Source organism: Triticum aestivum, chromosome 6B (genome assembly GCF_018294505.1).
Source record: "Triticum aestivum cultivar Chinese Spring chromosome 6B, IWGSC CS RefSeq v2.1, whole genome shotgun sequence".
Classification (NCBI taxonomy): domain Eukaryota; kingdom Viridiplantae; phylum Streptophyta; class Magnoliopsida; order Poales; family Poaceae; genus Triticum; species Triticum aestivum.
The window spans coordinates 629,231,147-629,303,235 of NC_057810.1; positions in this window are offsets into that span (position 1 = coordinate 629,231,147).

Consider the following 72,089-nt stretch of genomic DNA (forward strand, 5'->3'; position numbering starts at 1 on the left):
CTTGTAGAGGTAATCTCCCTTTCCTCCAATTCAGATCATGTGCCAATACAAAAACTTCGCCGCGCAGTCCGGAAAGTAAAATGCTCACATCCTCTTGCTCATTTGGATCTACACTTTTCTTTGAAGACACAGCAACATGAAGCTCATCGCACAACCCGGCATAGCGGCCAACAGATTACTTCCTCTGGTTTACCAAATACCCCAATTCGAAAACACCGTCCAGAGGTCCCTTGTACTTCTAATACATCTTATCCCTTGGTGGGTTACTTCCGATACCCTCTTAATCCGTCTGATTCAAATTATCAGGGAACTTCCAACTCGTCTTCTGGCGATTCATCAACCACCCAGATGCCTCCACTCAAGACCGTTCCTGGGTAAGCATAGTAGACTTACTTTTATATGTTGCTCTAGTTTACTGTACTAATCTCTGTACTTTTATTTATTTTCAGTGCCAAAGCCAGACTTAGTAAGAAAGCTAAGCTGACCATTCCAACTGATGATAATCCGACTCCTGAACCGGAGAAGACCCCTGAAACTCATGATCCAAATATTGATGATGTCCAAGAAGATCCAGTACCTACGGTTCAAGATACTTTTGCTGAACCGGACGAGAGAAACATCATGAACCAGACTACTGATCCGCCAAGCCCACCCAGGGATGAATATAATCTGCCAAGCCCGGCCAGGAATACTGACAATCGGCCAAGCCCAGCCAGGAATACTGATAATCTGCCAAGCCTAGCCAAAGGCGGTGATGATGATGTTGTCATTACTGGCACTGGTTATACTGTTCCTGGCAACCCGGTCGTCTCATCCAAGCATAGTGCCAAGGAGGAGTTCTCTGCCATGGATAAGGGCAAGTGGAAGACAGATCTATCCAGCTATGCCCACCTCAATGATCAAGATCTCCACTCTGGATATTTAAACCGCCCATATACAAGCCGTGATTATGAGGCTGGGTTAGTTAACTTGATGAAAGAGTGCTATGAGGTAACTTTTGTTCGAACATTTTTATAGAGTTCTTCCCTTTTGATTTATATCAATTCCAACGTAGCCCCCAAGGGCCGGTTTATCTCTTTAAGATGAACTGGGACTTTGATAAGGAAAACTTCAATTGTGTAGCCCCCAAGGGCCGATTTACCTTGCCATGATAAACCGGGACTTTCTGTTGTTTTACTTTGTTAAATTCCTTCACATACAGCTGATCTGATCAATTAAGCATTAGCCCCCAAGTGCCAAGAAGAATACTTGTATTGAGCCTTGGGACTTCAAATAATAGTTACGAAGAAGCAATCCGCATTAGCCCCCAAGTGCCAAGTATATAACTTGTTGTGTGCTTGGGACTTTTGACAAAATATTGCCAATTTACTTGTTCTGTGTGTTGCAGGCTGATTTAACCAGCAAAATTTCTCAAATCGTCGATCTCCAAGAAAACATCAAGTCCCACCAAGCCGAAATATCCAAGGCGAAGGATGAACTAAAAGGCGCTTTGAAAGCCATAGAACAATTGAAGGATGGCTTTAAAAATGAGCGGTCAGACTGGGAAACTGAGAAAACCGCGTTGCTGAAACGGGCAGAAGATGCTGACGCAGCACTTCAACCAGTAGCAGAAGAGCTGAGTGGCTTAAAGCAGCAAATCAATGCGATGACTTCTGTTGTATTTGGTAAGTATTCTTCATCAGGTTTCTAGTAAACATTTTTGACACTGCCGGTTTAACAGCAATTTCTTAAACCGTTGCAGGTAGTCGTGTTTCTCATCTAGGCTTAGATATGCGGAAGAAGTTGAAGGATGTCTACACCTTGATAGAGCAGTTGTATACTGGCACTCAACGGGTCATCTGTGCAGCCTCTTACAACAAACTGGCCCCCACTTTCATCAAGGACACGTTGGCCAAGTTGTCTATTACTCCTGCTCAGCTAGAAGAGATGAAGCAATCTGCTGCAAGGGCTGGCGCTTTATCTGCACTGACTCAGGTGAAGGCATGGATAGCTGATCTTGATCCGGTAGACAACGGATATGGCTATCCTAGCCAACAAGAAGATGGGTCAGAATTTGACAATGAAGCCCTTAAAGCCTTGACAAAGGAGATGTGCCCGCTTGCCATCAGATTAGCGGAATAAGTTGACTTGTCTGTCCACCGGTCTAGCTATGATGCGGACAAAAAGCGAATTGAGGCATCTGTTAATGAAATGCAGAATCTAATCCCAACAATCCGTAAGCACACTTATGCCCCTGACATTTAACTGTCAGATCTTATAAGTGATGAAGTTGTCTTCCAAGCTTTGTCTGGAATTGACTAGGCAAACACTGACTTCCGGCTTGTGGATGGGGAGGAGGAGGATGAACCAGCGCAAGATGATCCATCAAATTCACGTCAACCTGGTGATGAATCTTAATCCGGTGGCCGGCTTGATCTCTGCAGACTGCGTTGTGTGCAACAAACAGTCATTATTTTGGGCATCAAAGCACCTTGTAATAGGCTAGTTGAAATACTTTGATCCGCCGCCATCGTGCACTGCTACATGACACTTTTTAATCCGCCATGATTGTTGCTATGCTTGCTTATATGCCTTGGTGATTTCATGCAATCCTTGTTTCTGCATAAAAAAAGTTGTCCTGGCGGTTTACCACCGGACGGGTCATAATGCCCAATACAAAGCCTGGTTTATAACCGAGGCTGCAAGAATATCAAAATATGAAATAGATCATACCTGTGATATTGAATCATATTGTTGGCTTACCAATGTGATTGAAGTAAGGGTGATAACCCAAATCTTGAGTGTTTGATAACTCAGACCATGTTGTGCTGGCGTATTATAAACCATGTCGGATTATGATAAACACCGGATGATCATCCTGGTGACTTGTAGTCAAGGTCAGGCCAGGTTAACAAACACCGATTATAATTGATTGTGTACTAACAATGTATAGTTGAAAGCCAAGCCGGGTTAACAAACACCGGTTTATAGTTGACGACTTATAGTCAGGCCGGGCAATAGACGCCGGTTCAACATAAAATTTTCATCAAAAGAGAAAAATCTTGACAAAGGCAAATAAAACCATGTAGTTGAGGCTTTTCAAGGGCTGCCAGGCCCAAATTCGAGGCTTTTCATGGGCTTCCAGGCCACTGAGTTAAACAATTTCGCAAAGCCTTTCAAGATGGGCCTCCAACTAACCAATCGTCGTTTTAACTTTGACAAGTCCAGGGTCTGTATAAGACCAACTTGTCAAACATTCGGTGGGTCATGCTAGGATTACCTGGAAAGGAGTGGCTTACTTGATGAAGGCAGGTTAACCCAGGGTTTTAGGTGAATACGCCAGGCTTCCAAGCCGTGCTTGATAGCATATTACAAGGGTCCTTTCAAACTCTTTGTTGCATTGCACAAAGAGCCCCCAAGTAATTTTGTGAGTTGTGCTCTATGGGTGCCTATGTTTGAGTTGTGCATAGCAACAAGACTCTTGTTGGCCCCTTGGGTGTGAAGCTCCCTAGCTGTATTGTGGCGTAATAGCCGGATTAATAGGCAGAACTCCGCTTTGTCAGTTGAAGCCCCCATGTAATCAAAAGATATTGGAAAAAACGCAGAGGCCCTACTTATAGCAAGGATGCCGGTTTATTATACTGATCATAATATATACATTGTCAAAATATGTACATAATAGGAGCCTATGGCTCAGGTGTAGTAAGACCGAAGGAGAGCTACGTTCCACGGCCGCCGGGTCTCCTCAGAGTAGCTATGCATTAGCTAACCCAAGTGACACTGAGACTGCAGTTGCTCGTGATGATGTTATATCTGATCTATCTGGAATGAAAGACAGACTGAAGGACATGCTTACACATTATGAAGGTACAGTAAAATGTGCAACAGCTTGGGTTTGCCCACCCTTCTTGGAAGAGGTCCTCTTGTTGGACAATGTGCCATTGAAGCCGGGCTGTGTGAAGTGCTACGTGACTGAAGTAAAGCTTGGATTCAATGAATTTTCCCTCAAGAATGTCCTAGGAGACTTTGATGAGCAAAGAACCTTGGGAGAAACACTGATACATCACATCCAGTGGCCACGAAAGGAAACATAGTTCATTGATGAGATCCCTGAATCCCCGCCAAGAGAAACCAATATCGCCCCTCAACCGGTGACGCTCTCCTTGCAACAGCAGATCTCGCGTGCTTCCCGCAAAGAACCTAATACTTGTAATCCGACGGTTGATGCATCAACCTATGATTAGCCGACACAACTTCGTGGTGTACAAGCCATGTCATCCTCTGCCCCAAAGCAGCCAGTGGCAAGGCCTAGAACTGCTGAAGATGCACCACCAGTTCAGATGCCGGCCGCTGAAGCAGCGGGGGGAGACCCAGCTGTAGCACATGCTCAGCAGACCAACCTGGTGGAATGGACTGCTAAGCAGTCTGATGCTTCGGAACCACCTGCTAAGCAGTCTATAGGTCCAGAACCGACTGCTCATTAGTCCGTTGGTCCGCAGTCGCGCGATCAGCATACCAATGCGTCAGCACTTCCTGCTCAGCAAACCAACGCGTTGGCACGACCTCCTTAGCACACCGACAAGTTGGCACCACCTGCGCAGAAAACAGACATAGCTTCAATGAATGGTCAGCAGTCCAATGCCTCTGCTCCAACAACCCGGTAGTCTGTCACAGTAGCACTGCCATCTCAGCGGTCCGACAAAGATAAACCGTCTGCTAAGCAGTCCGTCGAAGATTCACCATCTGCTCGGTAGTCTACCTTGCAGCCAACCACACGTTCTGCCAGAAATGCTTCAAGTACCAAGAAGGAAGTGGCCAAAAAGGCTACACCCACGAAGAAGCGCGGCGGGAGAGTGAAGAGGAAAGAGAACAATTGTCTCTTGCTTAAAGCACTCATCGCCCAGAACCAAATTAACAGTAGGTTGTTTGAAACGGGGAGTAATATTATTTCTGACGCCATGGATGATGAAGAAGTAGAATTGTTGCTTGCTAAAAGTAAAGCAGATGTACTTGAATCACGCAATTATGTCCATGGCCAGCCATTTCTTGTTGGCAAATACTTTGATGAGTGCATCTCCAGTTGCCACAAGTTACATGAATATTGCATGGATCAAATGTCACCAGGTCATCATGGTTTGCTAGTCAACTTCAACAGAGATCATTTCTGACACGATGCTGGTTCATTCGATGTGAGTTTCGAGGACTTACATCTCTTCTTCAACTTCAACGAGCACGATGCCACTCTTATTAGATGCCTGATTTTGTAAGTACTTAACAAACTCTGATCAACTTCTCCATACAAGGCTGTAAATGATAAATAGCTAACTGCATTTTATTCCTCTCAGGGGATTGAACGCACGGAGAAGAAAAGGGAGAGTGTGTATTTCATAGATCCTGCATTAGCAAATGGCACAACATTACATGGTAAGGACGAACGGGGTTGGGCCGTTAACACGGTCGTCTGCATCTTCAAAAACATGTCCCATGCAGAATCATTTCTCTGGCCATATCATGAAAGGTGAGTCAATTAAACAACCATGCATACACTAATTGTCCTTCAAATTTTGACATAATTCGTAAGTTTGTGGCTTTCTTAATATGTAGGAGTCACTTGATATTGGAATTCATTGTTCCAAACAAGAACACAATTTACTACATTGATTCTCTTAGAGAGTCAACAAACGCTCAGGATCTGACGTGTCTTCTAGCAATTCATGGATAATTATTGAATTCTATGATGTTGAAATTAATTTGCATTCATATCTAGTTCAATAATTGATGTTGTCAAAATTCATCTTCATTTGCAGTGTGCTCGCACTGTGGAATACTAAACCAACGAACTTGTTCAAGAGGGAACTACCTCTACAGCACGAGATCGTTTCTCTGGTAACACACCGAAATTCGTTATTTTCAGAAAATTTATCCAATAGTCTGCAAAAACCTTTTCTTACGCTAGTCAAATGTTGAAGCTTCTAAATAAACCTCTTTCTATTTTGTCCAAAGAAAAAATAATACATCTAACACCGGTTAGGTTGTTCCTAACAGGACAAATACATGACTAATTCTATACAAAAAATTTCAGTGTCCTCAGCAAGAAGCAGGGACCAACCTTTGTGGATACTATGTTTGCAGACACATGATCTCCATCTACAAATCTGTTGATAGTTGTGATGATCCTTGCGAATTAGTACCAGTAAGTCTATCTTCATTAATATCTTCTACTCCACTCATATGGCACATTCTGATCTTAAAAATATTGCAACTCATCTTAGAACCAAGGACCCTTGAACCGCTCCCAGCTAGTGAATTGCTGATGGTTCGGAGATTTATTAGCGAATTTTTCCTGAATCACTACATAATCCCACGGGTGATAATGAAGCTTTCAGCATGCCTGCTCCTGAAACATTGAGTAAGAGTTAGCCTCTAAACATATACGCGTGGATCCATTGTTTTCCATTTGATGAGGTCTTCGTACTTCGTACACTATGATTAATTATGTAATGCATATATGTGTGCACAAATCATTGGAATTTAGCTACCATATGTTCAATTGTAATTGTTGCGAAATCTGATGAATGTTCTTTCTGTGGACACTATTTGTTCAATTTAATATTGTGGTGAATTTGCTTTTTGTGTGCCGATTCAAAATGGGATATTTTTGTTTATTTGTTCAATTGAATATTGTGGCCAATTTGCTTTATGCGCGCCGATTCAAAATGAGATATTTTTGTTTATTTATTCAATTGCATATTGTGGCGAATTTGATTTTTGCATGCAAATTCAAAATGAGATATTTTTGTTTTAACCTAGCAATAGCTCCGCACATGGTTCAACTAAATGAGTGTGTGTGATCCACATCGGAAAGCATACATCGATCGTAGCGGATCCGTCGATGATACAACAGATCACAAACGATTTGTAGTGCTACTACGTATGCGTAGGCTCTTCGGAACCGTTTGTGATATCAAGTTATTGCACACAAGAACTTGGAGTAAACCGTGCCCAATGTAAGATACAATCCTAGACGTAATTTCTTTAGGAAACGTGTGGGATCCCAAACAAAAAGCACACGTCACTCTAGCCGCAACTGTCAGTGATACACAACAAATCACAAATGGTCTGCAACACTTGTATGTGTGCGAAGGGGCTCCTAAACCGTTTGTGATAGAACATTATCGCAGACGGTAAATGTTGGGAGAACGTGTGCGATGGAGTCTTGCATGGCAGACAGGTTCCGCAGAAAACTCATGTGTGATAGGGCACATATCGCACATAGTTCATATGTTGGCCCGTGTGCCTTACATACTATTTCCCAAACTATTCATTACGACACACCATTTGTTTTCACTGCATCATTATAAATGTTTAGTCACCAATCCTACACGTGTGAAATAATTTAGTGTGTGCTGCATTGCACATGATTACATTTTACAAGGCCTCTCGATCATTGCTCCATATCCCCGACAGTTTCTGGGTTGTGTGGGAAGGACCCCCTATCGCCCACACTCACTTGGCAATGGTTCCAAATGCTGTTGCGGAAAGAGGTTAAAAACCGTGTGTACAGCACCGACGTGTACGAGTGAGTTATACTTGTTTTGCCTTAGTATGCTAGTTCATTATTGTTCCCATAAGTTGTTTGCTCGCAAAATCCCTAGGCATAGGAAGTGGGTTAGACTTGAATGTGGTAGTCATATTCTTCATGACACTCTCTTTGTGTTTCAATTCTTATCTTTCATATGAGCATCATTGACATCATCATGCCTAGCTAGAAAGGCATTAAAGAAAATAGCTTTTTGGGAGACAACCCAATATGTATCCTTACTGTTTTTGTGTGTTTGCTACCTTTTGAGCTTGCGTTGGTTTTCCTCGAAGAGGAGAGGGTGATGCAGCAATAGTAGCGTAAGTATTTCCCTCAGTTTTTGAGAACCAAGGTATCAATCCAGTAGGAGGCTCCTCAACAAGTCCCACGAACCTACACAAACAAATAAAGAAATCGCAACCAACGCGACAAAGGGGTTGTCAATCCCTTCACAGTCACTTGCGAAAGTGAGATCTGATAGAGATAGTATGATAAGATAAATATATTTTTGGTATTTTATAATATAGATGCAGAAAATAAAGATGCAAATAAAATTAGATTGGAAGCAAATATGATAAGAGAAAGACCCGGGGGCCATAGGTTTCACTAGAGGCTTCTCCCGAGAGCATAAGTATTACAGTGGGTGAACAAATTACTGTTGAGCAATTGATAGAAAAGCAAATAATTATGACGTTATCTAGGCATGATCATGTATATAGGAATCATGTCCATAACAAGTGGAACGACTCCTACCTGCATCTACTACTATTACTCCACACATCGACCGCTATCCAGCATGCATCTAGAGTATTAAGTTCATAAGAACAGAGTAACGCATTAAGCAAGATGACATGATGTAGAGGGATAAACTCAAGCAATATGATATAAACCCCATCTTGTTATCCTCAATGGCAACAATACAATACGTGCCTTGCAACCCTTTCTGTCACTGGGTAAGGACACCGCAAGATTGAACCCAAAGCTAAGCACTTCTCCCATGGCAAGAAAGATCAATCTAGTAGGCCAAGCCAAACTGATAATTCGAAGAGACTTGCAAAGATAAGTCAATCATACATAAAAGAATTCAGAGAAGATTCAAATATTATTCATAGATAAACTTGATCATAAACCCACAATTCATCAGATCTCGACAAACACACCGCAAAAAGAGTTTACATCGAATAGATCTCCACAAGAGAGGGGAGAACATTGTATTGAGATCCAAAAAGAGAGAAGAAGCCATCTAGCTAATAACTATTGACCCATAGGTCTGTGGTAAACTACTCACAACTCATCGCAGAGGCAAGGATGTTGATGTAGAAGCCCTCCGTGGTCGATTCCCCCTCCAGCAGAGTGCCAGCGAAGGCTCCAAGATGAGATCTCACGGATACAGAAGGTTACGGTGGTGGAAATTGTGTTTCGTCTTGCCCCTGGATGTTTTCGGGGTACGTAGGCTTATATAAGAGGAAGAAGTACGTCGGTGGACGCCCGAGGGGCCCACGAGACAGGGGGGCGCACCCTCCTATCTCGTGGGAGCCTCGACTGCTTCTTGACTTGCACTCCAAGTCCTCTGGATCACGTTCGTTCCAAAAAGCACGCTCCCAAAGGTTTCATTCCGTTTGGACTCCGTTTGATATTCCTTTTCTTCGAAATACTGAAATAGGCAAAAAAAAACAACAATACGGGTTGTGCCTCCGGTTAGTAGGTTAGTCCCAAAAATGATATAAATGTGTAAAATAAAGCCCATAAACATCCAAAAAGGGTAATATAATAGCATGGAACAATAAAAAATTATAGATACATTGGAGACGTATCAAGCATCCCCAAGCTTAATTCCTGCTCGTCCTCGATTAGGTAAATGATAAAAAAAGAATTTTTGATGTGGAATGCTACCTAGCATAATTCTCAATGTAATTTTCTTTAATGTGGCATGAATGTTCAGATCCAAATGATTCAAAATAAAAGTTCATATTGATAAAAGAAAGAGTAACACTTCAAGCATACTAATCAAAGTAATCATGTCTTCTCAAAATATCATGGCAAAAGAAAGTTCATCCCTACAAAATCATATAGTTAGGCTATGCTTCATTTTCGTCACACAAAGATGTTCCCAACTTCTATACCCCCGATGACAAGCCAAGCAATTGTTTCATACTTCAATAATCTCAAACTTTTTCAACCTTCACGCAATACATGAGTGTGAGCCATGGATATAGCGCTATGGGTGGAATAGAATATGATGATGGGGATTGTGTGGAGAAGACAAAAAAGAGAAAGTATCACATTGACGAGGATAATCAATGGGCTATGGAGATGCCCATCAATTGATGTCAATATGAGGAGTAGGGGTTGCCATGCAACGGATGCACTAGAGCTATAAATAAATGCTCAACAAAAGAAAACTAGTGGGTGTGCATCCAACTTGCTTGCTCACGAAGACCTAGGGCATTTGAAGAAGCCCATCGTAGGAATATACAAGCCAAGTTCTATAATGAAAAATTCCCACTAGTATGAAAAAGACAACTTATGAGACTCACTATATGAAAAACATGGTGCTACTTTGAAGCACAATATATGAGACTCACTACATGAAGAACAAGGTGCTACTTTGAAGCACAAGTGTGGAAAAAGAGATAGTAGCATTGCCCTTTTTATTTATTTATTTATTTTTCTTTTTCTTCTTTTTCTTTTTTTTCTTTCTCTTTTTTTTTCTTTTTTCTTTTGGGCCTTTCTTTTTTTTTCTTTTGTCCTTTCTTTTTTTTTCTTTGGGAAATGTTCTAAAAATGATGATCATCACACTTCTATTAATTACAACATATGAATTACAACTCAAAACTAGAACAAGATATGACTCTATATGAATGCCTCCGGTGGTGTACCGGGATGGTGCAATGAATCAAGAGTGACATGTATGAAAAATAATGCATGGTGGCTTTGCCACAAATACGATGTCAACTACCTGATCATGCAATGGCAATATGAGAAAAGTAATGTATGTCATGATGATAAACAGAACGATGGAAAGTTACATGGCAATATATCTCGGAATGGCTATGGAAATGCCATAATAGGTAGGTATGGTGGCTGTTTTGAGGAAGATATAATGAGGTTTATGTGTGATAGAGCGTATCGTATCACGGGGTTTGGATGCACCGGCGAAGTTTGCACCAACTCTTAAGGTGAGAAAGGGCAATGCACGGTACCGAAGAGGCTAGCAATGGTGGAAAGGTAAAAGTGCGTATAATCCATGGACTCAACATTAGTCAAAAGAACTCATATACTTATTGCAAAAATTTAAAAGTCGTCAAAAACCAAGTACTACGCGCATGCTCCTAGGGGGATAGATTGGTAGGAAATGACCATCGCTCATCCCCGACCGCCACTCATAAGGATGCACAAGCCAGGTACACTTCATGTTTCAAATTTGTTACATAACTTTAACCATACGTGCATGCTACGGGACTTGCTAACTTCAACAAAAGCATTCTTTAAATTCATAATCACCCAACTAGCATGACTTTAATATCACTACCTCCATATCTCAAGACAATTATCAAGTATCAAATTGATCATAGCATCCAAATCACTTCCTATGATAGTTTTTATTATACCCAACTTGGATGCTCACCATTCTAGGACCAAATTATAATCATAGCAAATACCATGCTGTTCTAAAAGACTCTCAAAATAATCTAAGTGAAGCATGAGAGATCAACAGTTTCTTTAAAACAAATCCACCACCATGCTCTAAAAGATATAAGTGAAGCACTAGAGCAAAAACAATCAAGCTCAAAAGATATAAGTGAAGCACATAGAGTATTCTAGCAAATTCTAAACAAATAGGCTTCTCCAAAAAGGTGTGTACAGAAAGGATGATTGTGGTAAACTAAAAAGCAAAGACTAATATATTACACGACGCTCCAAGCAAAACACATATCATGTGGCGAATAAAAATATAGCTCCAAGTAAAGTTACCAATGAACGAAGATGAAAGAGGGGATGCCTTCCCGGGGCATCCCCAAGCTTAGGCTTTTGGCTATCCTTGAATATCTTGGGGTGCCTTGGGAATCCCCAAGCTTAGGCTCTTGCCACCCTTTATTCCATAGTCCATAAAAGCTTTACCCAAAACTTGAAAACTTCACAACACAAAACTCAACAGGAAATCTTATAAACTCCGTTAGTGAAAGAAAAGAAAACCATCACATAAGGTACTGTAATGAACTCATTCTTTATTTATTTTTGTGTTAAACATACTTTATTCCAACTTCTCTATGGTTTATAAACTATTTTACTAGCCATAGATGCATCAAAATAAGCAAACAACACACGAAAAACAGAACAGTCTGTAGCAATCTGTAACTAACGCAAACTTATAGAACTCTAAAAATCCTACCAAAATAGGAAGTACTGTACAATTTTTGTATTGATCAAAAGCAAAAAGAATCAATGCAAAAGCACGTTTCTGTGATTTATTGAACTTTTTCTCGTGAGCGCAAAGTTTCTGTTTTTCAGCAGAATCAAATCAACTACCATCATAGTTTATCCTATAGGTTCTACTTGACAAAAACACTAACTAAAAGATAAAAACACATCTAAACAGAAGGTAGATGCAAAAACGTATTACTAAACAGGAACAAAAACAAAAAACACAAAGAAAATTGGGTTGCCTCCCAACTAGCGCTATCGTTTAACGCCCCTAGCTACGCATAAAAGCAAAGATAGATCTAAGTAGTGCTATAATAATAAGATAGATCCTGAAAACTCATCTCATATTCTCTATGTTCGGCCGCAAGTTTTCTTTGAGGCAAGAAAAAATAATCAAAAGGGCTAAATTTAGTGGAACAAAAGTCCCCAAGATCAATCTCAGGAGGAACGGGTTCCTCCCTTGGCCCTTCATAATGCACAACTAATTCATCGCTAAAAGCATTCTTTTGGCAAAATCTAGTGAGCCTATACTCAAGAGAGTATCCTAGCTCATTATTTCGAAGAGCAAAATCATTATTAAGTTCATAAATTCTATCAATCAAGACATTGGTAGGAACCTTCTTTCTAAGGTTTTCATTGAAAGCAACATAGTCTGAAGATTGAAACCGCCTAATCTCCTCTTGATCAAAGAGGACCGCCTCCATGGGAGGACGACCGGCGTCCACCCTATAGTGCGCAAAGATTTCTTTGGCCTCTCTTATTATAAATCTAAACTCATGAGCCAAAAAAATAGTAACAGCGCGCTTAACAGAAGAATGATCAATATTGGAAAATTCTAGGAAAATTCTTTGTATGCAAGGATGCATATGCATAAATTGTCTTTCAAGTTCAACTACAAGCATAGTGATAACATCCGCAAGACTACTAGTTTTATGAAGAATAGAACCACCCATAGAAGGTAAAGCACCGGCACAAGTAAAGAAATCTTAAATAACACCTTTTCCAGTAATGTTACCACTACCAATTCGAAACGTTTTAGTGTGCAAAATAGGGGGTTCTTCAGCCGGAGCCTCAAAATTTTCCATGTTATCATTTTTGTCCATATCGACAATAATCTCCCCAATTTCAGACATAATGGCAAACAAAAGCGAGGAAGAGAAAGCAAGCGGAAAAGAGAGGAGGAGATTGGGAAAGAGAGGGCGAATAAAATGGCAAGGGTGAAGTGGGGGAGAGAAAAACGATAGGCAAATGGCAAATAATGTAAATGCGAGGGAGATGAGTTTGTGATGGGTACTTGGTATGTCTTGACTTGAGCGAAGACCTCCCTGGCAACGGCGCCAGAAATCCTTCTTGCTACGTCTTGAGCTTGCGTTGGTTTTCCTCGAAGAGGAGAGGGTGATGCAACAATAGTAGCGTAAGTATTTCCCTCAGTTTTTGAGAACCAAGGTATCAATCCAGTAGGAGGCTCCTTAACAAGTCCCATGAACCTACACAAACAAATAAAGAACTCGCAACCAACATGACAAAGGGGTTGTCAATTCCTTCACGGTCACTTGCGAAAGTGAGATCTGATAGAGATAGTATGATAAGATAAATATATTTTTGGTATTTTATAATATAGATGCAGAAAATAAAGATGCAAATAAAAGTAGATTGGAAGCAAATATTATAAGAGATAGACCTGGAGGCCATGGGTTTCACTAGAGGCTTCTCTCAAGAGGATAAGTATTACGGTGGGTGAACAAATTACTGTCGAGCAATTGATAGAAAAGCGAATAATTATGACGTTATCTAGGCATGATCATGTATATAGGCATCACGTCCATAACAAGTAGACCGACTCCTGCCTGCATCTACTACTATTACTCCACACATCGACCGCTATCCAGCATGCATCTAGAGTATTAAGTTCATAAGAACAGATTAACGCATTAAGCAAGATGACATGATGTAGAGGAATAAACTCAAGCAATATGATATAAACCCCATCTTGTTATCCTCGATGGCAACAATACAATACGTGCCTTGCAACCCTTTCTGTCACTCGGTAAGGACACCGCAAGATTGAACCCAAAGCTAAGCACTTCTCCCATGGCAAGAGAGATCAATCTAGTAGGCCAAACCAAACTGATAATTCGAAGAGACTTGCAAAGATAACTCAATCATACATAAAAGAATTCAGAGAAGATTCAAATATTATTCATAGATAAACTTGATCATAAACCCACAATTCATTGGATCTCGACAAACACACCGCAAAAAGAGTTTACATCGAATAGATCTCCACAAGAGAGGGGAGAACATTGTATTGAGATCCAAAAAGAGAGAAGAAGCCATCTAGCTAATAACTATGGACCCGTAGGTCTGTGGTAAACTAATCACAACTCATCGGAGAGGCAAGGATGTTGATGTAGAAGCCCTCCATGGTCGATTCCCCCTCCGGCAGAGTGCCGGCGAAGGCTCCAAGATGAGATCTTGCGGATACAAAAGGTTACGATGGTGGAAATTGTGTTTCGTTTTGCCCCTGGATGTTTTCTGGGTACGTAGGCTTATATAGGAAGAAGAAGTACGTCGGTGGACGCCCAAGGGGCCCACGAGACAGGGGGCGCGCCCTACAGGGGGGGCCCTCCTATCTCGTGGGAGCCTCGGCTACTTCTTGACTTGCACTCCAAGTCCTCTGGATCACGTTCGTTCCAAAAATCACGCTCCCTAAGGTTTCATTACGTTTGGACTCCGTTTGATATTCCTTTTCTTCGAAATACTGAAGTAGGTAAAAAAACAGCAATACGGGCTGGTCCTCCGATTAGTAGGTTAGTCCCAAAAATGATATAAATGTGTAAAATAAATCCCATAAACATCCAAAAGGGGTAATATAATAGCATGGAACAATAAAAAATTATAGATATGTTGGAGACATATCAGTGTTCACATGATTAAGCTACTGTAGTAATCATGTTTTATAGCTTTTGTTTCAATAAAGTGCCAAGTAAGACCTTTGGGATGGCTTACGGTGATAGTTGATTTGATCTTGCTGAAAAACAGAAACTTTTGCGCTCATTGCCAGAATTTTAAAAATTCATAGAAGCGTGCTTTTGATCTGAAATTTTTACACAAGATTGATATTAAAATTGCCTAGGATATCCTAATATTTCAGGATTTTTGGAGTAGCAGAAGTATGGTTGTTGTTCAGATCATTATAGACTGTTCTATTTCTGGTAGATTCTATTTTTCAATGCATAGTTTGCTTGTTTTCTAGTTTCTATGTCTTATATTGCTCAATATAAATTGTAGAAATGATATGGTACAGTAGGCATTGTGTGAGAACAATTATGAATCTTGTCTTTGACAGTACCAAAGTGAATGATTTACTCTTTATCATACTAACCCATCTCACGAAGTTCCGTTATGTTTTGTGTGATTGAAGTTTTCAAGTTTTGGGTGAGAAATCGACATGAGGAGAATAAGGAGTGGAAAGACCCTAAGCTTGGGGATGCCAAAGGCACCCCAATGTAATATTCAAGGAAGACTCAAGTGTTTAAGCTTGGGGATGACCCGGAAGGCATCCCCTCTTTCTTCTTCAAAACTATCGGTATACCTTACTCGGGGCTATATTTTTATTCGTCACATGATATGTGTTTTGCTTCGAGCTTATTTTCATTTTACTTGTTGTTTGAATAAAATCATTGTCTCTGAAATTTTGAATGAGAGAGAGAGTCCTCCCATGGCTAGTTAATTATTTGACTACTCAGTGTTCTTCACTTATATCTTTTTGGAGTAGTTTTTCATTTACTCTCGTGCTTCACTTATATCCTATGAGTAAATGGTTGAATGAACTGAATATGGTAAATCTGAAATTATATATGTTTCATATGCTTATACCATGGGGAGTAATGACTTCACACATAATAAGTATAGGTGGTAAATTTATTGAAAGTTAGCAAGCATAGGATTGGTCAGTTGAACAATTCATGAAAGAATATCAAAGGAAGAGAGATTCCACATATAAATATGCTATCTTGGACATCTTTTGTAATTGTGAGGACTTATTAAAATATGACATGCTAAAAAGTTGATGTTGGACAAGGAAGACAACTTAATGGGTTATGTTTTCTTATATCCTAATAGAATGTATATTGTCCTGGATCATCCAACATGTTGAGCTTGCCTTTCCCTCTCATGCTAGCCAAATTCTTTGCACCAAGTAGAAATACTACTTGTGCTTCCAAACATCCCTTAAACCAGTTTTGCTATGAGAGTCCACTATACCTACTTATGGATTGAGTAAGATCCTTCAAGTAAGTTGTCACCATTGCAAGCAATAAAAATTGCTCTCTAAATATGTATGATCTATTAGTGTGAAGAAAATAAGCTTTATACGAACTTGTGATATGGAAGAAATAAAAGTGACGGACTGCATAATAAAGGTCTTTATCACAAGCGGCAATATAAAGTGACGTTATTTTGCATTAAGATTTTGTGCATCCAACCATAAAAGCGCATGACAACCTATGTTCCCTCTGCGAAGGGCCTATCTTTTACTTTTATCTTCTACCCTTATACAAGAGTCTTGGTGATCATCACCTTTGCTTTTTACACTTGTTCTTTGGAAAGCACTTTGTGTTGGATCGGTCCGGATATATATATCCACTTGGATGTAGGTTTTCATAAAGTATTATTGTTGACATTACCCTTGAAGTAAAAGGTTGGGAGGCGAAACTATAAGCCCCTATCTTTCTCTGTGTCCGATTAAAACTTTGAACCCAGAAATATCACGTGAGTGTTAGCAATTGTGAAAGATTAAATGATAGTTGAGTATGTGGAATTTTCTAAATCAAAGCTCTTACATAGACCCTTCCTGAAAATAAGATGAATTGCAATTGTTTGATGACTAAGAACATAGTTTGTTAGTTTTCAAGAAAGTTTATGATCTATACTTTAAGATGTGAATAGCTTGTTACTTGATCATGAGAAGTTTTATGAGTTGAGATACTGTTATGATATATAATGATAATAGAAAAGGTGACTAAAATTATCATTGATCAAACGTGTGCACTTGATAGCACTCACACTTCATAAATTATTTCTTATATGATTTACCTACTCGAGGACGAGCAGGAATTAAGCTTGGGGATGCTGATACGTCTCCAAAGTATCTATAATTTATGAAGTATTCACGCCATGTTTATAATATTTTCACATGATTTTGGTATGATTTGATTAGAACTAACCCGGACTAACGTTGTTTTCAGCAGAACTGCTGTGGTGTTTTTTTTGTGCAGAAATAAAAGTTCTCGGAATGCGCTAAAAATCAACGGAGAATATTTTTGGAAAATATAAAAAAATACTGGAACGAAAAGCTACTGGAGGGGAGTCCCTGAAGCGACCCGACCTGAATGGATTGAATCTCTGTGCTTAAGTGTCATCCCTGGATCGGTATGCTAACACACACAGCACTCGAGGATTTATAACAGAGGTAAATCACATGTATAAAGTAACGTAAATACTATTACCTCAATCCAAATAGTGGAAGAAACAATAAGGTTGTGGATTCCCATCAACACCAATGGCAAAGTTGAGTGTAGAAACCGTAACCCTAACATATCACTTACTCATTGTAAGAATCCTGCAACATGAGACGTTGCAGCCATGTAGGTCGGTACATTGAATGTACTGGCAAATTCACACCATAGGATGAAAGATGAATAAAAGATATCACTACATGCATATATGGCTGGTGGAAAGCTGTATGGTTACCATGTTTTTGCGAAAAGCCAATTTTTCCCTACTGCAAAGGAATAAATTTTGTTTAACTACACAGTTGTTTGAAAACATTGAGAAGGTAAACCCCCTCTCAATCCCAATTAAAAGTAATCATTAACAACCCAACAAATTAATTAAGTAACATGATGAGATCAACATGATAATCCAAGAACCAGATACTCAAGATGTCCATAACCGGGGACACGGCTAACCATGATTAGTTTATACACTCTGCAGAGGTTTGCGCACTTTTCCCCACAAGACTCGATCTCCTCCGTTGGGATTCTCGCACTACATGATGTTTGAGAAACAGATGACCTAGACATAGTCTTTCAGAAGTGCTAGCACCTTACGATCGGGTAGAGAGTACCAACCTACATCCCTTACATCTGCTAGTCTACCACTGTAAGAGTTCGCACAACTTAGTCAACTATGCTAGAGCCCATAGTAGCTTGTGACTGCACACGGAGTTTCTACCATGAATAATCTCATGATCCCTTTGAGCCTGGGTGGCTGTCCATAAAGAAAAATAGGCAACCACTGGAATACCCAGGTGCCTCAATCCACCCAGATGTGTGTTTAAGTTGCCACCTTAAATAAACCATTTAAATACATTATAACTGAGCACTTTTCCTGCCCTCTCAGGCCATTAGCATTTTGAGCCGTCAGATCATCAGCTTGGGGCATTCCCAACAGTCAGATTTCTTGTGAATCACACTAATCAGGTTTATTTCGCTGTTATCAAGTGCGAACCGTCCTGGGCCGCTGCTCTGGCTGCTTTTTTCGGAATCTGTGGTGAAATTCGGCCCAATGGGCCTTTAGTATCCTCCCTGCCTGGTTCACCTTATGGGCAACCCCTTCGAGTTGCGGCCCCTATGGGCAACTTCCATGTGGCGGCCGAAGCTGGGCGTTGGTGGCTCGCATGGAGACTGACCCTCCGAACCGACCGGGCCGCCTTGCCGAGCGACTCCATTGGGCGCTGGGTGGTGACAGGTGCATCTAACCGTCTGGCAGGTTGCCTCATCAGGAACTCAATGGAGCAGTGGCGGAACAACGAACCATCGGTTGTTGTTTGGAGTTGAATCGCCGTTGATTGATTGAGGAAGTAAATCAGCCATTAAATGTTAATCGATATGCGCACTCTCCGTTGGCTGATAATTGAAGGTCAGTTACCAATGTCGATTCACTTCTTCCTCATAACTGAGCACTTTTCCTGCCCTCTCAGGCCATTAGCATTTTGAGCCGTCAGATCATCAGCTTGGGGCATTCCCAACAGTCAGATTTCTTGTGAATCGCACTAATCAGGCTTAGTTCACTGTTATCAAGTGCGAACCGTCCTGGGCTGCTGCTCTGGCTGCTTTTTTCGGAATCTGTGGTGAAAGTATCCTTCCTGCCTGGTTCACCTTATGGGCAACCCCTTCGAGTTGCGGCCCCTATGGGCAACTTCCATGTGGCGGCCGAAGCTGGGCGTTGTGTCACGGGAACTACTGAAGGCCAAGGCCCAGCACCACCAGCCCGGTCCAAGAGGGTCATCAAGCCCAACCGGCAAGTGACTGGGCCAGCGTGGAGCAAGTGAGACTACTTAAGGCGAGGCGAGCCACTGGCTAGGGTATCGATTAGACCAGAACCTAACGGCGCCGCTGGGCGATGTATCCCCCTCCCATCTCTGGCTCTCATCTCCCGATCCCCCTTCTTGCTATGACCTCTAGCTACTTGTATCCCTGATTCGATCCATTGAGAGTAAATCGTATCGCCTAGACACTAGATCCGTGTCATCTGGTAATCAGAGCCTCCAATCCCACCAGAAATTTTCTCTTCCACATTGCGAGCTGGTGCCGAAGACGCACAGCATCAAGGAGATCATGGCGGGGACGGATGCCCAGAAGTAGTGGGAGGAAGCAGCGGCGGAGCGAAGCGGCATCGCCAAGGCCCTCCTATCGATCCAACAGACGTTGGATCGGATGGCCCCCGCGGTCGCAAAGATGGAGCCCACGGTCGCGAAGATGGAGCCGACGCTCGTCGCGCTCGAGCCGGTCGTCCAGGATCTCGCGACTTGGCGACCCACCATGGACGCGGCGGTGGGACGACTCCAAGCAGACCTCGGCGACATCCGGCGCAGCTGGAGAAGATCGCGGCAGGCACCGCGTCAGCCAATAGGCCGATGCCAAATTCCGTCACGGCGGACACGCCACCGACCAACATCGAGCATGGTGATGACGATCACGGGCACACTGGCCACTGCAGGGCTTTACTTCCACGGGCTTCGGCTAGTGAGGGACCGATCCTCACTACGCCGTTCCCGGCCAATGGTACATTCTGAACCCCGTTTCCTCCTCCCCCTTCCATAGAGTTGGGCGGTAGCAGTAATCAGGGTGGCATGCGAGGCCGTTTTGGCAACAAAATCATGGAGTGTCCTGAATTTGATGGCGACAATCCCACGGGTTGGCGCCTTCGTTGCGAAGCCTTTTTCCGTGTGAGTGGGCTTGAACCGCACGTCTGGGTGGACACTGCTATTGTTCACTTTACAGGGGCGGCTGCCTTGTGGTTAGAGTGGTCTAAAATGCATCTGAAGAGTGCTAACTGGGAGGGGTTTTGCATAGCTGTGCTAGACAAATTTGGGCGCTCTGAGTTTCAGTTCCTTCTGCACAAGTTTTCGAAACTGAAGCAAACAGGCTCGGTTCTCGAATATGCCGAACAATTCAATTTATCCATGCACAGTCTGTTAGCGCATCATAGCTCTTGGGATCCCCTGTTCTTTACTACTCATTTTGTCGAAGGATTGCATCATCACATTAAAGTTGTTGTGATGCTTCATCGACCCCCAGACTTGGAAACTGCCGTCTCTTTGGCTGAATTCCAGGAGGAGGTGGTCGAGCTGGTGCGTTTGGAACAGGAAAACAATGGCCCTTCTCGGTCGGGGAGCGCTAATACTCGAGCGGGGCGATTCACCTCGCGGCCTCCGCTGGCTGTTGCGCTTCTGGTGCCCACACAGGCGGGGCGCACCTCGCCAACGCCATCGCCACTCGAGACACGTCGCGGGCTCGACATCGCCAAGACGCCCGCGGGTTCATCTACGTCAGTGGACGACAAGCTCAAGGCCTTGCGCAACTTCAGAAAAGCATGCGGGCTCTGCTTCACGTGTGGTGAGTGTTGGGGGCCAGGGTATACTTTCGCCTCCACTGTACAATTGCATGTTGTCGAAGAGATGGTGGACATGCTGTCGCCACCAACATCACCAGATCCCTCACCAAGTGCTCAAGTGGATAGTTCAGAAGAAGATTTGTGCTTGCTGTCAGCTGCTGCTGTTACTGGTACAGAGGCGCCAAAGGCTTTCCGTCTTCATGGTCGAGTGGGTAACAAGGTGCTGCTAATGCTAGTAGACTCGGGCTCTTCTCATAGTTTTATCAATTCAGAGGTTGTGCAGAACTGGCCAAGGGTACAACCAATGCAACATCCACTGAAGGTGAAGGTGGCCGATGGGGCAGTTACCTTGTGTGATAAGGAATTGCCGGCGTGCGAGTATCAGATCCAAGGGGAACAGTTCCGATTCACATTCAAGCTATTTCCGCTCGGCTGCTACGATATCATATTAGGACTGGATTGGCTCGAGTCTCAAGGGTTGATGACAGTTAACTGGACTGAAAAATCAATAGCTTTTACACACAAAGGCAAGCAGGTGCAACTCCAAGGGATAGACAGCTCGGATATCATTTGTGAACCTATTTCATCCACTCAACTGAACCTGTTGCATGCAAGGACAGCCATCGCGCATGTATTGTTGGTAGCTGAGGTCAAAGCAGATGTGGAAACAGCCCCGGTGCCACCTGCAGTTCAAGCCTTACTTGAGGAATTCAGCACTTTATTCGCAGAACCACAAGGTCTGCCACCATCGCGGGAGTTTGATCATTCCATTGATCTCATTCCAGGAGCTCAACCGGTGAACGTGCGACCATACAGGTACAACCCTCTCCAGAAAGACGAGATCGAGGCACAGGTCAGAGAGATGCTACGCCAAGGAATCATTCAGTGCAGCCGCAGCCCCTTTTCTTCGCCTGTTTTACTGGTGCAGAAAAAGGATGGAGAATGGAGATATTGTGTCGATTACCGTCACTTGAATGCAATCACCATCAAAAATAGATACCCAATACCAATTATCGAGGAACTTTTGGACGAGCTGCATGGGGCGACAGTGTTCACTAGTCTTGATTTGAGATCGGGATACCACCAGATTCGGATGCGTCCAGGGGACGAGCCGAAGACAACTTTCCAAACTCATCACGGGAACTTCGAGTTTAAGGTGATGCATATGGAGTGACCGGAGGGCCGTTTACATTTCAGCAAGGCATGCACATTGTTCTAGGACCTCTGATTCGTCATGGCATGTTAGTGTTCATTGACGACATCCTGGTGTTTAACAAAACTCTCCGGGAACATGTCTAGCTCTTGCGTGAGGTATTCCAGTGGCTGGCCAAATACTCTCTCAAGCTCAAGATCAAGAAATGTGCCTTTGCACAGCTGCAACTCAGGTACTTGGGACATGTAATCAGTGCGGATGGAGTACACACTGACCACAAGAACATTGAGAAGGTCCAAGCATGGGATCTGCCCACCTCGGTGAAGGAGTTGCGTCAGTTTTTGGGACTGGCCTGGTATTACCACCGGTTCATCAAGCACTATGGGGTGATCAGCCGTACGCTCACAGATCTTCTGAAGAAGGGCGTGCCATATCAGTGGACAGACACATGTGAGCAAGCATTCCAGACTCTGAAACGAGCATTGACTTCAGCCCCAGTGCGGGCGTTGCCGGATTTCAAGCAGCCCTTCACGGTGGAGACCGATGCATCGGACGTTGGTATCGGTGCTGTGCTGATGCAATGTCGCCACCCAATCGCGTTTTTGAGTCAGGCGCTTGGACCTCGACACCGGATGTTATCTACCTATGAGAAGGAGTGCCTAGCGATTCTTCTGGGGGTGGAACGGTGGAGACCATACCTGCTTCAATCTGAGTTCACCATACACACTGACCATCGCAGCCTGACTTGTCTGGATGAGCAGCGACTGACCACACCCTGGCAGCACAAGGCGTTGTCAAAGCTGTTGGGGCTTCAATACAAAATTGAGTATCGCAAAGGAGCAACCAACTTGGCTGTTGACGCATTATCACGCAGGCCAGCAGGGTCCAACTGTGCCATCATATTCTGTGTTCCCGCGTGGCTAACCCAAGTCAAGCAAGGGTATGAGATGGACCCCAGTTGTAGGGATATGTTGACTAAGGCAAAACAAGGGGTCGCCCTCAAGGGACCTTTCCAAGTGACAGGAGGGCTCATCCGGTACAAAGGACGAGTGTGGTTGGGTCAGAACAAAGAGGCTCAAGACAAAGTTCTTCATGAGCTGCACTCAGGGGCCATCGGTGGACACTCGGGAGTTCAGGCGACATACAATCGCATCACCAGGCTATTCGCATGGCCCAAATTGAAACTAGCTGTTAAGAGATTTGTGGGCAATTGTGCAATTTGCAAACAGGCCAAGCCAGAGCATGTCAAGTACCCCGGCCTCCTCCAACCGCTGCCCATACCAGAGCAAGCTTGGGAAATGGTGACCTTGGACTTTGTAGAAGGGCTGCCAAGATCAAAGGGCTACAACTCAATCCTGGTGGTCGTGGATAAGCTGACACGGTACGCTCATTTCATTCCACTCCAGCACCCGTTCTCTGCACTGCAAGTGGCTAAAGCATACATGGAGAACGTCTTCAAGCTCCACGGGCCCCCAGACAAGATGGTTTCAGACCGTGACCGCATCTTCACTAGCAGGGTGTGGCAAGAGCTGGCCAAACTGACACGGACCACCCTGAACATATCATCAGCACGGCACCCGCAGACAAACGGGACCACTGAGAGAGTCAACCAGTGCATGGAGCTGTACTTGAGATGCTTCGTCCACAATTGTCCGAGCAAATGGGCTGACTAGCTGGCGTTGGCGGAGTTCTGGTACAACACATCGTACCACTTTGTGCTCAAGTCCTCACCTTTCGAGGTGTTGTATGGCCACAAACCCCGATTCTTCGGCATCACAAACATCGCGGATGATACAGTGTCTGATCTGGCGGCGTGGATAAGAGATCGAGCAACAGTGATGCAGTCCCTGAAGCAACATTTGCACCGCGCCCGGCAAGTGATGAAGGCCAAGGCGGACCAGAAGAGATCGGATCGAGTGTTCACAGTTGGGGATTGGGTGTACCTCAAACTGCAACTGTACGCGCAATCATCAGTTGCGGCTCAAGCTTACCACAAACTAGCCTTTTGGTTCTTTGGTCCATTTCAGGTTACTAGGCGTGTCGGCGAGGTTGCATACAGATTGGCGCTGCCGGAGCAGGCTAAGATCCACCCAGTCATCCACGTCTCCCAGCTTCGCGCAGGCGTGCCTCCAAACACACATATCATGCCGGAGCTGCCGGTTCTCGACGAGGATCTTCTACCCTTCCAAGTACCAGCAGCCATACTTCAACGCCGAGAGATACAACACGGAGTGCGGCAGGTACCGCAAGTGCTGGTTCACTGGTCTGGCTTTCCGGAGTCGCTGGCTACCTGGGAAGATGAAGTACCTCTCCGCACTAGATTTCCTCGAGCTTTGGCTTGGGGACAAGCCAAAATGCAAGGGGGAGGGAATGTCACGGGAACTACTGAAGGCCAAGGCCCAGCACCACCAGCTCGGCCCAAGAGGGTCATCAAGCCCAACCGGCAAGTGACTGGGCCAGTGTGGAGCAACTGAGACTACTTAAGGCGAGGCGAGCCACTGGCTAGGGTATCGATTAGACCAGAACCTGACGGCGCCGCTGGGCGATGTATCCCCCCTCCCATCTCTGGCTCTCATCTCCCGATCCCCCTTCTTGCTATGAACTCTAGCTACTTGTATCCCTGATTCGATCCATTGAGAGTAAATCCTATCGCCTAGACACTAGATATGTGTCACGTTGGTGGCTCGCATGGAGACTGACCCTCCGAACCGACCGGGCCGCCTTGCCGAGAGACTCCACTGGGCGCTGGGTGGTGACAGGTGCATCTAACCGTCCGGCAGGTTGCCTCACCAGGAACTCAATGGAGCAGTGGCGGAACAACGAACCATCGGTTGTTGTTTGGAGTTGAATCGTCGTCGATTGATTGAGGAAGTAAATCAGCCATTAAATGTCAATCGATATGCGCACTCTCCGTTGGCTGATAATTGAAGGTCAGTTACCAATGTTGATTCACTTCTTCCTCCCGTCCACAGGGGTCTATATAATATCCATCGTCCTGCTTCTCCTTCCTCACTCCCCTCACTTCCGCAGAACCTTCTCTGGCAGCAATAGGAGAAACATAGGTCGCTAATTCATCTTTCCTATTCTTCTTGTCATCCCTTCTTCGTACCTCCCCTTTCCCCCTAATTATTAATCTAATGATGCTAGATTTTCTTTTTGATACTGTTCTCTGTACTACAAAATTAATGCATGTTTTCTGTCTTGACAGATTTGATATCGGTTCTGCTGGATTGGCTGGTTCTGCTAGATCAGAAGTTTTAGGGACTGATGTCGTAACTAGAGAGATGATGTGGTAAAGCAGAATTTGGGTAGGTGTCGAGTTCATAGCTTCTGGATATTTGATGAGATATACTAAATACTGCCTTTTGTAGAATGAATAGTAGCTACACGAGCTCGCTGTATGGTGCCGACACACATAACTGAATTGTGGAGCTGCACTGAACACTATCCGGAAGCTTAGAATTTGTGTGGTTTTGTTGTTGCAAAGGAATGAGTGAAGTAATACTACTATTAATATCAGGAATTGAGGAGGGGCTCAATTGGATTCAGGTAGCAGTTGTCGATCATCACATGAGTCGCTAACAAATGAGCATTGCATGTGAATATATCAGTACATGATTAGCATTCTGTACGATGTGCTCCATGGGAACAAAACTGCTCTTGCTTTCCTAAAAATAAAATGATGACGGATGTAGGAAGGAGGTACACCCATCAGTCTATCAGAAGCAGAAGTTCAGTAAGCAGGAGTAGAAGTTGGCATAGCTATGTTATATCTGTAATGCAGACAGTATGTAAACTTAGGCATATGGTTGTCTGCTACATGAATTGCCAATTAAGATGTTCACCAGTGGGGCATTGTTACGATTTTGTTGGAATAATTTTTTATGACCATTTTACTACAGCTATTATAGTATTACATATATTACTGAAGAAATAATCCATACATTCCTAAGTGAGCACATTTTTTTCTTTGCCTCTCTTGCTTCCTCCCTCTTCCATTGTTTAGAACCCACAAAATCAAAATGGCACCAACCTTCTTACCATATAACATAATCCTACAAAAAATTACCCTTAGTTATATCACACGATCAAACTACTACATTTACATACAGTTGCATCCATCATAATATTATAGTGCCAAAATAGATGGGCGCAGCAACGCGCGCCTACAACTATCTAGTTAATTTAACAATCTCACATATTTCATGGATACACTCACCCAATCCACGTCTACTAGCATAGCATGGCACAATAAGCAAACGTAGAAGTAACTCCCAAGGGTTTGATAATAAAACAGGTAATAGGTACTACCTCATCTACTTCCCAAAACCCACATATTAATCAGATCCTAATCATGCAATTGTTTGAGGATTGATCTAATGCAATAAAACTGGGTAGTAAAGAGGTATGATCAAAGTGTTACTTGCCTTGCTGATGATCCACGAAACCTAGAGATTCAAAGTAGCAAGCGGCGCACTCCGGGTACTCTATCACAAACAAACAAGCATACAATGAGTACTCATCTAATGCACAGGTAAAACTCAAATAAGAGATCTAACCAGAAAGTTCAACTTAAGATCTCCGGTTTGCAAAAAGAATCAAATCAAACGAAGCAACGCAAGTCAACGGTGAAAGAAACAAGCTTCGTTTACTAATCTAGATCTAAGTCAAGTTTTACAGAAGCAAAATCTTGTTTGAGTAGGTTAAACGGAAAGAGGGTTTCGAGACGAAACTCTAGGCGCGTGAATCGCCTGATTCCGATAAACGAGCGAAGAGTTATACTAGAACGAAAATCGGATCAGAAATCGCGATCTGGAATAACCGCGGAAAATCCGAGAAAAAGAAAAACTGGCGAACAGATTAACGAACGAACGTTCGTTAACTGAAACTAAACGGCGAAATCGTCCGTTACAACGAGCGGATGGGCGAACGCTCGCCAAATAAAATAAACCGAAAAAAATAAAAAACTGATCTATTTAAAAAACGAAACTAGGGTTTTCTAAAAAAAACGAATCGGTTTCTTTAGAAAAACCGGGGCGGCGGGGCGGCTACCTCGGCTCGGCTCCTGCGGGGTTCCGGTGCGGCGGCGGGACGGCGTGGGGTGGCAGGGCTTCGGTGGCGGCGGCGGGAAGCGGCGGCGGCGGCTCCTAGCGGCGGCGGCGGGAGGCTGCGGCTGCTGCTGCTGCTGTGGCGGGGCGGGTTGGGTGGCGGGGTGGGGAGGAGCGGTGGCGGTATTTAAGAGGGGGGGTGAGGCGGCGACTTCCAGAAGGGGCAAGGCGCGGGTGGCGACCGAGTCGGCCACGGCGGCAGCGGACGGCGTGCGGGTGCGGGAGTCCGTCCCGAGCTCGAGGACGAGCGGGGAGAGGCGCTGGGCTGGGCCGGCTGGCTGGGCTTCAGCCCAGTTGACCCACGGGGAAAGGAAGCCTTTTTTTAAAACATTTTCCAAGCAAATAAAAATAATAAAACGAAATAAATAAATATATTATATAGGCATATAATATATCAAAATTTTCAGAAAAAGATTTCCTACAGCATGAACATTATTCTAGCTTAAAATAAAATCCACAACAATTCTAATAATTCAAACAGTGCTACTAACCTATTTAAAACCCAATAAAATCATTTTAAAAAATACCAAAATTAATTCAAATTTATTTCTCTCCAATTTTCTGATTTAGGGAATCATTTTACCCTAATTTCCATATATTTTATTTTTCGAGAAAAAGAATTTGAATAAAACCCAAATAACTCCTATTTGAAAAATTTCAAAAGGACTTTAAATTGGATTTCTTTTAAACTCCCAACTCATATTTCATATGTTCTGAAGAAGTCATTTTATCTTCTCTCATGAAAATCATTGAGTTGCATGAAGTTTATGAATTGGAAATATTTCCGAATGAAATTCAACTCTTTTCAAAACCCTTTTCATTTATTTAAATGGAAGAAGTCATATTATCTTCACTCCAGGGTTTTGTGTTTGAAGAGAGTTTGAATACATGGAGATCCTAAGTGCAGAAATGAAAGTTTGGGGAAGTCCTTTTATTCCCTCTCATTTAACTTTCAAAAGTTCAAATTTCACTCAATCAATCACACAACAATCAAACAAACACTCAATCTATTTATTTAGTATAACATTCCAAAATTTAGAATTTTGGGATGTTACAAACCTACCACCCTTAAAATGAATCTTGTCCTCGAGATTCGGAGAGGATAGAAAGAAATAGGTTTGGGTCGGGGTCTTCTCAAAATCCATCGATCATCACAGGGGTCTGGGGTACTACCACCCTTAGAAACGTTGTTACGGTTCCATCAAAACTCATATACTCCATCCTTATAGTTGACAGTGTCAGTCTTCTCAGATTTGTCGGGAAAAAATACTTCTCTGGGATCTTCGGGTAGTGGCATAACCTTTTACTCAATTCTTTTATCCTTTCGTCTTGGTACGTTTCTTCTGGGACTGGGTATTCATAGCTGACGGGTCTGGCGCCAATACTAAACAACTATCGATATCTCATGGTGGTCATCAATTTATGGTTTCTCCTGCAGGAAATGGGTGTGGGCTTCATTCTCACTATATGTCCTACGATTGGCAACAGCTGCCTTATACAAGGGGAATAATTAAGCTATAGTAACCCTCTGCTAATGATGCCATGCCACCACTGTCAATGTAGTTAATCTCGCGTTAGTTCAAAATTGATCCGAAATTCAAATTCAAAATAAAGGCAAACAACAAAAGTTTTCAAATATTAAAACCAAAATGTTCGGGTTGTGCCAGTTAATGCATAGGTGATTATGGTAAAGAAATCACACTTTTATAAAATGATTAAATACTATAAGATGAATAAAACAGTAGCAGAAACTATTATTTAAATATTTTTAAATAATAAATAATTAAAAAAATATTTAAGTTTCGATAGAAAATTAATGTGACAGTGCCATAATTGTTAACATAGATTTAGGTGCCACGTTGGGATATTGTTAACGCTGGAATAAACAACAACTAAAAGAAACAGAAAAGAAATAAAGAGAAATAATCAAACAAAAGTAAAACAAAAATAACAAATAGGCGAAATACTAAAGCACACTATGCACTTGAGCCCACTGGCTATAGAACCGGCCCAGCCCACCATCCACATCCTCTTGTTCTGATCATCAGGGGCTGGCTGGACGCGCCTGCAGCATCCATGCCGCCGATCGCCACGTGTCGGCCATCTGTCCTCCTCCATGGCGCCTACTTGACACCCCCGAGCCCCCCTCATCGAACCCTAGCTTGCCATTCCCCTCCCCTCGCGCCGTTTTTCTTCCTCCCCGTGACAAGCCGAAGCTCGGTCGCCATGGTCATCGCAAACCTCGCGCTGCTCCCCTCGTTCTCGAGTCGTAGCACAAGCCCCGCCGGAGCCGAAGCACCGCCGCCGCATCTGCCCGCCTGCGACGTCGCCTCCACGCGCGGCCGTCTGCTCGTGGCCTCGCCCCCTGCTCACCTCGCTCGCCTGTTGACTGCCGCTGCTGCCACTGACACCCGCCATTACCGCTGCCCTTGCTCGCGCTCGTCAGGCCCCCTCCTCTGTCGCGCCCTGCTGCTGCTCCTGCGATAGCTGCTGCTTTGCACCTGCGGCTCCCCAGCCGTGCACAGCCACGCCGGCCAACGCCCTCCTGCAGGCCATGGCGTCACCTGCTGCCGCTCGCACCCCAGTGTGCCCCGTACTGCTACGGCTGCTGTTCTGCTGTTGCTATTGCGCTGCTGCTCGCTTCTCTACTGCTGCTCGTTACTGCTCCTGCTCTATGATGTGCACTACTGCTACTGCCCTTGCGTTGTTTCTGCTCTACTAGTGACGCTAGTTGCTGTTGATGCTTCTTGGCCATGGCCACCAGCGCGGTTTGTGCGTGCTTGTGCAAGGGCTTCACGTACAGCCACACCATGGCTAGGAAAATAATTCTATGAGACCAGGTCTCATATAATTCGGGTGAGACCCACCCTGATGGATGACACGTGGCATTCACAAATCACAAAGCATCTACCCCACCTCCCACCTAAAATCAGGGGAGAGAGATTAAATGCTTTGTGATTTGTGAATTTCACGTGTCATCCATCAGGGTGGGTCTCACCCGAATTATATGAGACCTGGTCTCATATAATTTTTTTCCCATGGCTAGCTAGTGCCACGCCATACCTATGGGGCTGGGCTTAGTTAGATTAAAGGCTAATCACTCTTAGTGTTGTCCTACTACTAATAGTCACTGATGATGGCCCTGCTATCTAAATAAAATGGCTAAAATCATCTAATTGAAGTATAATAAAATGACACACGGGACCCACTTAATATTATTCATATGTTGACCAGTCAATCTTTGACTGGGTCAACCCAACCACACTGTCCCCACTGTCATACACACATGCTAGAGTAGCACTAGGTGACAAAAGTATTTACTGTTTTTAATTCGAGTTGAATAATTAAAACAATTTTAGAATATTATTAGGACTTTGAAAAATAATATAAAATAATCTACAACTTAGATGAAAATACTTTGTACATGAAAGTTGCGCAGAATGACGAGACGAACCAGATACGCAGCCCGTTCGTCTGCCACGCGTCCCTAGCATAGTGAACCTACAACATTTCACCTCTGCTTCATCTGTCCGAAAACGTGAAACACTGGGGATACTTTCCTGGATGTTTCCCCTCTTCGTCAGTATCACCTACTACCGCGTTAGGGCACACCTAGCATTGTGTATTGCCATGTTACGCTTTGTGATGCTTTGATTGCTTTGTTATTTATTGTGTTCCCCTCTGTTACATCTTTCCGGTAGACCCCGAGACTGCCGGTGACCCCAGTTCGACTACGGAGTTGACAACCCCTCCTTGCCAGAGCAACCAGGCAAGCCCCCCCCCCCTTGATCACCAGATATCGCCTACTCTTCTCTATACTGCTTGCATTAGAGTAGTGTAGCATGTTACTGTTCAGTTACTCCTATTCTGTTGCATAGCCTGTCATTGTTGCTACAGTCATTGATACCTTACCTGTAATCCTAAATGCTTAGTATAGGATGCTAGTTTATCATCATTGGCCCTACATTCTTGTCAGTCTGCCTTGCTATACTATCGGGCCGTGATCACTCAGGAGGTGATCACGGGTATATACTATACATACATACTATACAAATGGTGACTAAAGTCGGGTCAGCTTGTTGAGTACCCGCGGTTGATTCACGAATTGGGGGCTGAAAGGACATACTTTCCCAACGGCCCTTTGTGTGGATCTTTGTGGTGGAGCGACAGGGCAGGTTGAGGCCACCTAGGAGAGAGGTGGGCCTGGCCCTGGTCGGCGTTTGCAGGTTGCTCCATAATAACATGCTTAACGAGATCTTGGTATTTGATCTGAGTCTGGCCACTAGCCTATACGCACTAACCAACTACACGGGAAAGATATGGGCACTCGACGTCGTGGTATCAGCCGAAGCCTTCATGACATCAGCGACTGAGCGGCACGCGCCAGGTTGGACTACGTAACGCAACTTCCTTTGTAATGGAGGTTGCTAGGTCTGCTCACCGGCCGCATACGCAATGTGAAGGTGTGAAATGGGCGATGGGCCCAGACCCCTGCGCGCATAGGATTTAGACTGGCGTGTTGATCTCTCTATTGTGCCTAGGTGGGGCTGCGACGTGTTGATCTTCCGAGGCCAGGCATGACCCAGGTAAGTGTGTCCGGCCAAATGGGATCGAGCATGTTGGGTTATGTGGTGCACCCCTGCAGGGAAGTTAATCTATTCGAATAGTCGTGTCCCTCGGTAAAAGGATGACCCGGAGTTATACCTTGACCTTATGACAACTAGAACCGGACACTTAATAAAACACACCCAGACAAGTTCCACAGACAACCCGGTGATCGCTTTTCCACAGGGCGACGAGGGGAGGATCGTCGGGTAGGATTATGCTATTGGATGCTACTTGGAGGACTTCAATCTACTCTCTTCTACATGCGGCAAGACGGAGGCTGCCCGAAGCGTAGTCTTCAATAGGACTAGCTATCCCCCTCTTATTCTGGCATTCTGCAGTTCAGTCCACCAATATTGCCTCTTTACACATATACCCATGCATATGTAGTGTAGATCCTTGCTTGCGAGTACTTTGGATGAGTACTCACGGTTGCTTTTCTTCCCCTTTTCCCCCCTTTCCTTTCTACCTGGTTGTCGCAACCAGATGCTGGAGCCCAGGAGCCAGACGCCACCATCGATGACAACTCCTACTACACCGGAGGTGCCTGCTACTACGTGCAGGCCGCTGACGATGACCAGGAGTAGTTTAGGAGGATCCCAGGCAGGAGGCTTGCGCCTCTTTTGATCAGTATCCCGGTTTGTGCTAGCCTTCTTCAGGCAAACTTGTTTAACTTATGTCTGTACTCAGATATTGTTGCTTCCGCTGACTCGTCTATGCTCGAGCACTTGTATTCGAGCCCTCGAGGCCCTGGCTTGTAATATGATGCTTGTATGACTTATTTTAGAGTTGTGTTGTGATATCTTCCCGTGAGTCCCTGATCTTGACCGTACACGTTTGCGTGTATGATTAGTGTACGATTGAATCGGGGGCATCACACTATGATTGGCAATAGCTGCCTTATACAAGGGGAATAATTGCCATACCATTCTAAGGTTCAACAAGGTTTAATATCGCCGTCTCTCTACTATGGGTAAGTCACTCAGATTTACCATCCCACATGGCAAGGCGAATAATAAGAGTAAGTTGGTATGGTGATCAATCCATCCCGCACCCAAATCATTACCTTGTATACGGTTTAGCGAATCTCGCATTCTAACACTCAGTCATCCTCTCAAGCATTGCAGAATTTCTCTTGTCGACGAACCAAGTTCGGATAAATCCATTGATTCTGCAAGAAAAACCAACATCTATCGTTCCTTTACAACTCTCAGGTTTTGCGTAAACTCCTATAAGATCGTCTGTTGATAAAGGCATATCTTCTTCTAGGGTTTTCCCTTTAGCAAGGATGTGCTTGCTTCTTGGCAGGTCCTGGGGCCTGTGGGTTATGGCCCATCTCATCACTTGTAAACCTTGAACTCATCCTGAGGGCAACTAATCATTTTTCCAACATCCAGCTTCCCAGCATTCTTAAATCCATCCAATGGTACTATCTTCCTTCCTTCTATTGGTACCAAACTAAGACCTGATTACTCAGACTTATCATGGAGTTACACTTGCTCCATATTACCAACATTATACCTCCATATCAAATAGTACTTCATCCCCTCGTATTCTTGGGGTATCCCACATATCAAGACAAAACTCATACTTATCTTGTCCAAAGTCCTCTTCGTGGAATATCATTTTCTTTACCAAGGGTCAAGGGTTCTCACAAGGTACTACCACCCTTAAAATGCTCCAACTCTTCCATAGACTATATTTCTCGTATCCTCGAGAATGGTCAAATTCTTCCTTCATAGAGTAACAGCTCATAAAATCCAAATCACTGCTAACTTCATTGATTCCCAAATTATTAGAATCTCTTGCATTTCCATTACATGCCTCAACTCAACACCTCCATATGTAGAAGAAATGCTCTCACTACTACTACTACATTTCTTTTGTCGCAAACTCAACTATTTCGCACAAGTCTCCTTCTCCTTGGGACAATCTCTTGTAAAGTGCCCTTCTTCATTACAAAAGAAACATATTACTTCTGACAAGTCTCGTGGTTTCCTCATGATCACATAGCCTCCTTGGGTCCTCGGCTTCCTTTTTGGGCAATTGCTGAAGTAGTGCCCTGACTCCTTGCACCTGAAACAGGTGATATGGCTCAGTTCCTTCCTGGACTCCAATCTATTTCTCTTCCTGGACTTTTCTGTTCCAATCAGGGATTCTATTTCCTGTGGGTCATACTCTACTTCCTCTGTCGGGAATTCAACTAGATCTCCATTCGGACAATTCTGGGAGATGTGTCCTTCTTCTCCACATGAATAGCATGACTTGGTGCATGACTTTAATTTTGTTTCCTTTGTGTGTGTCCTTGACATCTTCCTTCATCACAGGTTCTTCTTAATCTCCTTGAGGGCTCCTTTCGTTGTTTCTTTCTTCTGCTGAATGGTTCTTTGTACCATGGGGTAAATGCGACACTGAGCAGGGTAGTGGGTAGTTCCTTCACACAAGAAACAAGTAATCTGCCTAATTGGGCATTCTTCAGCTGGGTGACTACCTTCACAATTAGGGCATTCATCCTTGTGCTCCTTATGGTTGTGTCCTATTTCTCCACATAGCTTGCATGCACAAGATTTCTTCATATCACTTCCATAAGATTCCAAATTCTGGGACACAAACCGAGATTTTAGCAAGGTCAACTTAAATTCCTTCCAAGTGGTTACTCCTTGCCATCCATTGATGTTTTGGTACATCCTCCACCAAATAGCAGCACCTCTTTCAAAGCACTGAAGAGCATGTTGGGTTATATCCTTTCCGGCTATAGTGTTAGTCTTCATGTGACTTTCCATGTTCTGAATCCATCTGTCCGTCTCTAATTGAGTCATTGGTCCAGAAAATATGAGCCCATCTCCATTCATCCTCTATTGGGTCCAGGGGTTTTGGGGTGAGATAAGAGAGAGAGAGAGGGATACACACAATGCAAACAATAGTTTTGAAAAGGGCATTTTATTTTGTGGCTATCGGAAAAACAACAAACAAATGACAGCTCACAATCGTCGCTTCTAATGTAGGTATATAACAGGGGTTTGGTCTTCTAGAGGTCAATAAATCTTCAAGGTCATCAAACTCTTCAAGTCTTGTTCATGTCTCCGATGGCTTCTTCCGATCGTGCTTGTCTTTATAAAGTTCTTTTGCCAGATCATCGCTGTTTGACGCGAAGTCTCTCGTGGCGTCCTTTATTAATTGTGTTCAAACTTCTGGATTTCAACATCCTTGGCATGAACCATAGTCCTACTGTCCTTCAGTTCCTGACAAATCTCCGATATCTCGTGGTTTTGCTTCTCCAGCTTGCCTACTTTTCAGCTTTTGGTTCCTGAGTTCTTCGCAAAATGCTCCTTGTCAATTATAGCTTCCTGCATGTCCATCTTAAGGTTCCTGATGTAATTCTCCAAATCCTGGTGATACACCAGCTAAGTTTAAAACTCCAACGTTTGCTGATAGATGCTCCATCAGCCTTCTACCATCCAATCCTTCCATGCATCTGCATGCTTAGCTCCGCATGGTGACAATAGCATAAGCGGGCAATAACACCATGGTTGGCCGTGTCTATGCCCATGTTACTGCCATGAGCTTTCATTCCATTATTGATATCTCCTTTCTTAGGATTTTCTTGACAAAAATTTTGAGTTCTAATGCTCCATGTTCCAGTCTTTCTTTGATACACCCTGATCTCGGGTATTGACAACTTCCTTAGTCTGACAAGCTCTATCAGAGTAGCCTTCCTAGGTCATACCAATCTGGAAATTCTTCAAAGCCTTCAAATTCTCCTAGTCTTCAGAGTCTTCAACCGTTGCAGTTTCCGTCATTGTAATGCATGGTAAAAATCCTCTTTATTCCAAAGTAGTCTTAGTTGTCCGATATCTTGTACTCCTTGAAGTGGTCTTATCAGTCGAATCTCCGTGGTTAAAAGGGGAAAGGGGTATGGTCTCACTAAAGGGAATATTTGGAATAAGCTCAGAAGAGAAGAGAGGTAAGAGATCCTTTTGAAAATAAAGTTGTAGGGAAAAACTTTTCCTATGGGCTTGCCATTTTCTACGGTCACGTCCTACAGTCAACATGTGCTCTGATACCATCTTGTAGCGACCCGACCCGAATGGATCGAATCTCTGTGCTTAAGTGTCATCCCTGGATCGGTATGCTAACACACACAATACTCGAGGATTTATAACAGAAGTAAATCACATGTATAAAGTAATGTAAATACTATTACCTCAATCCAAATAGCGGAAGAAACAACAAGGTTGTGAATTAACATCAACACCAACGACAAAGTTGAGTGTAGAAAATGTAACCCTAACGTATCACTTACTCGTTGTAAGAATCCTGCAACATGAGATGTTGCAGCCATGTAGGTCAGTACATTGAATGTACTGGCAAATTCACACCATAGGATGAAAGATGAATAAAAGCTATCACTACATTCATATATGGCTGGTGGAAAGCTCTATGGTTACCATGGTTTTGCGAAAAGCCAATTTTTCTCTACTGCAAAGGAATAAATTCTGTTTAACTACACAATTATTTGAAAACATTGAGAAGGTAAACCCCCTCTCAATCCCAATTAAAAGTAATCATTAACAACCCAACAAATTAATTAAGTAACGTGATGAGATCAACATGATAATCCAAGAACCAGATACTCAAGATGTCCATAACCGGGGACACAACTAACCATGATTAGTTTATACACTCTGCAGAGGTTTGCGCACTTTTCGCCACAAGACTTGATCTCCTCCGTTGGGATTCTCGCACTACATGATGTTTGAGAAACAGATGACCGAGACATAGTCTTTCAGAAGCGCTAGCACCTTACGATCGGGTAGACAGTACCAACCTACATCCCCTACATCTGCTAGTCTACCACTCTAAGAGTTCGCACGACTTAGTCAACTATGCTAGAGCCCATAGTAGCTTGTGGTTGCACACAGAAGTTTCTAGCATGAATAATCTCATGATCCCTTTGAGCCTAGGTGGCGGTCTATAAAGAAAAACAGGAAATCATTGGAGAACCCAGGTGCCTCAATCCACCCAGATGTGTGTTTAAGTTGCCACCTTAAATAAACCATTAATTTAACAATCTCACATCTGTCATGGATACACTCACCCAATCCATGTCTACTAGCATAGCATGGCATAATAAGCAAACGCGGAAGTAACTCCCAAGGGTTTGATAATAAAACAGGTAATAGGTACTACCTCATCTACTTCCCAAAACCCACATATTAATCAGATCCTAATCATGCAATTGTTTGAGGATTGATCTAATGCAATAAAACTAGGTAGTAAAGAGGTATGATCAAAGTGTTACTTGCCTTGTTGATGATCCGCGAAACCTAGAGATTCAAAGTAGCAAGCGGCACACTCCGGGTACTCTATCGCAAACAAACAAGCATACAATAAGTACTCATATAATGCACAGGTAAAACTCAAATAAGAGATCTACCCAGAAAGTTCAACTTAAGAACTCCGGTTTGCAAAAAGAATCAAATTGAACGAAGCAACGAAAGTCAACGGTGAAAGAAACAAGCTTCGTTTACTAATCTGGATCTAAATCAAGTTTTACAGAAGAAAAATCTTGTTTGAGTAGGTTAAACGGAAAGAGGGTTTCGAGACGAAACTCTAGGCGCTTGAATCGCCTAATTCCGATAAATGAGCGAAGAGTTATACTAGAACGAAAATCGCGATCTGGAATAACCGTGGAAAATCGGAGAAAAATAAAAACTGACGAACAGAGTAACGAACGGACGTTCGTTAACTGAAACTAAATGGCGAAAGCGTCCGTTAGAGCGAACGAACGGGCGAACGCTCCCTAAATAAAATAAACCAAAAAATAAAAAACAAATCTATTTAAAAAATCAAAACTAGGGTTTTCTAAAAAAAGGATCGGTTTCTTTAGAAAAACCGGGGCAGCGGCTACCTCGACTCGGCTCCGGCGGGGTTCCGGTGCGGCGGCGGGACGGGGTGGGGTGGCGGGGTTGCGGCGGCGGCTCCTGGCGGCGGCGGAGGAGGGAGGCGGCGGCGGCTGCGGCTGCTGCGGCGGCTGCGGCGGGGCGGGTCAGGTGGCGGGGTGGGGAGGGGCGGCGGCGGCATTTAAGAGGGAGGGGTGAGGCGGCGACTTGCAGAAGGGGCAAGGCGCGGGCGGCGACCGAGTCGGCCACGGCGACGGTGGACGGCGTGCGGGTGCGGGAGTCCGTCCCGAGCTCAGGGACGAGCGAGGCGCGGCCCTGGGCTGGGCCGGCTGGCTGGGCTTCGGCACAGTTGGCCCACGGGGAAAGGAAGTCTTTTTCTTAAAATTTTCCAAGCAAACAAAAATAATAAAAAGAAATAAATAAATATATTATATAGGCATATAATATATCAAAATTTTCAGAAAAGACATCCTACAGCATGAACATTATTCTAGCTTAAATTAAAATCCACAGCAATTCGAATAATTCAAACAGTGCTACTCGCCTATTTAAAACCCAATAAAATCATTTTAAAAAAATACCAAAATTAATTCAAATTTATTTCTCCAATTTTCTGATGTAGGGAATCATTTTACCCTAATTTCCATATATTTTATTTTTGGAGAAAAATAATTTGAATAAAACCCAAATAACTCTAATTTGAAAATAATTTCAAAAGGACTTTAAATAGGATTTCTTTTAAACTCCCAACTCATATTTCATATGTTTTGAAGAAGTCATTTTATCTTCTCTCATGAAAATCATTGAGTTGCATGAAGTTTATGAATTGGAAATATTTCCGAATGAAATTCAACTCTTTTCAAAACCCTTTTCATTTATTTAAATGGAAGAAGTCATATTATCTTCACTCCAGGGTTTTGTGTTTGAAAAGAATTTGAATACATGGAGATCCTAAGTGCAGAAATGAAAGTTTGGGAAAGTCCTTTGATTCCCTCTCATTTAACTTTCAAAAGTTCAAATTTCACTCAATCAATCACACAACAATCAAACAAACACTCAATCTATTTATTTAGTATAACATTCCAAAATTTAGAATTTTGGGATGTTACAAACCTACCACCCTTAAAATGAATCTCGTCCTCGAGATTCGGAGAGGCTAGAAAGAAATAGGTTAGGGTCGGGGTCTTCTCAAAATCCATCGATCATCACAGGGGTATGGGGTACTACCACCCTTAGAAACGTTGTTACAGTTCCATCAAAACTCATATACTCCATCCTTATTGTTGACAGTGTGAGTCTTCTCAGATTTCTCGGGAAAAAATCCTTCTCTGGGACCTTCGGGTAGTGGCATAACCTTTTCCTCAATTCTTTTGTCCTTTCATCTTGGTACGTTTCTTCTGGGACTGGGTATTCATAGCTGACGGGTCTGGCGCCAGTACTAAACAACTATAGATATCTCATGGTGGTCATCAATTTATGGTTTCTCCTGCAGGAAATGGGTCTGGGCTTCATTCTCACCGTATGTCCTACGATTGGCAACAGCTGCCTTATACAAGGGGAATAATTGGGATGCCATTCTAAGGTTCAACAAGGTTTAATATCGTCATCTCTCTACTATGGGTAAGTCACTCAGATTTACCATCCCACATAGCAAGGCGAATAATAAGAGTAAGTCAGTATGGTGATCAATCCATCCCACACCCAAATCATTACCTTGTATACGGTTTAGGGAATCTCGCATTCTAACACTCGGTCATCCTGTCAAGCATTGCAGAATTTCTCTTGTCGACGAACCAAGTTCGGATAAATCCATTGATTCTGCAAGCCAAACTAACATCTATCGTTCCTTTACAACTCTCAGGTTTTGCATAAACTCCTATAAGATCGTCTATTGATAAAGGCATATCTTCTTCTAGGGTGTTTCCTTCAGCAAGGATGTGCTTGCTTCTTGGCAGGTCCTGGGGCCTGTGGGTTATGGCCCATCTCATCACTTGTAAACCTTGAACTCATCCCGAGGGCAACTGATCATTTTTCCAACATCCAGCTTCCCAGCATTCTTAAATCCATCCAATGGTACTGTCTTCCTTCCTTCTATTGATACCGAACTAAGACCTGATTACTCAAACTTATCATGGAGTTACACTTGCTCCATATTACCAACATTATACCTCCATATCCAATAGTACTTCATCCCCTCGTATTCTTGGTGTATCCCACATATCGAGACAAAACTCATACTTATCTTGTCCGAAGTCCTCTTCGTGGAATATCATTTTCTTTACCAGGGGTCAAGGGTTCTCACAAGGTACTACCACCCTTAAAATGCTCCAATTCTTCCATAGACCATATTTCTCGTATCCTCAAAAATGGTCAAAATCTTCCTTCATAGAGTAACAACTTATAAAATTCAAATCACTACTAACTTCATTGATTCCCAAATTATTACAATCTCCTGCATTTCCATTGCATGCCTCAACTCAACACCTCCATATACAAAAGAGATGCCCTCACTACTACTACTACATTTCTTTTGTCGCAAACTCAACTATTTCGCACAAGTCTCCTTCTCCTTGGGATAATCTCTTGCAAAGTGCCCTCCTTCATTACAGAAGAAACATATTACTTCTGACAAGTCTCGACGTTTCCTCATGATCACATAGCCTCCTTGGGTCCTCGGCTTCCTTTTTGGGCAATTGTTGAAGTAGTGCCCTGACTCCTTGCACCTGAAACAGGTGATATGGCTCAGGTCCTTCCTGGATTCCAATCTATTTCTCTTCCTAGACTTTTCCGTTCCAATCAGGGCTTCTGTTTCCTGTGGGTCATACTCTACTTCCTCTGTCAGGAATTCAACTAGATCTCCATTCGGACAATTCTGGGACATGTGTCCTTCTTCTCCACATGAATAGCATGACTTGGTGCAGGACTTTAATTTTGTTTCCTTTGTGTGTGTCCTTGACATCTTCCTTCATCACAAGTTCTTCTTAACCTCCATGAGGGATCCTTTCATTGTTTCTTTCTTCTGCTGAATGGTTCTTTGTGCCATGGGGTAAATGTGACACTGAGCAGGGTAGTGGGTAGTTCCTTCACACAAGAAACAAGTAATCTGCCTAATTGGGCATTCTTCAGCTGGGTGACTACCTTCACAATTAGGGCATTCATCCTTGTGCTCCTTATGGTTGTGTCCTATTTCTCCACATAGCTTGCATGCACAAGATTTCTTCATATCACTTCCATAAGTTTCCAATTTCTAGGACACAAACCGAGATTTTAGCAAGGTCAACTTAAATTCCTTCCAAGTGGTTACTCCTTGCCATCCATTGATGTTTTGGTACATCCTCCACCAAATAGCAGCACCTCTTTCAAAGCACTGAAGAGCATGCTGGGTTATATCCTTTCCGGCTATAGTGTTAGTCTTCATGTGACTTTCCATGTTCTGAATCCATCGGTCCGTCTGCAATTGAGTCATTGGTCCAGAAAATATGAGCCCATCTCCATTCATCCTCTATTGGGTCCAGGGGTTTTGGGGTGAGATAAGGGAGATAGAGAGTGATACACACAATGCAAACAATAGTTTTGAAAAGGGCATTTTATTTTGTGGTTGTCAGAAAAACAACAAATAAATGACAGCTCACAATCGTCGCATCTAACATAGGTATATAACAGAGGTTTGGTCTTATAGAGGTCAATAAATCTTCAAGGTCGTCGAACTCTTCAAGTCTTATATAATAGGGGAAGGACCCCCTGTCGCCCATGCTCACTTGGCGATGGTTCCAAATGCCATCGCGGAAAGGGGTTAAAAACTGTGTGTATAGCACCGACGCGTGCGAGTGAGTTATGCTTGTTTTGCCTTGCTATGCTAGTTGATTCTTGTTCCCATAAGTTGTTTGCTCGCAAAATCCCTAGGCATAGGAAGTGGGTTAGACTTGAATGTGCTAGTCATATTCTTCATGACGCTCTCTTTGTGTTTCAATTCTTATCTTTCATATGAGCATCATTGACATCATCATGCCTACCTAGAAAGGCATTAAAGAAAATAGTTTGTTGGGAGACAACCCAATGTTTATCCTCATTGTTTTTGTGTGTTCACATGATCAAGCTACTGTAGTAATCATGTTTTATAGCTTTTGTTTCAATAAAGTGCCAAGTAAGACCTTTGGGATGGCTTACGGTGATAGTTGATTTGATCTTGCTGAAAAACAAAAACTTTTACGCTCATTGCCAGAATTTTAAAAATTCATAGAAGCGTGCTTTTGATCTGAAATTTTTACAAAAGATTGATATACAAATAGCCTTGGATGTCCTAATATTTCAGGATTTTTGGAGTAGCAGAAGTATGGTTGTTGTTCAGATCATTATAGACTGTTCTGTTTCTGGCAGATTCTATTTTTCAATGCATAGTTTGCTTGTTTTCTAGTTTCTATGGCTTATATTGCACAATATAAATTGTAAAAATGATATGGTACGGTAGGCATTGTGTGAGAACAATTATGAATCTTGTCTTTGACAGTACCAAAGTGAATGATTTACTCTTTATCATACTAACCCATCTCACGAAGTTCCGTTATGGTTTGTGTGATTGAAGTTTTCAAGTTTTGGGTGAGAAATCGATATGAGGAGAATAAGGAGTGGAAAGACCATAAGCTTGGGGATGCCAAAGGCACCCCAATGTAATATTCAAGGAAGACTCAAGCGTTTAAGCTTGGGGATGACCCGGAAGGCATCCCCTCTTTCTTCTTCAAAACTATCGGTATACCTTACTCGGAGCTATATTTTTATTCGTCACATGATATGTGTTTTGCTTCGAGCGTATTTTCATTTTACTTTCTGTTTGAATAAAATCATTGTCTCTGAAATTTTGAATGAGAGAGAGAGTCCTCCCATGGCTAGTTAATTATTTGACTACTCAGTGTTCTTCACTTATATCTTTTTGGAGTAGTTTGTCATTTACTCTCGTGCTTCACTTATATCCTATGAGTAAATGGTTGAATGAATTGAATATGGTAAATCTGAAATTATATATGTTTCATATGCTTATACCATGGGGAGTAATGACTTCACACATAATAAGTATAGGTGGTATATTTATTGAAAGTTAGCAAGCATAGGATTGGTCAGTTGAACAATTCATGAAAGAATATCGAAGTAAGAGAGATTCCACATATAAATATGCTATCTTGGACATCATTTGTAATTGTGAGGACTCATTAAAATATGACATGCTAAAAAGTCGATGTTGGACAAGGAAGACAACTTAATGGGTTATGTTTTCTTATATCCTAATAGAAGTTATATTGTCCTGGATCATCCAACATGTCGAGCTTGCCTTTCCCTCTCATGCTAGCCAAATTCTTTGCACCAATTAGAAATACTACTTGTGCTTCCAAACATCCCTTAAACCAGTTTTGCTATGAGAGTCCACTATACCTACCTATGGATTGAGTAAGATCCTTCAAGTATGTTGTCATCGGTGCAAGCAATAAAAATTGCACTCTAAATATGTATGATCTATTAGTGTGAAGAAAATAAGCTTTATATGAACTTGTGATATGGAAGAAATAAAAGCGACGGACTGCATAATAAAGGTATTTATCACAAGCGGCAATATAAAGTGACGTTCTTTTGCATTAAGATTTTGTGCATCCAACCATAAAGGTGCATGACAACCTCTGCTTCCCTCTGCGAAGGGCCTATCTTTTACTTTTATCTTCTACCCTTATACAAGAGTCTTGGTGATCATCACCTTTCCTTTTTACACTTTTTCTTTGGAAAGCACTTTGTGTTGGATCGATCCGGATATATATGTCCACTTGGATGTAGGTTTTCATCAAGTATTATTGTTGACATTACCCTTGAGGTAAAAGGGTGGGAGGCGAAACTATAAGCCCCTATCTTTCTCTGTGTCCGATTAAAACTTTGAACCTAGAAATATCACGTGAGTGTTAGCAATTGTGAAAGATTAAATTATAGTTGAGTATGTGGAATTTTTTAAATCAAAGCTCTTACATAGACCCTTCCTGAAAATAAGATGAATTGCAATTGTTTGATGACTGAGAACATAGTTTGTTAGTTTCGAAGAAAGTTTATGATCTATACTTTAACATGTGAATAGCTTGTTACTTGATCTTGAGAAGTTTTATGAGTTCAGATACTGTTATGATATATAATGATGCTAGAAAAGGAGACTGAAATTATCATTGATCAAACGTGTGCACTTGATAGCACTCACACTTCATAAATTATTTCTTATATCATTTACCTACTCGAGGACGTGCAGGAATTAAGCTTGGGGATGCTGATACGTCTCCAAAGTATCTATAATTTATGAAGTATTCATGCCAGGTTTATAATATTTTTACATGATTTTGGTATGATTTGATTAGAACTAACACGGACTGACGCTGTTTTCAGCAGAACTGTCGTGGTGTTGTTTTTGTGCAGAAATAAAAGTTCTTGGAATGCGCTGAAAATCAACGGAGAATATTTTTGGAAAATATAAAAAAATACTGGAACGAAAAGCTACTGGAGAGGAGTCCCGAGGCCAGCACGAGGGTGTAGGGCGCCCCCTACCTCGTGGAATCCCCTTGGGCCCCCTTGACGTGAAACCGACGCCAAGACCTCCTATAAATTCTAAAAACCCCAGAATAGAGGAGAGATCAGAAGTTCCACCGCCGCAAGCCTCCAGAACCACGAGAAATCAATCTAGGCCCTCTCTGGCACCCTGTCGAAGGGGGCCATCATCACCATAGGCCATGGGGGAGGATCTCGGAGGGGCCATCCTCGCCATGAAGGTCAAGGACCAGAGGGGGAACCTCTCCCCGTCCAGGGGGGAGGCCATGGAGGAGGAAGCACAAGGAGGAGAACCTATCCTCCTCTCTCTTAGTGGTGCCGGAGTGCCATCGGGAGGGGAATCATCACCGCGGTGATCTTCTTCATCAACATCACCATCATCATCACCATGCTCATCTCTTTTACACGGTCCACTCTCTCGCACCCCGCTATAGTTACCTAATTGAACATGTTCCTTTATGCCACATATTATGATCCAATGATGTGTTTCCATCCTATGATGTTTTGATTAGATTTCCTTTGTCTTTGGGTTGATTAATGATCTAGATTGGTTTGAGTTGCATGTTTTATTATTCGTGCTTTCCTATGGTGCCCTCCGTGTTGCGCAAGCATGAGGGATTCCTGCTTTAGGGTGTTATCATACATTCATGATTCGCTTATAGTGGGTTGCTTCAGTAACAAAAGCATAAACCCAAGTAAGGGGGTTTGTTGCGTATGGGATAAAGGGGACTTGATATGTTAATGCTATGGTCGGGTTTTACCTTAATGATCTTTAGTAGTTGCGGATGCTTGCTAGAGTTCCAATCATAAGTGCATATGATCCAAGTAGAGAAAGTATATTAGCTTATGCCTCTCCCTCATATGAAATCGCAATGATGACTACCGATCTTGTTAACGATTGCTTAGGACAATTCCGCACACCGACCGATCATTATTCCACACTCGCTATTTATAATACTTAAGTAATATATTCTAACTTTATATTAATAGCACCTACTTTTATATTTTAGCTCTCCGATATCATGCAAGGTTATCCTCTTCATACCCGCAACATAGTTTTATTTCTTGTTTCTAGTTGGAAGTAAATGTTAGGTGTACGTAGAGTCGTATCAGTGGCAGATAGGACTTGAGATAATATTGATCTTACCTTTAGCTCCTTGTGGGTTTGACACTCCATACTTATCGCTTCCACCTTTGGAAATTGCTATGGTGATTCCCTGCACTTGGGGAATATCAACCACTTCAGAAGATATAGAGAGAAAATGAAAGTCATTCCCTATGCCTCAGCCATAGATTCTATCATCTATGCTATGTTGTGTACCAGACCTGATGTGTGCCTTGCTATAAGTTTAGCAGGGAGGTACCAAAGTAATCTAGGAGTGGATCACTGGACAGTGGTCAAGAACATCCTGTAGTACCTGAAAATGACTAGGGATATGTTTCTCGTTTATGGAGGTGACAAAGAGCTTGTCCTAAGTGGTTATGTCGATGCTAGCTTTGATACTGATCCGGATGACTCTAAGTTGCAAATCGGATACATATTTTTATTGAATGGTGGAGCTATCAGTTGGCGCAGTTCCAAGCAGAGCATCGTGGCGGGATCTACGTGTAAAGCGGAGTATATAGCTGCTTCAGAAGAAGAAAATGAAGGAGTATGGATGAAGGAGTTTATATCCGATCTAGGTGTAATACCTAGTGCATCAGGTCCAATGAAAATCTTTTGTGACAATACTGGAGCAATTGCCTTGGCGAAGGAATCCAAATTTCACAAAAAGACCAAACACATCAAGAGATGCTTCAACTCCATCCGAGACTTTTTCAAGGAGGGAGACATAGGGATTTGCAGAATACATACGGATCTGAATGTGGCAGACCTGTTAACTAAGCCTCTTCCACGAGCAAAACATGATCAGCACCAAGACTCCATGGGTGTTAGATTCAATACAATGTAATCTAGATTATTGACTCTAGTGCAAGTGGCAGACTGAAGGAAATATGCCCTAGTGGCAATAGTAAAGTTTTTATTTTATATTTCCTTATTCATGATAAATTTTTATTATCCATGCTAGAATTGTATTAACCGGAAACTTGATACATGTGTGAATACATAGACAAAACACTATGTCCCTAGTATGCCTCTACTAGACTAGATCGTTGATCAAAGATGGTTAAGTTTCCTAGCGATGAACATGAGTTGTAATTTGATGAATGGGATCACATCATTAGTGCAATGATGTGATGGACAAGACCCATACGTTGGCTTAGCATAATGATCGTTCAGTTTTATTGCTACTGCTTTCTTCAGGTCAAATACATATTCCTCCGACTATGAGATTATGCAACTCCCGGACACTGGAGGAATGCCTTGTGTTCTATCAAACATCACAACATAACTGGGTGATTATAAAGATGCTCTACAGGTATCTCTGAAGGTGTTTGTTGGGTTGGCATAGATTGAGATTAGGATTTGTCACTCTGAGTATCGAAGAGGTATCACTGGGCCCTCTCGGTAATGCACATCATATGAAGCCTTGCAAGCAATGTGACAAATGAGTTAGTTGCGGGGTGATACATTACGAAATGAATAAAGAGACTTTCCAGTAACGAGATTGAACTAGGCATGAAGATATCGATGATCGAATCTCAGGCAAGTAACATACCGATGACAAAGGGAATAACGTATGTTGACATTTCGGTTCGGCCAATAAAGATCTTCGTAGAATAAGTGGGAACCAATATGAGCATTTGATCCGCTATTGGTTATTGACCGGAGAGGTGTCTTGGTCATGTCTATATAGTTCTCGAACCCGTAGGGTCTGCATGCTTAACGTTCGATGACGATATGTATTATATGAGTTATGTGTTTTGGTGAGCGAAGGTTGTTCGGAATCCCGGATGAGATCATGGACATGATGAGGAGTCTTGAAATGGTCGAGAGGTAAATATTGATATATTGGAAGGTGGTATTTGGACACCGGAATGGTTCCGAAGTGTTTCAGATAATTATCTAAGTACATAGGGGTTAACGGAACCCCCCGGGGGATGTAATGGGCCTTATGGGCCATAGGGGAGAGGCAAGGCAGGCCACGAGGAGGTGACGCGCGCCCCCCATGGGGAGTCTGAATAAGACAAGGGGAGGTGGCGCGGCCCCCTTACCTTCTCCCTCTCCCTCTCCCTCTACTTACCTCTTTCCCCATCTGTTAGAAAGGAAGGGGAGCCGACGAGGACTAGGAGTCCTAGTAGGACTCCCCCACTTGGGAGCGCCCTAGGACGGCCCTCCTCCCCTCTCCTCCTTTATTTACGGGGGTAAGGGGGCACCTCTAGACACATCAATTGATTCTTAGCCATGTGCGGTGCCCCCCTCCACCGCTTACTCCTCCGGTCATATTGTCGTACTGCTTAGGCGAAGCCCTGCGCGGATCACATCACCATCACCGTCACCACGTTGTCGTGCTGATAGAACTCATCTACTCCCTCGATCCTCTGCTAATTGATGTCTACTATGCAACTTTATTCTTGTAGACTCGTGTTGGGCCTCCAAGCGTAGAGTTTTGTAGGACAGTAGCAATTTTCCCTCAAGTGGATGACCTAAGGTTTATCAATCTGTGGGAGGAGTAGGATGAAGATAGTCCCTCTCAAGCAAATCTGCAATCAAATACAAGAAATCAGTTGTGTCCCCAACACACCCAATACAATGGAAAATTGTATAGGTGCACTAATTCGGCGAAGGGATGGTGATAAAACTGTAGTATGGATAGTAGATATGAGTTTTTGTAATGCGAACAATAAAAAACAAGGTAGTAAATAGTAAAACGGAGCACAAACGGTATTGCAATGATGGAAAATCAGGCCTAGGGTGCATACTTTCCCTAGTGCAATCTCTCAACAATGCTAACATAGTTGGATCATATGATTATCCCTCAAAGTGCAATAAAGAATCACTCCCGAGTTCCTACTAGCGGAGACCAAAAGATAGAAATTCTTTGTAGGGTACAAAACCACCTCAAAGCTATTCTTTCCAATCAATCTATCCTAGAGTTCGTACTAAAATAATAGCAAGCTATTCTTTCCGATCGATCTAATCAAGAGTTCGTACTAAAATAACACCATATGATGCATATCAACCAACTCTAGTGTCCCCTAGATACCCCAATGTCAGCGCGAGTACCCATGAGTTAATTGTATGATATGTATCAAAAAAATTCAGATTCATAATACTCAATCCACATAAAGAAATAGAAGTTGACCCCCAAGTTTTTGTCGGAGAAAAGATAATAAAAACGTGCATCAACCCCTATGCATAGATTACCCCAAAGTCACCTCGGGAATCCGCAAGTTGAGTGACATAACATATATCAAGTGAATCAAAATAATAACCCATTGTCACCACGGGTATTCATATGCAAGACATATATCATGTGTTCTCATATCTGAACATTCAATCTGACAAGACAAAATTTCAAAGGGTAAAGACTCAATTCATCACAACAAGAGTAGAGACGGGAGAAACATCATATGATCCATCTATGTTAACAAAACCCATGATACATCAAGATCGTGACATCTTAAGATCGCGCGCGAGAGAGACTAAACACATAGCTACTGGTACAAACCCTCAGCCCCGAGGGTGGACTACTCCTTCCTCATCGTGGTGGCCGCCGGGATGATGAAGATGGCCACCGGTGATGATCTCCCCCTCCGACAGGGTGCCGGAATGGGCTCTCGATTGGTTTTCGGTGGCTACAAAGGCTTACGTGGTGGAACTTCCGATCTAGGTTCTCCCTGATGGTTTTTAGAATATTTGGGAATTTATAGTGCGAAGAAGGAGTACGGGAGGCCAACGAGATGGGCACAACCCACCTAGGTGCGCTTGGGGGCCTAGGCACGCCCTGGTGGGTTGTGCCCCCTCAGGGCACCCCCACGTGCTGCTCTGGCCCAATGGTTCCCTTCTGGTCCTTAAAAAATCCACAAAAAGTTTCGCGGTGTTTGGAGAACTTTCATTTCTGCACATAAAACACCACCACAGTAGTTTTGCTGAAAACAGCGTCAGTCCGGGTTAGTTCCATGCAAATCATACCAAAACCATATAAAATTATTGTAAACATGGCAGGAATACTTCATAAATTATAGATACGTTGGAGACGTATCAGCATCCCCAAGCTTAATTCCTACTCGTCCTCGAGTAGGTAAATGATAAAAGAAATAATTTATGAAGTGTGAATGCTAGCAAAGTGCACAAGTTTCATCAATGACAATTTCAATCACTTTTCCTAGCATCATAACAGCAATTCTTTCTTATAAAACTTCTCATGACCAAGTAGCAGCCAATTCACATGTTAAGGTTCAAACAACGAATTCTCTTGAAACTCAACAACCTATGTTCTCAGTTACCAAGCAATTGCAATTCAACTTATTCAATAGAGTCTAAGTAAGAGCTCCACATACTCAACCATCATATAGTCTTCTATGATTGCTAACACTCACCGCATACACATGAGCAGAACATTTCAATCGGACACATAGAAATATAGGGGCTTATAATTTCGACTCCCAATTTATTCACCTCAGGGGTGATGTCAACAATAATAACTCATGATACCCATATTCAACTGGACATATGTGCCTAGATCTTTCCTCACCACATGATGCTTGCCAAAAGAGAAAAAATAAAAAGGAATCGAGAGAAAAACTTTGAATCTTTGCATAAAAGTAAATACTCAAAAGTAAAAGATAGGCCCTTCGCAGAGGGAAGCAGAGGTTGCCATGCGCTTATTTGTTTGTATGCTCAACCCCTTAGTAAAAAAGAACGTCACGTTATATCGCCCCTTGTGATAGCAACCTTTATTATGAAGTTTGTTGCTTTTATTCTTTGTCATCACAAGTTTGTACATTGCTCAATTTTCTCTTACACTAAATGATTTAACACTTTTTAGAAGCAATTTTTATTGCCTTATTGCACCGATGACAACTTACTTGAAGGATCTTACTCAATCCTTAGGTAGGTATGGTGGACTCTTAAAAACAAGATTTGGGTTTAATGGTTTTTTGGATGCACAAGTAGTATCCCTACTTGGTGCGGAATTTTTGGCTAGCAAAGATGGGGGACAAGCACCACATGTTGAAGGATCTTTTACAATATAACTTCTATGTGAATATGAACAAACATAAATCATTACGTTGTCTTCCTTGTCCAACATCAACAATTTTGGCGTATAATATTTTGATGGGGGCTCACAATCACAAAATATTTCGAGGATAGTGCATTTGCATGTGAAAGTTCTCTTCCTTCTACTAATCATTCATGAATTGCTTGTTGATAACCCACAAGTGTAGGGGATCGCAACAGTTTTTGATAAGTAAGAGTGTCGAACCCAACTAGGAGCTAAAGGTAGAATAACTATTCCCTCAAGTTCTATCGACCACCGATACAACTCTACGCACACTTAATGTTCGCTTTACCTAGAACAAGTATGAAACTAGAAGTACTTTGTACGTGTTGTTGGATAGGTTTGCAAGATAATAAAGAACACGTAAATAAAAAGTAGGGGCTGTTTAGATAAATATGCAATAAAGTAAATATAGCGAGTGTGGAAAAGTGGTGGTAGGAGTTGTGGAATTGTCCCTAAGCAATTGACTATGTTACTAGACCGATAGCAAGTTTTTATGTGGGAGAGGCCCTGCTAGCATGTCATCCCTGACTTGGAATTCTATGCACTTACGATTGGAACTATTAGCAAGCAGTCTGCAACTACTAACGTTCATTAAGGTAAAACCCAACCATAGCATTAAGATATATTGGCCCCCCTTCAATCCCGTATGCATCAATTTCTATGATAGGTTGAAGCTTCTGTCACTCTAGCCCTCCAATACATAGTCCTATCAACATACAACTAACCCTATGGTGTGATCCACGCGTGCGCTCATATGATGGGCACCAAAGGACAGCAACATAATCACAAGCAAATTAAATCAATCATAGCAATTCATCAACCACCAATAGGACAATGAAAATCTACTCAGACATCATAGGATGGCAACACATCATTGGATAATAATATGAAGCATAAAGCACCATGTTCAAGTAGAGGATACATCGGGTTGCGGGAGAGTGGACCGCTGTAGATAGAGGGGTGAAGGTGATGGAGATGTTGATGAAGATGGCGGAGGTGTTGGTGAAGATCGCGGTGATGATGATGGCCCCCGGCGGCGTTCCGGCACCATCGGAAGCAAGGGGGAGAGAGCCCCCTTCTTCTTCTTCTTCCTTGACCTTCTCCCTAGATGGGAGAAGGGTTTCCCCTCTGGTCCTTGGCTCCCATGGCGTGGGAGGGGCGAGAGCCCCTCCGAGATTGGATCTATCTCTCTGTTTCTGCGTTCCCAGATTCTACCCCTTCACCGTTTCTTAAATATCCGAAGATCCGTAACTCCGATTGGGGTGAATCTTTCGCCCAGAGTGGCTGCCGGAGCTTGACATTGTGTTCGAGTGGATCAGAATCGGAGAGGGGAGAGGGGAGGACAGAGCGAGAGAGGGGTGATGTCTACTACACAACCTTCTTCTTGTAGACGTTGTTGGGCCTGCAAGTGCACAGGTTTGTAGGATAGTAGCAAATTTCCCTCAAGTGGATGACCTAAGGTTTATCAATCCGTAGGAGGCGTAGGATGAAGATCGTCTCTCTCAAACAACCCTGCAACCAAATAACAAAGAGTCTCTTGTGTCCCCAACACACCCAATACAATGGTAAATTGTATAGGTGCACTAGCTCGGCGAAGAGATGGTGATACAGGTGCAAAATGGATAGTAGATAAAGGTATTTGTAATCTGAAATTATAAAAACAGAAAGGTAGAGAGCGGTAAAAGTGAGCGTAAACAGTATTTCAATGATAGGAAACAAGGCCTAGGGTTCATACTTTCACTAGTGCAAGTTCTCTCAACAATAATAACATAGATAGATCATATAAAAAGCCCTCAACATGTAACAAAGAGTCACTCCAAAGCCACTAATAGCGGAGAACAAACGTAGAGATTATGGTAGGGTACGAAACCACCTCAAAGTTAATTTTTCGGATCAATCTATAAAAGAGTTCGTACTAGAATAACACCTTAAGACACAAATCGACCAAAACCCTAATGTCACCTAGATACTCCATTGTCACCTCAAGTATCCGTGGGCATGATTATACGATATGCATCACACAATCTCAGATTCATCCAACCAACATAAAAGTACTTCAAAGAGTGCCCCAAAGCTACTACCGGAGAGTCAAGAACGTGTGCCAACCCCTATGCATAGGTTCCCAATGTCACGAAACCCGTAAGTTGATCACCAAAACATACATCAAGTGGATCGCAAGACATACATCAAGTGTTCTCATAAAAGACTCAATCCGATAAGATAACTTCAAAGGGGAAACTCAATTCATCACAAGAGAGTAGAGGGGGAGAAACATCATAAGATCCAACTACAATAGCAAAGCTCGGGATACATCAAGATCGTGCCATAGAGGAACATGAGAGAGAACACGAGAGAGAGAGAGAGAGAGATCAAACACATAGCTACTGGTACATACCCTCAGCCCCGAGGGTGAACTACTCCCTCCTCGTCATGGATAGCGCCGAGATGATGAAGATGGCCTCCGGTGATGGGATCCCCCTCCAGCAGGATGCCGGAACAGGGTCCTGATTGGTTTTTAGTGGCTCTAGAGACTTGCGGCGGCGGAACTCCCGATCTAGGTTCTGTTCTGGAAGTTTTTGGGTACGTAGGTATATATGGGTGCAGGAAGTACGTCGGTGGAGCTACGGGGGTCCCACGAGGCAGGGGCGCGCCCAGGGGGGCGCGCCCCCCACCCTCATGAGCACCTCCCGTATCTCCTAACGTGCACTCCAAGTCCATCGGGTGGCTTTCCTTCCAAAAATAACTTCTCCAGTTGATTTCATTCCGTTTTGACTTCGTCTGATATTCCTTTTCCTCGAAACACTGAAATAGGCAAAAAACAACAAATCTGGGTTGGGCCTTCGGTTAATAGGTTAGTCCCAAAAATAATATAAAAGTGGATATTAAAGCCCAGTATTGCCTAAAACAGTAAATAAAGTAGCATGGAGCAATCAAAAATTATAGATACGTTGGAGACGTATCAAGCATCCCCAAGCTTAATTCCTGCCCGTCCTCGAGTAGGTAAATGATAAAAAAGAATTTTTGATGCGGAGTGATACTTTGGCATAATTTCAATGTAAATCTTCTTAGTTGTGATATAAATATTCAGATCCGAAAGATTCAAGACAAAAGTTCATATTGACACAAAAATAATAATACTTCAAGCATACTAATCAAAGCAATCATGTCTTCTCAAAATAACATGGCAAGACAAAGTTCATCCCTACAAAATCATATAGTTAGGCTATGCTTCATTTTCGTCACACAAAGATGTTCCCGACTTCTATACCCCCGATGACAAGCCAAGCAATTGTTTCATACTTAAATAATCTCAAACTTTTTCAACGTTCACGCAATACATGAGCGTGAGCCATGGATATAGCACTATGGGTGGAATAGAATATGATGATGGGGATTGTGTGGAGAAGACAAAAAAAAGAAAGTCTCATATTGACGAGGATAATCAACGGGCTATGAAGATGCCCATCAATTGATGTCAGCATGAGGAGTAGGGATTGCCATGCAACGGATGCACTAGAGCTATGGATGCTCAACAAAATAAAACTAGTGGGTGTGCATCCAACTTGCTTGCTCACGAAGACCTAGGGCATTTGAGGAAGCCCGTCATAGGAATATACAAGCCAAGTTCTATAATGAAAAATTCCCACTAGTATAAAAAGGACAACTTATGAGACTCACTACATGAAGAACAAGGTGCTACTTTGAAGCAAAATATATGAGACTCACTACTTGAAGAACAAGGTGCTACTTTGAAGCACAAGTGTGGAAAAAGAGATAGTAGCATTGCCCTTTTTATTTTATTTTTTTTATTTTTTTTTGGCCTTTCTTTTTTTCTTTTTGGCCTTTCTCCTTGGGCAATGCTCTAATAATGATGATCATCACACTTCTATTGATTACAACACAAGGATTACAACTCGAAACTTAGAACAAGATATGACTCTATATGAATGCCTCCGGCGGTGTACCGGGATGGTGCAATGAATCAAGAGTGACATGTATGAAAAATAATGCATGGTGGCTTTGCCACAAATACGATGTCAACTACATGATCATGCAATGGCAATATGACAAAAGTAATGTATGTCATGATGATGATGATGGAAGTTGCATGGCAATATATCTCGGAATGGCTATGTAAATGCCATAATAGGTAGGTATGGTGGCTGTTTTGAGGAAGATATAAGGAGGTTTATGCGTGATAGAGCGTATCGTATCACGGGGTTTGTGTTGGGGAACGTAGCAGAAATTCAAAATTTTCCTATGTGTCACCAAGATCTATTTATGGAGAAACCAGCAATGAGGGGAAGGAGAGTGCATCTACATACCCTTGTAGATTGCTAAGCGGAAGCGTTCAAGAGAACGGGGTTGAAGGAGTCGTACTCGTCGTGATCCAAATCACCGGAGATCCTAGTGCCGAACGGACGACACCTCCGCGTTCAACACACGTACAGCCCGGTGATGTCTCCCATGCCTTGATCCAGCAAGGAGAGAGGGAGAGGTTGAGGAAGACTCCATCCAGCAGCAGCACAACGGCGTGGTGGTGATGGAGGAGCGTGGCAATCCTGCAGGGCTTCGCCAAGCACCGCGGGAGAGGAGGAGTACTTGGGAGAGGGGGAGGGCTGCGCCAGAACTTGGGTCAAGCTCCCATGCACCTCCCCACTATATATAGGGGTGGAGGGGGCTGGTTTCTTGCCCTCCAAGTCCATTGGGGCGTTCACAAAGGTGGGAGGAAAGAAATCCCATCATTTCCTTCCCCACCGATTGTTATCCCCCCTTTTTAGGGATCTTGATCTTATCCCTTCGGGATATGATCTTATTCCTTCTAAGGGGGGATCTTGGTGCGCCTTTACCAGGGGTGTGGGGCCTTGCCCCCACTACCCACGTTCATGTGGGTCCCCCCATGCAGGTGGGCCCCACTTCAGAACCTTCTAGAACCTTCCCGGTACAATACCGAAAAATCCCGAACATTTTCCGATGGCCAAAATAGGACTTCCCATATATAAATCTTTACCTCCGGACCATTCCGGAACTCCTCGTGACGTCCGAGATCTCATCCGGGACTCCGAACAACATTCGGTAACCACATACAAACTTCCTTTATAACCCTAGCAGCATCGAACCTTAAGTGTGTAGACCCTACGGGTTCGGGAGACACGTAGACATGACCGAGACAACTCTCCGGCCAATAACCAACAGCGGGATCTGGATACCCATGTTGGCTCCCACATGTTCCACGATGATCTCATCGGATGAACCACAATGTCAAGGACTCAATCGATCCTATATACAATTCCCTTTGTCTAACGGTATTGTATTTGACCGAGATTCGATCGTCGGTATACCGATACCTTGTTCCTTGTTACCGGCAAGTCTCTTTACTCGTTCCATAACACATCATCCCGCGATCAACTCTTTGATCACATTGTGCACATTATGATGATGTCCTACCGAGTGGGCCCAGAGATACCTCTCCGTCACACGGAGTGACAAATCCCAGTCTCGATTCGTGCCAACCCAACAGACACTTTTGGAGATACCTGTAGTGCACCTTTATAGCCACCCAGTTACGTTGTGACGTTTGTACACCCAAAGCATTCCTACGGTATCCGGGAGTTGCACAATCTCATGGTCTAAGGAAAAGATACTTGACATTAGAAAAGCTTCAGCATACGAACTACACGATCTCTGTGCTAGGCTTAGGATTGGGTCTTGTCCATCACATCATTCTCCTAATGATGTGATCCTGTTATCAACGACATCCAATGTCCATGGTCAGGAAACCGTAACCATCTATTAATCAACGAGCTAGTCAACTAGAGGCTTACTAGGGACATGGTGTTGTCTATGTACCCACACATGTATCTGAGTTTCCTGTCAATACAATTATAGCATGGATAATAAACGATTATCATGAACAAGGAAATATAATAATAACTAATTTATTATTGCCTCTAGGGCATATTTCCAATAGTCTCCCACTTGCACTAGAGTCAATAATCTAGTTCACATCGCCATGTGATTAACACTCACAGGTCACATCGCCATGTGACCAACATCCAAAGAGTTTACTAGTGTCACTAAACTAGTTCACATCACCATGTGATTAAGACTCAATGAGTTCTGGGGTTTGATCATGTTTTGCTTGTGAGAGAGGTTTTAGTCAACGGGTCTGCAACATTCAGATCTGTATGTACTTCGCAAATCTCTAGGTCATATTGTAAATGCTGCTTACACACTCCACTTGGAGCTATTCCAAATGGTTGCTCCACTATACGTATCCGGTTTGCTACTCAGAGACACTCGGATAGGTGTTAAAGCTTGAATCGACGTAACCTTTTACGCCGAACTTTGTGTCACCTCCATAATCGAGAAACATACCCTTATTCCTCTAAGGATAATTTTGACCTCTATCTGGTGATCCACTCCTTGATCACCTTTGTACCCTCTTGCCAGACATGTGGCAAGGCACACATCAGGTGCGGTACTTAGCATAGCATACTGTAGAGCCTACGTCTAAAGCATAGGGTACGACCTTTGTCCTTTCTCTCTTTTCTGTCGTGGTCGAGCTTTAAGTCTTAACTTCGTACCTTACAACTCAGGCAAGAACTCCTTCTTTGACTGATCCATCTTGAACACCTTCAAGATCATGTCAAGGTACGTGCTCATTTGAAATTATTATTAAGCATTTTGATATATCCTTATAGATCTTGATGCTCGATGTTCAAGTAGCTTGATCTAGGTTTTCTCTTGAAAAACACTTTTCAAATAACCCCACATGCTTTCTAGAAATTCTACATCATTTCTGATCAACAATATGTTTACAACATATACTCATCAGAAATTCTATAGTGCTCCCACTCACTTCTTTGGAAATACAAGCTTCTCATAAACTTTGTATAAACCCAAAATCTTTGATCATCTTATCAAAGTGCATATTCCAACTCCGAGATGCTTACTCCAGTCCATGGAAGGATCGCTGGAGCTAGCATACCTTTTAGCATCCTTAGGATCGACAAAACCTTTCTGATTGTATCACATACAACCTTTCCTTACGAAAACTGGTAAGGAAACTTGTTTTGACATCCATCTGCCAGATTTCATAAATGCAGCTAATGCTAACATGATTCCGACGGACTTAAGCATCGCTACGGATGAGAAAATCTCATCGTAGTCAACTCCTTGAACTTGTGAAAAACTCTTCGCCACAAGTCGAGCTTCATAGACGATGATATTAACGTCCACGTCTGTCTTCTTCTTAAAGATCCATTTATCTCAATGGCTTACCGATCATCGGGCAAGTCCACCAAAGTCCATGCTTTGTTCTGATACATGGATCCTATCTCGAATTTCATGGCTTTTAACCATTTGTCGGAATATGGGCCCACCATCGCTTCTCCATAGCTCGTAGGTTCATTGTTGTCTAGCAACATGACCTTCAAGACAGGATTACTGTACCACCCTGAAGTAGTACGCATCCTTGTTACCCTACGAGGTACGGTAGTGACTTGATCCAAAACTTCATGATCACTATCATAAGCTTCTACTTCAATTGGTGTAGGCACCACAGGAACAACTTCCTGTGCCCTGCTACACACTAGTTGAAGTGATGGTTCAATAACCTCATCAAGTCTCCACCATCCTCCCACTCAATTTTCGAGACAAACTTTTCCTCGAGAAAGGACCAGATTCAAGAAACAATCCCTATTGCTTTCGGAACTGAATTAGGAGGTATACCCAACTGTTTTGGGTGTCCTATGAAGATGCATTTTATCCGCTTTGTGTTCGAGCTTATCAACCTGAAACTTTTTCACATAAGCGTCGCAGCCCCAAACTTTTAAGAAACGACAACTTAGGTTTCTCCAAACCATAGTTCAAACGGTGTCGTCTCAACGGAATTACGTGGTGCCCTATTAAAGTGAGTGCGGTTGTCTCTAATGCCTAACCCATGAATGATAGTGGTAATTCGATAAGATACATCATGGTATGCACCATATCCAATAGGGTGCAACTATGATGTTCGGATACACCATCACACTATGGTGTTCCAGGCGGTATTAATTGTGAAACAATTTCCACAATGTCTTAATTGCATGCCAAAGCTCGTAATTCAGATACTCATCTCTATGGTCATATCATAGACATTTTATCCTCTTGTCACGATGATCTTCAACTTCACTCTGAAATTACTTGAACCATTCAATAATTCAGACTTGTGTTTCATCAAGTAAATATACTCAGTATCTACTCAAATCATCCGTGAAGTAAGAACATAACGATATCCACTGCGTGCCTCAGCACTCATTGGACTACACACATCAAAATGTATTACTCCCTCCGTTCCGAATTACTTGTCTTGGATTTGTCTAGATACGGATATATCTAGACTCATTTTAGTACTAGATACCTTCGTATCTAGACAAATCTAAGACAAGTAATTCGGAACGGAGGGAGTACTTCCAACAAGTTGCTTTCTTGTTCCATTTTATTGAAAAACGAGGCTTTCAGTCATCTTGCCCATGTGGTATGATTTGCATGTCTCAAGTGATTTAAAATCAAGTGAGTCCAAACGGTCCATTTGCATGGAGTTTCTTCATGCATATACACCAATAGACATGGTTCGCATGTCTCAAACTTTTCAAAAACGAGTGAGTCCAAAGATCCATCAACATGGAGCTTCTTCATGCGTTTTATACCAATATGACTTACATGGCAGTGCCACAAGTAAGTGGTACTATCATTACTATCTTATATCCTTTTTGGCATGAAAATGTGTATCACTACGATCGAGATTTCAATAAACCATTCATTTTAGGTGCAAGACCATTGAAGGTATTATTCAAATAAACAGAGTAACCATTATTCTGGTAACCTAAGTGTTTTGCGTGTGTAAATCTGGCTTACACCCGTTGTATGTGAACGTAAGAATCTATCACACCCGATCATCACGTGGTGCTTCGAAACGACAAACTTTCGCAACGGAGCACAGTTAGGGGGAACACTTTCTTGAAATTTTAATGAGGGATCATCTTATTTACTACCGTCGTTCTAAGCAAATAAGATGCATAAACATGATAAACATCACATGCAATCAAATAGTGACATGATATGGCCAATATCATTTTGCTCCTTTTGATCTCCATCTTCGGGGCTCCATGATCATCATCGTCACTCATCATGATCTCCATCATCGTTTCTTCATGAAGTTGTCTCGCCAACATCATGATCTCCATCATCGTTTCTTCATGAAGTTGTCTCGCCAACTATTACTTCTACTACTATGGCTACCAGTTAGCAATAAAGTAAAGTAATTACATGGCGTTGTTTAATGACATGCAGGTCATACAATAAATTAAGACAACTCCTATGGCTCCTGCCGGTTGTCATACTCATCGACATGCAAGTCGTGATTCCTATTACAAGAACATGATCAATCTCATACATCACATATCATTCATCACATTCTTCTTGGCCATATCACATCACATAGCATACCCTACAAAAACAAGTTAGACGTCCTCTAATTGTTGTTTGCATGTTTTACGTGGCTGCTATGGGTTTCTAGCAAGAACGTTTCTTACTTACGCAAAACCACAACGTGATATGCCAATTGCTATTTACCCTTCATAAGGACCCTTTTCATCGAATCCGTTCCGACTAAAGTGGGAGAGACTGGCACCCGCTAGCCACCTTATTCACCAAGTGCATGTCAGTCGGTGGAACCTGTCTCACGTAAGAGTACGTGTAAGGTCGGTCCGGGCCGCTTCATCCCACAATACCGTCGAAACAAGATTGGACTAGTAACGGTAAGCATATTGAACAAAATCAACGCCCACAACTACTTTGTGTTCTACTCATGCAAAGAATCTACGCAATAGACCTAGCTCATGATGCCACTGTTGGGGAACATAGTAGAAATTCAAAATTTTCCTATGTGTCACCAAGATCTATCTATGGAGAAACCAGCAATGAGGGGAAGGAGAGTGCATCTACATACCCTTGTAGATCGCTAAGCGGAAGCGTTCAAGAGAACGGGGTTGAAGGAGTCGTACTCGTCGTGATCCAAATCACCGGAGATCCTAGTGCCGAACGGACGGCACCTCCGCGTTCAACACACGTACAGCCCGGTGACGTCTCCCATGCCTTGATCCAGCAAGGAGAGAGGGAGAGGTTGAGGAAGACTCCATCCAGCAGCAGCACAACGGCGTGGTGGTGATGGAGGAGCGTGGCAATCCTGCAGGGCTTCGCCAAGCACCGCGGGAGAGGAGGAGTACTTGGGAGAGGGGGAGGGCTGCGCCAGAACTTGGGTCAAGCTCCCATGCGCCTCCCCACTATATATAGGGGTGGAGGGGGCTGGTTTCTTGCCCTCCAAGTCCATTGGGGCGTTGGCAAAGGTGGGAGGAAAGAAATCCCATCATTTCCTTCCCCATCGATTGTTATCCCCCCTTTTTAGGGATCTTGATCTTATCCCTTCGGGATATGATCTTATTCCTTCTAAGGGGGATCTTGGTGTGCCTTGACCAGGGTGTGGGGCCTTTCCCCCACTACCCACGTTCATGTGGGTCCCCCCATGCAGGTGGGCCCCACTCCGGAACCTTCTAGAACCTTCCCGGTACAATACCGAAAAATCCCGAACATTTTCCGGTGGCCAAAATAGGACTTCCCATATATAAATCTTTACCTCCGGACCATTCCGGAACTCCTCGTGACGTCCGGGATCTCATCCGGGACTCCGAACAACATTCGGTAACCACATACAAACTTCCTTTATAACCCTAGCGTCATCGAACCTTAAGTGTGTAGACCCTACGGGTTCGGAAGACACGTAGACATGACCGAGACAACTCTCCGGCCAATAACCAACAGCGGGATCTGGATACCCATGTTGGCTCCCACATGTTCCACGATGATCTCATCGGATGAACCACGATGTCAAGGACTCAATAGATCCTGTATACAATTCCCTTTGTCTAACGGTATTGTACTTGACCGAGATTCGATCGTCGGTATACCGATACCTTGTTCAATCTCGTTACCGGCAAGTCTCTTTACTCGTTCCATAACACATCATCCCGCGATCAACTCTTTGATCACATTGTGCACATTATGATGATGTCCTACCGAGTGGGCCCAGAGATACCTCTCCGTCACACGGAGTGACAAATCCCAGTCTCGATTCGTGCCAACCCAACAGACACTTTCGGAGATACCTGTAGTGCACCTTTATAGCCAGCTAGTTACGTTGTGACGTTTGGTACACCCAAAGCATTCCTACGGTATCTAGGAGTTGCACAATCTCATGGTCTAAGGAAAAGATACTTGACATTAGAAAAGCTTTAGCATACGAACTACACGATCTCTGTGCTAGGCTTAGGATTGGGTCTTGTCCATCACATCATTCTCCTAATGATGTGATCCTGTTATCAACGACATCCAATGTCCATGGTCAGGAAACCGTAACCATCTATTGATCAACGAGCTAGTCAACTAGAGGCTTACTAGGGACATGGTGTTGTCTATGTACCCACACATGTATCTGAGTTTCCTGTCAATACAATTATAGCATGGGTAATAAACGATTATCATGAACAAGGAAATATAATAATAACTAATTTATTATTGCCTCTAGGGCATATTTCCAACAGTTTGGATGCACCGGCGAAGTTTGTGCCAACTCTCAAGGTGAGAAAGGGCAATGCACGGTACCGAAGAGGCTAGCAAAGGTGGAAAGGTGAGAGTGCGTATAATCCATGGACTCAACATTAGTCAAAAGAACTCATATAGTTATTGCAAAAATTTAGAAGTCATCAAAAATCAAGTACTACGCGCATGCTCCTAGGGGGATAGATTGGTAGGAAAAGACCATCGCTCGTCCCCGACCGCCACTCATAAGGATGCACAAGCCAGGTACACTTCATGTTTCAAATTTGTTACACAACTTTAACCATACGTGCATGCTACGGGACTTACAAACTTCAACACAAGCATTTATCAAATTCATAATCACCCAACTAGCATGACTTTGATATTATCACCTCCATATCTCAAAACAATTATCAAGCATCAAACTTATCTTAGTATTCAACACACTCATAAGAAAGTTTCACATATCTTGAATACCAAGTATATTAACATTAAGCAAATTACCGTGCTATTAACGACACTCAAAATAATCTAAGTGAAGCATGAGATATCAATAGTTTCTTTAAAACAAATCCACCACCGTGCTCTAAAAGATATAAGTGAAGCACTAGAGCAAAAATTATCAAGCTCAAAAGATATAAGTGAAGCACAAAGAGTATTCTAGAAAATTCCAATTTGTGTGTGGCTCTCTCTCATTAAACAATTTCAGGTCTTGATACTTATTCAAACAGAAAGCAAAGCTAAAGAAAACTACAATGCAAGGATAGCACAAGTCATGTGAAGAAGCAAAAACTTAGGCTCAACCGATACTAACCGATAGTTCTTGAAGAAGAAAGGTGGGATGCCTACCGGGGCATCCCCAAGCTTAGATGCTTGAGACTTCTTCAAATAATATCTTGGGGTGCCTTGGGCATCCCCAATCTTGAACTTTTGTGTCTCCTTAATTCCTCTCATATCATCGTTTCTCTTTTTATCAAAAAGCTTCATTCACAACAAAACTCAACAAGAACTCGTGAGATAGGTTAGTATAAGCTAATGCAAAACCTTATCATTTTGTAATGTAACAAATCACTTAAATTATTATTCAACATTGCATATTAAATGCCTCTGTATATTTAATACTCCTATCATCAAATAGAATCATTAAACAAGCAAACATATGCAAACAATGCAACCATAACAACAATCTGCCAAAACTGTACAGTCTGTAAAGAATGCAAGAGTATGAATACTTCCCTGACCCCAAAAATTATGAACTAAAATTTATACTTTAATAAATTTATCAGAGCTTAATATGCAAAAATATTCAACGTTATAACATTCTCTGACTTTTCTAGGGAATTTTTGCAACAACGGTAAACTTTCTGTTTTCAAACAGCAACATGCAAACTAGCAAAATAAGCATGGCAAAGGCTATCCTTGACTTTTTTATTGAAACTAAAGATGAAAAACATTATTCTAACTAACAGCAAGCAAAAACTAACAAAATAAAATGACGCTCCAAGCAAAACACATATCATGTGGCGAATAAAAATATAGCTCCAAGTAAATTACCGATGGAAGTAGACGAAAGAGGGCATGCCTTCCGGGGCATCCCCAAGCTTAGGCTCTTGGTTGTCCTTGGATATTACCTTGGGGTGCCTTGGGCATCCCCAAGCTTAGGCTCTTTCCACTCCTTATTCTATAGTCCATCGAATTTTTACCCAAAACTTGGAAACTTCAACCACACAAAACTCAAAACAAAACTCGTAAGCTCCGTTAGTATAAGAAAATAAAACCACCACTTAGGTACTGTAATGAACTCATTCTAAATTCATATTGGTGTAATATCTACTGTATTCTAACTTCTCTATGGTTCATACCACTTAATACTAGCCATAGATGCATCAAAATAAATAAACAACACAATGAAAACAGAATCTGTCAAAAACAGAACAGTCTGTAGTAATCTGTATCAAACGTATACTTATGGAACCACAAAAATTATGAAATAAATTGCTGGACCTGAGCAATTTGTATATTAATCATCTGCGAAAAGAATCAACCTAAAATAACTCTCCCGTAAAAAATGGAAGCTAATCTCCTGAGCACTAAAGTTTCTGTTTTCTACAGCAAGATCATATAAACTTCACCCAAGTCTTCCCAAAGGTTCTACTTGGCACTTTATTAAAACAAAAGCTATAAAACATGATTACTACAGTAGCATAATCATGTGAACACACAAAAACAGTAAGGGTAAATATTGGGTTGTCTCCCAACAAGCGCTTTTCTTTAATGCCTTTCTAGCTAGGCATGATGATGACAATGATGCTCACATAAAAGATACAAATTGAAACATAAAGAGAGCATCATGAAGCATATGACTAGCACATTTAAGTCTAACCCACTTCCTATGCATAGGGATTTTGTGAGAAAACAACTTATGGGAACAATAATCAACTAGCATAGGATGGCACAACAAGCATAACTTCAAGATTTTAAGCACATAGAGAGGAAACTTGACATTATTGCAATTCCTACAAGCATATGTTCCTCTATCATAATAATTTTCAGTAGCATCATGAATGAATTCAACAATATAGCCAGCACCTAAAACATTCTTTTCATGATCTACAAGCATAGAAAATTTACTACTCTCCACATAAGCAAGATTCTTCTCATGAATAATAGTGGGAGCAAACTCAACAAAATAACTATCATATGATTGAAAATTAAGATCAAGATGACACGTTTCATGGTTATCATTATTCTTTAAAGCATACGTGTCATCACAATAATCATCATAGACAGGAGGCATGCTTTCATCACAGTAAATTTTCTCATCAAAACTTGGGGGACAAAAAATATCATATCCATGAAACATAGCTTCCCCAAGCTTGTGGCTTTGCATATCATTAGCATCATGGATATTCAAGGAATTCATATTAACAACATTGCAATCATGCTCATCATTGACATATTTCATGCCAAGTATTCTATGTAGTTCTTCTTCTAGCACTTGAGCACAATTTTCCTTTCCATCAAACTCACGAAAGATATTAAAAAGATGAAGCATATGAGACAAACTCAATTCCATTTTTTGGTAGTTTTTCTTTATAAACAAAACTAGTGCTAAAACAAGAAACAAAAAGATTCGATTGCAAGATCTAAAGATATACCTTCAAGTACTCACCTCGCTAGAAAAGAGCTTAGTGACGGAGTGTGAGTACCCTCTACCTAGCCTCCCCGGCAACGGCGCCAGAAAAGAGTTTGATGTCTACTACACAACCTTCTTCTTGTAGACGTTGTTGGGCCTGCAAGTGCACAGGTTTGTAGGATAGTAGCAAATTTTCCTCAAGTGGATGACCTAAGGTTTATCAATCCGTAGGAGGCGTAGGATAAAGATGGTCTCTCTCAAACAACCCTGCAACCAAATAACAAAGAGTCTCTTGTGTCCCCAACACACCCAATACAATGGTAAATTGTATAGGTGCACTAGCTCGGCGAAGAGATGGTGATACAGGTGCAAAATGGATAGTAGATAAAGGTATTTGTAATCTGAAATTATAAAAACAGCAAGGTAGAGAGCGGTAAAACTGAGCGTAAACGGTATTGCAATGATAGGAAACAAGGCCTAGGGTTCGTACTTTCACTAGTGCAAGTTCTCTCAACAATAATAACATAGATAGATCATATAAAAAGCCCTCAACATGTAACAAAGAGTCACTCCAAAGCCACTAATAGCGGAGAACAAACGTAGAGATTATGGTAGGGTATGAAACCACCTCAAAGTTATTTTTTCGGATCAATCTATAAAAGAGTTCGTACTAGAATAACACCTTAAGACACAAATCGACCAAAACCCTAATGTCACCTAGATACTCCATTGTCACCTCAAGTATCCGTGGGCATGATTATACGATATGCATCACACAATCTCAGATTCATCCAACCAACATAAAAGTACTTCAAAGAGTGCCCCAAAGCTACTACCGGAGAGTCAAGAACGTGTGCCAACCCCTATGCATAGGTTCCCAATGTCACGAAACCCGCAAGTTGATCACCATAACATACATCAAGTGGATCGCAAGACATACATCAAGTGTTCTCATAAAAGACTCAATCCTATAAGATAACTTCAAAGGGGAAACTCAATTCATCACAAGAGAGTAGAGGGGGAGAAACATCATAAGATCCAACTACAATAGCAAAGCTCAGGATACATCAAGATCGTGCCATACAGGAACACGAGAGAGAACACGAGAGAGAGAGAGAGAGAGAGAGAGAGAGAGAGAGATCAAACACATAGCTACTGGTACATACCCTCAGCCCCGAGGGTGAACTACTCCCTCCTCATCATGGATAGCGCCGGGATGATGAAGATGGCCTCCGGTGATGGGATCCCCCTCCGGCAGGATGCCGGAACAGGGTCCCGATTGGTTTTTGGTGGCTCTGGAGGCTTGCGGCGGCGGAACTCCCGATTTAGGTTCTGTTCTGGAAGTTTTTGGGTACGTAGGTATATATGGGTGCAGGAAGTAGGTCGGTGGAGCTACGGGGGTCCCACGAGGCAGGGGGCGTGCCCAGGGGGCGCCCCACACCCTCGTGAGCACCTCCCGTATCTCCTGACGTGCACTCCAAGTCCATCGGATGGCTTTCCTTCCAAAAATAACTTCTCTAGTTGATTTCGTTCCGTTTTGACTCCGTCTGATATTCCTTTTCCTCGAAACACTGAAATAGGCATAAAACAGCAAATCTGGGCTGGGCCTCCGGTTAATAGGTTAGTCCCAAAAATAATATAAAAGTGGATATTAAAGCCCAATATTGCCTAAAACAGTAAATAAAGTAGCATGGAGCAACAAAAAATTATAGATACGTTGGAGACGTATCAAGGGGAGTGACTAACCTAGGGTTCCGAGCGAGGATGAGTTTTTTTGTGGGACAACTGTTAGGTCGGTGGTGGGACGGGCTTGTTAGCTCCGACGTGGCGGATACACTAGGGCATGCCCGGGCCGCCCTTTATCCATCCTACATTTGGGCTGGATATGAGAGGCACCGGGCAATCCGGATGTTTCAAGCTGGTTTTGAGGCGTCTGGGTGGGTTGATTGTTTGTGACCGGTCAGCTCGCCTGGACGTTTGAGACGGGTTTAGAGCGCCCGGCTGTAGATGCTCTAACTTAACGCCCCAACCAGTAGTGCACCCTCAGTTCTTCACCAAATATTGTTGTGTAAATTCACCTTTTTCACTTCAACAGAAGCAACCCCCATGTACACGCAGCGGCCTCCTTCTTTTCTATTACTGAAAAAGGCTTTCGCCCCGCTTTATAAATAAAGCAATGACCAACAACATCCAGGTACTCCTTTTCTATTCACACGTCAGCATCCATGTGGCAAAGATTCATCAAGTTTCCAGTATTTTTATGGGGAAAGTTCCCAGTAATTAACTAGTTAATTACATTTGTATCTTAGAAATCATGGTTAAATAGTACTCCCTCCATCCCATAATATAAGAACGTTTTTGACACTACGCTAGTGTCAAAAACGCTCTTATATTATGGGACAGAGGGGGGTATATCCTCCTTTTCAAAAAAAAAATTATGGGACAGAGGGAGTATGTAACAGTTTTTGCGTTCTTGTGCGAGTTTATCACATATTCCCCATTCCTAAATACTCTCTCCGTTCCCTTATACAAGGCCACAAACTTAGATTATAGGTACCAAGAGAAAATTTAATGACTGCTAGCAAGCCAACTTTTCTTTTCGTTAACCGAAATCATTAATATGTCATAAGCATGCAACGAATGAATGGGAAGGAAGCAACTGAGTGTCATTATGACTACATGCATGTAAGTATTAAAATGTTGCTAGTACGAGGAGACATCATTAATTTTTGCCTCGGTTACTGCTGGTGGCCTTGTATTGATGCAAAATGTATTTTTAATGGTGGTCTTATATAAGGGAATGGAGGGAGTATAAGTCTTTTTAGAGATTGCGACAAGGGACTATATACGGAGCAAAATAAGTGGATCTACATTTAAAACATGTCTATATATATCCATATGTAGTTCATGGTGGAATCTCTAAAAAGACTAATATTTAGGAGGGGAGGGAGTAGATAATTTTGCAAGCAATCAATAAATAACTTTCTTTTCGTTGTTGATTGCCTTTTGAGATTGCAAACCGCTCATACCAAGCGGTAAATAACTTTCTTTTCCAAATAAAATTATATGTACAAATTAAAAACTGGAAGATTTACACAAGCATGTGTAGCACTAAAACAGTTTTGGACTGTGTTAGAATCGTTTATGCTGACTAAGTGTGTATACGATGCAGGAGCAGGACTCCCACTAATTAAGCTATAACCCCTGGTAAGTGTCACTGAAGTTTCTGCTGGGATCCAAATTTCAAGATCAAGTTCTGAACTCATTCAGTCATTCTTCACTGAATATTCTGGCGGATTTCCGGTAAGTTTTCCGTGTAATCTGACGACCAGGAGTTTTCCTATAAATAGGCCGGCACGCCTGCACGGTTGCACCACAGAGCTTAACTGATTCTAGAGTTGTTATTTTCAGGTATGTTCAGAGTGGTGAGACTGTACAGTTGTCTGAGCTTCCGGCCAACCATGGCTTATGCTTACCATGTTACTACTCTTGTTTTCCAGGATCGTCATCTTGGAGCATTTCATCCTGTGTCGCTCGGAGATCTGTTGAAGAGCATTTCAGAATGGGAAAGCGCAACCCCAACAACGTCAAGAAGAGCATCTGGCGGTTCCTCTGCGGCTGTGGGTCGCCTCAGACCAGCAACTAATTAAGATCGGAAGAGCATCTGGTAGCTCCTCTGTGGCTGTGGTTTGCCATAAGTGAAAGTCATTAATACAGGTCACCAGAAGTTGCTTGATGTTGAGTTTTAAAAAGTTTATGTGATTAGTATTGCCAAGTTGTTTGGTTGAATTGGTTTGTCGTGGTGCGGTTGTGTCAGGCTGGCTTCTTCTGCAATAAGGAGCATGTAAACGCGTGTCATGTGATCAGATTCAGAAATAAATCTCGCAAACTTGTTTTGTTTACTTGTCATGCGTGTGAATCCCTGAGAGATTCGGAATGAACCAAATGGAGACAGAAGTAGCGAAGATCGGCTTCCTGAGACCTTGTCGGCTTCCTCAGGCTTTGTGTAACCAATCAAGGCAGAGAGGTTAATGTCTCTTTTGGTTCATAGGATAGGAGTATCATGTGAATAGTAAAATCATAGGAAATGAGATGAAGTGTATCTTAATTATTATAGAAAGAGAGATGTCATTTGATTCATAGGATATGAATTTTCTTTCATTGGTTCTTTTCTTTTGCGTAGGATTGGTTCTAACCTAATGTTTTTTTTTTACTTTTACTTTGAAATGTGACGGATTGGTACCTATTCTATCTAGGAATATAGATTCATTACTACAAACCAAAGAGCTTCAGAGAAACTTTTCCTATAAAATTCCTATTATTTAAAATTCCTACAAAATTCATGTAAGCCAAAGCAGACCTAAGTGTCTGGTTTCCACCCGACAACACGATGACCATATGCCTCACCTGGCGAAGAAACTTCCGAGTTGAAATGACACGGTGCTTTGGCCCCGATGGGTCATCGTAGCACCTATTCATCATTTCCCAATTGGACGCTGCAAAGGTGAACCGCGTAAGTTTAATTTGCGTCAAACATGGATATCCGTTACGTGCACCATTAGCAGTGGTTGAACTTGAACCGTTCCAAGCCGATGCGTAAACATTCCATCCTTCAGTCATGGGAGCTTCGCTAGCTTTCAACAGACAACACCTGGACCATTCAGTATTTCAGTCTCCGTGTACGCGTACGATATGTGGGCTGACGAATTGTGTCGTACGGGTGCCGACCAGCAAATCGTTGAATGATTGAACATTGAAGGCATCAAATCTGGGAGCCATGTTAAAATAAGCTAGCAGTCGTGGTCTTACGCTCACACTGACTGACAACGTCACATGAAAGCGTCGTACTTGTTAAAAGGAAAAAGTCAGGTCATCTCGAGTCGAGTCATTTTCAGTTAGTTTTCACTTCTAACACTGGTCACTGGTCATGTACCGGAGACAATAAAGTAGCTAGCGCGAACATAATATACTTGGCAAGATTTAGCAAGCATCTTTCACTCAACATTCTATGACAAGCGCAAACTAAGTCCAATTAAGCTTTTTTTTAATTTGTGATTGTTCATGTACTTTTCCAGGTACGTGCAACCCAAGTTTCTCTGGCTGTGTGACCTGGAGTACTACTATGAGCAGAGCACTCGACATTGACTCACCTGAATTTTCTTGTGGTTTCCCATGTTAATTTCCGACATGTGGGGTAGACAGGGGTGGATCTAACATGGGGCATGGGTGTACAGATGTACACCCAAAAATTTCTGCAGTTTTTTCCTATATATAGGCATATATGACAAATACACTATTCTACAGGCCCAATACGCCTATTTCAGCAAGCAGGTAGATAGCAATAGCCCACTGGCTTCGTTCCCTTGCACCTTCAGGCTTCAGACCACTTATTTCCATTAGGGCGTATGCACGCACGAGAGGCTCACCCAGCCAAGCGATCCTTGTCCACTCATCAAACAATTTTCTCAAAAAAATCAAAGAAAAAGAAATGCCAGCGATTCTTCCTTCTTCCCACAGAGCCACAGAGGCATGAACGAGGCAGCGGCACTCTCACGACTGTGGTGGAGACAGGGGGACTAGCAAGCCCCCCCTCCCCCTTATACATAATCTGGCTTCACCACTCCTCGCGACCCAACCCGATGGGCATGGCGAGCCACAGCCGCTGCCACGCGGGGGAGCCACCAGCGCAGGAGCTCCACGCGGATGAGTCGCCCAGTGGCATGCCCGCCGCCACTACTAGGGAGGAGCGACAGCCCAGTACGGGACCAAGCATGGCAGCATAGAGGGTCGCGGTGGTGGCCGCCACAGCCGTAGACGCCGGGGATACCACTATCCAGTGCATATCGTCCCACATACAGCGTGAGACCTAAGGTAGCCTTGTCACAAACCAAACATCTCCATAGCTCACTCTGTGCATTTTAAAACCGAACCAAAAAACCATACCGAAAATAAACCAAACCGAACCAAATTCATGGTTTGTATGGTTTCTGGTTTCGGTATGGTATGAAATTTTTCGTACCATTTTGAACTTTTTTTTATTATATATATCGACAAACCGAACGGTTAACCGAATAAGCCGAAGTAAAAAAATAAATTTATATTTCTTGAGATGAACAACCATACAAGTTATCATTTTTCTTGTACATGAGTCAAATTCATTACTAAGCACGTAATTTTTTTTCTTGTAACATAGTATTTTTTCTTCTTTTTTAAATGCTAAGCACGTCCATACTCATCAACAGATGAATCAATGTATCTATATATACTTATATATATAGTTATATACTATTTGTGTAAAATAATATGTGTTTTGAGTCGTAAATTTGCAAATTATTATTATGTCATTTCCAAATTCGCGTCAACTTTGGTTATTATGGTATATACTCAAACCATACCGAAATAGTTTGGTATATACCAAAACCGAATCGTATTTTAATTTCATGTCATTTTTACCAAAGTATTAGTACTGTACAAACCGAAAAGCCATATAAACCAAACGTACAGAGTGACCCATAGCTCACGGCTAGAGGACATATGCCCCCCCCCCACCCACCTAGACCTAGGAAGATATAACTGCTAGTGAACAATTTGTATTTGTATTGCGGTGAACCAATTGGATCATCTACTAGGGTGAATTTTTTTTTTGAACACCCTATGTTAAATTCCTGGATCCGCCACTGGGGGTAGAGGTGCTAATTAACTAAGTGTAGCTAACTGCTTGTGTCAGTGTGAGTGTGTGACTTCTATAAAGAGGCGTTTGGAAGTGCTGCTTATTCGCATCAATCAAAGGCACAAATCCTGATTTGCTTGATTAGCTCTTCAAGCAGTTGCCATTCTCAGGTATGTTCCCTGCCTTGTTGTAACGGTGGCACCGATAGATGGAAACATGCTCTGCTACAGAAACCCGCATGTAAACTTTCTTT